The sequence below is a fragment of the Microcaecilia unicolor genome, chromosome 11 (assembly GCF_901765095.1).
Source record: "Microcaecilia unicolor chromosome 11, aMicUni1.1, whole genome shotgun sequence".
Lineage (NCBI taxonomy): Eukaryota > Metazoa > Chordata > Amphibia > Gymnophiona > Siphonopidae > Microcaecilia > Microcaecilia unicolor.
The window spans coordinates 15,494,482-15,555,429 of NC_044041.1; the positions used below are offsets into that span (position 1 = coordinate 15,494,482).

At 43.4% G+C, this 60,948-nt stretch overlaps 2 protein-coding genes across 5 annotated transcripts; one reads left to right on the top strand and one right to left on the bottom strand.

Moving 5' to 3' along the window:
* The first annotated feature begins 5,793 nt into the window (after window positions 1–5,793).
* On the top strand, window positions 5,794–33,470 carry MTFP1 (mitochondrial fission process 1). 3 transcript variants are annotated; one of them, XR_003943827.1, is made up of 5 exons: window positions 5,794–6,047; window positions 7,075–7,202; window positions 21,710–21,942; window positions 28,507–28,792; window positions 33,312–33,470. XR_003943827.1 is itself a non-coding variant. In XM_030219158.1 (4 exons), exons 1-4 carry the CDS (start codon window positions 6,002–6,004, stop codon window positions 28,583–28,585), a joined length of 486 nt encoding a protein of 161 aa, XP_030075018.1. In that variant the 5' UTR covers window positions 5,794–6,001; the 3' UTR covers window positions 28,586–29,856. The 3 variants fall into 3 exon arrangements, 1 of the variants encoding a protein (XP_030075018.1); XR_003943826.1 differs by lacking the exon at window positions 33,312–33,470 and adding an exon at window positions 29,156–29,856; XM_030219158.1 differs by lacking the exon at window positions 33,312–33,470 and having other exon boundaries at window positions 28,507–29,856.
* Window positions 33,471–42,616: 9,146 nt separating this feature from the next.
* On the bottom strand, window positions 42,617–56,531 carry LOC115480462 (zona pellucida sperm-binding protein 3-like). Of its 2 annotated transcripts, XM_030219156.1 has the most exons (11): window positions 56,424–56,506; window positions 50,302–50,441; window positions 50,006–50,202; window positions 49,467–49,579; window positions 48,878–48,969; window positions 46,604–46,784; window positions 45,675–45,783; window positions 45,100–45,191; window positions 44,496–44,596; window positions 44,107–44,238; window positions 42,617–42,783 (listed from the first exon to the last, which is right to left on the bottom strand). In XM_030219156.1, the coding sequence occupies exons 2-11, from the start codon at window positions 50,396–50,398 to the stop codon at window positions 42,629–42,631; spliced, it is 1,269 nt and encodes a 422-aa protein (XP_030075016.1). In that variant the 5' UTR covers window positions 50,399–50,441; window positions 56,424–56,506; the 3' UTR covers window positions 42,617–42,628. The 2 variants fall into 2 exon arrangements, with proteins under 2 accessions (XP_030075016.1, XP_030075017.1); XM_030219157.1 differs by lacking the exon at window positions 50,302–50,441 and having other exon boundaries at window positions 56,424–56,531.
* Window positions 56,532–60,948: the final 4,417 nt, after the last annotated feature.

A 60,948-nucleotide genomic window follows, 5' to 3' on the forward strand; every position in this document is an offset into this window, starting at 1 on the left:
AACCAGGGGCCCACAGCAAATTTGAGGAGGCCCAGGCCCCCTTGGCCCCACCTAACTACGCAAGTGCACTGAAGTGATCTGTACTTGATTCCTGGATCACGTCTTTGGAGGTATATAAAGTAGAAAAGAATCTGCTTGGCATTAGCGGCTCCTGACGGCTTTGGGGGCAGGAGAAATCAAAATCATTTAGAGTTATCCAGTTCCAAGAGGGAGCCTTTTTGGGCAATCCTGGTTTTTAAATTTACAGCCCAACACCGTGGGGGATTTGTAGTAACCCCCTCCCCTGTTCTTCCCATTGAAATCCATGCTGCAAGTCACATAAGGCATCGGGATAGGATTTGTCAGAAATCTAGGACTGGCTTCATTTCTCCCTCTTGGAACTGGGTTATTTGGAAGCTTTGGTGAGTGCATTGGGTTGGAAGGGGATAGAGGGTGAGGGCGAAGGCGGAGATATCTGGATAGTTGCAAATAAAGGCATAGCCCTGGCTCTGATACAGCTGGAAACCCCTGACTGAAGTTCATGATAAATCATAGTGGTCAGCTCAACCAGTGTCCTTCAATCCTGATCTACAGAAGTAGACACTTCCGAACGTTTAGTGCTCAACAGCAACCAGAAGTACACATTAGCCAAGAAACATACCTAATTATCCAGGGCCCTTTATTAGATAGTCAGCAATTATATCACTGAAAATTACATTACAAAGATTAAGTTTGTTATTCTGGGCTTCTACTGTATGACACCCCCTCTGAAATTAAAAATCCTAATTTCTATGACATAAGTACATAAAATGCCATACTGGGACAGACAGAAGGTCTATCAGACCCAGTATCTTGTTTCCAACAGTAGCCAAACCAGGTCACAAGTATCTGGCAGGATCCCAAAACAGTACATAGATTTCATGCTGCTTATCCCAGGAATAAGCAGGTTTCCCCAAGTCCATCTTAATAATGGTTTATTGACTTTTCTTTTAGGAACTTGTCCAAACCTTTTTTTAAACCCTGTTATGCTAACCACTTTTACCACATTCTCTAATAACAAATTCTAGAGCTTATTTACACGTTGAATTAAAAAAAACATTTTCTCCAATTTGTTTTAAATTTAGTACTTAGTTGCTTCATTGCATGTCCCTTGTACTTTTATACTTCTTACATTCATTCATTTTACTTATGTATTTATATAAATATATATGCATTTGTACAACATCATCAATAATCCATACATCATAACCAAATCCTCCCCCATCTCTTACAACAACAACCCTGTCAATCCTAGGCATCATATATCACACTTTAGCAACTCGTAATCTCTTTCAGATCCACTTCTCTTATCTAACCCTCCCCCCCTCCAAAAACATCCTCAACCAACAAAACAATCAAAGTCCTACACAGTTTTCAGTTCCATTAACATTGTTCATTTAGATTTTGCTCACACCTTTTTCAGTAGTAGCTCAAGGTGAGTTACATTCAGGTACACTGGATATTTCTCTGTGGGAGGGTTAAGTGACTTGCCCAAGATCATAAGGAGCAGCAGTGGGATTTGAACTGGCCACCTCTGGATTGTAAAACCAGTGCTCTAACCACTAGGTCACTCCTCCACTCCATTCTTAATAGATTTCAGTTTCTGAGTCTGCCCATTCTACCGTACTGAGAATGTTCTTTTATCCGCATCTAGTCTTGCTTACCACACCAATTCTCATACTGTCAACAAGAGCAGAGTATACACCAGGTATATAAGCCTTCAAGGTGGTTCACCATTATTCATTGTGCTCTTAAAATAGGACCTCTGCTCTGTTGGATGCCAACATAAGACTTCCAGTACCAGGGTAATACTCTGTAGCAACTACCCACTGACCCAAGGCTTGCTGTGGTATTCTGAATTAGCTGCAACCTTCTCCACTTCCTTAACAGCTTCATAACAAATCATGTGAGCCATCATAAAAATGTAGACTATTGTAATCAGACCCTTCCTGTCCAAAAATGGACTCATGTTCCAAACATTTAAAAAGGCAGCTTTTACCACGGCAGAGATCCAATGTTTCATACTCAATCTGGCTTCCAAAGCACCCAAAACCTCTCTCTCTCTCTCTCGCTCTGATTTTGCTACCATCGCCTCTTCCTTTAATCTCCAGGGAACAGCTCACTACCTCTCTGTCCTCTGCTGTCTCAAACCAAGCATATTCTTGACCAGCTGCCTTTCCACTTTCCTGAAGCAATTTTACAGTTCAGTCACACTTTCTGGACTGTTCATGTCCAGTGCTCCTTTACCTCCTCCCCTATATAAGCTTGGCCAGTGGCTGAAGATACATGTTGAACTCTGTCCTTGAAAGTTCACAGTCTGAGGGACTTTCTACCTTTTGAAAATTCAACCCTACACCACTGATCTCTGGGGCAGAAATGGGCCTCTGGCAAATGACAGAAAGCCAATCTCAAAATCCAGAGGTTCAGACCTCACCTCCTCTTTCAATAATCAGGATTATAAGCCACATTGTCAGTGAGGGCCATTCCAAAGACCATTTTTAGTTCATCCCGCTCCTGCTAATACCAGAGATAACGAGTATCACTCATTAGGAAAGTGTCTCACTCTCACATTTTAAGCACTTTCATTCGTTAGAGCCTTGATGCCAGTCCACTGATCTTGATTCAGGGATTCTGGAACATGGTAATGCCAGGTAGGCATGGCGGGAGGGTGCTAATGTTTGGGAAGGCACCACACTTATCCGGCTTACTGCAATGCCAGGCCCCAGTGCTGTGTGTCTGATCCCCTGAGGAACTTGTCAGAGGGGCTGCAGGTCTGGGGAGGAAGAGCTCATATCAGTGCTGTGGTGGTGACAGGCCCAGGAGTGGACACAAAGGTCATAGCTCTGGCAGGCCAGGGGGGAGGGGGAAGCTGAAGTGGAGGTGGTAATAACAGCGGGCATGGAGGGGTGGGGGGCAAAGGTGGCAGCCAGAACTGGTGCAAAGCTGCAGGGAGATACCAGCAAACCCAGTCTGTCCCTGTCGTTATCACTGCTTTTATGAGAGGCAAATTTAGGAGGACATACGGAAGTATCGTGGGAAGATTGTGAAAAATTACAAGAGGACCTTACGAGACTGGGAGACTGGGCATCTAAATGGCAGATGACGTTTAATGTGAGCAAGTGCAAAGTGGTTGGGAGGCGGGGATAGTGCTGGGCAGACTTATACGGTCTGTGCCAGAGCCGGTGGTGGGAGGCAGGGCTGGTGGTTGGGAGGCGGGGATAGTGCTGGGCAGACTTATATGGTCTGTGCCAGAACCGGTGGTGGGAGGCGGGACTGGTGGTTGGGGGGCAGGGATAGTGCTGGGCAGACTTATACGGTTTGTGCCCTGAAGAGGACAGGTACAAATCAAGGTAGGGTATACACAAAAAGTAGCACATGAGTTTATCTTGTTGGGCAGACTGGGTGGACTGTGCAGGTCTTTTTCTGCCGTCATCTACTATGTTACTATGTGATGCATGTGGGAAAGAGGAACCCGAATTATAGCTATGTCATGCAAGGTTCCACGTTAGGAGTCACGGACCAAGAAAGGGATCTAGGTGTCGTCGTTGATGATATGTTGAAACCTTCTGCTCAATGTGCTGCTGTGGCTAAGAAAGCAAATAGAATGTTAGGTATTATTAGGAAAGGAATGGAAAACAAAAATGAGGATGTTATAATGCCTTTGTATCGCTCCATGGTGCGACCACACCTCGAATATTGTGTTCAATTCTGGTCACCGCATCTCAAAAAAGATATAGTGGAATTAGAAAAGGTGCAGAGAAGGGCAACGAAAATGATAAAGGGGATGGGACGACTTCCCTATGAGGAAAGGCTAAAGCGGCAAGGGCTCTTCAGTTTGGAGAAAAGGTGGCTGAGGGGAGATATGATAGAGGTCTATAAAATAATGAGTGAAGTTGAACGGGTAGATGTGAAGCGTCTGTTTATGCTTTCCAAAAATACTAGGACTAGGGGGCATGCGATGAAGCTACAATGTAGTAAATGTAAAACGAATTGGAGAAAATATTTCTTCACTCAACGTGTACTTAAACTCTGAAATTCATTGCCAGAGAATGTGGTAAAGGCGGTTAGCTTAGCATAATTTAAAAAAGGTTTGGACGGCTTCCTAAAGGAAAAGTCCATAGACCATTATTAAATGGACTTGCGGAAAATCCACTGTTTCTGGGATAAGCTGTATAAAATGTTTTGCACTTTTTGGGATCTTGCCAGGTATTTGTAACCTGGATTGGCCACTGTTGTAAACAGGATGCTGGGCTTGATGGACCTTTGGTCTTTCCCAGTATGGCAATACTTATGTAGTGCTTGCCTTAGGATTGGTAGCATGGAATTTTGCTACTCTTTGAGAATCTGGAATCTTGCTATTTGGGTTTCTGCCAGGTACTTGTGATCTGGATTGGCCACTGTTGGACACAGAATACTGGGCCAGACTAGTATGGTCCATCTAGCCCAGTATTCCATGTATGGCTATATTAAGTGGCCCAAACAGTAGGATGAAATCTGAGCACTGCCCCTACAATACAGTGCTGTGATTCTGAACCCTATGCGTATACTTTCAGCTACTGAGTAGGTTATCAATAGAAATCAAACAAAATAAAACATGGAAAAGAAAATAAGACGATTCCTTTTTTTATTGGACATAACTTAATACATTTCTTGATTAGCTTTTGAAGGTTGCCCTTCTTCGTCAGATCGAAAATAAGCAAATGTGGTAGCAGATAGTATATATAAGAGAAACATCAAAGCATTACTTTGACAGTCTGACAGAGTGGGAGGGTGGGGGTATGCATGGGGACATCAAAGCATTTCATTGATATTCTAACAGAATGGGTGTTGGTAGGTGAGAGGAGGGTAATAAACAGAGAAATACAGCTTTATGTTTTATAATGAGTTAGAAAACCCAGATCCTTATTAAGTCCTGTTTGTTGGGTGTCAAAATACTCAACCATTCTTATTTAAAAGGTCTTACGTTCCTGTATTGTTTTAAAATTACCTTTCAGTATTCTTACTGTGAAATCACTGGTGCCGTGTTCTGGTCTTGTAAAGTGTTGGCCCACAGGGGTGGGGGTGGGGGGGCTGGACTGGCACCGGCTATTTTCATGTGATGTCTGTGCAGATTGAATCTTGTCTTAAGCATCTGGCCTGTTTCTCCAATATAGCATCCTTCCTTACATTTTTTACACTGAATGATATATACCGCATTGGAAGATGAGGTATACCTCTCTCTTTCTAGATTTATACTGCTGACTCATAGCATCTTTGCAACACTCCTCTATTGCGATTCTGTACTAGAGGGGTACGTGGGGAGGGGGGAGAGGAGACTGAAAGCAACCTTTCCCTGAGTGTTTGCCTTGCCTTCCCCATTCTCTGCCTGCAAGTGTTCTATGATTTTCTGCATTTCAGTCCTCAAGGTCGTCTCCTCCGACCAGCCCTTCATGAACCGTGTTGGTCCCTCCCAGCAGGACTGGTTACTGGAAGGTCCAACTCATTTCATTAATTAGGCAACGTCGAAAACTGCACACACAAAGCACCGCCTGGGGTTTCCAAGTGCACCCAGAGATCACACACTCCAGTCCAAACACACTGAGCTCCTTGACCAGAAGGGAGGGATAGGAAAGGACTGGGTGGGACGGTGTAACATGGTTGCACCGCCGGCAGTGAAAATAGAGTAGGTCCGGCATTTTTAAGGTGGAAAGAAAGCAAGACATGCGGAGGTTCTGGTTTTCATCTACTTTCAAAAGCCAGATCTATAGAAACCCCCTTAAAAATAGCAGCGCCCCTCTGGTGGGGAACTGCCCACGTTTTAGTCCAGACAGAACTTTTCTCCATGCATTGCAATTCCTTTTGAATGTTCATCCTCCTCCCTACAAGCTGTGGACAGGATGGACGTTGTAATTTGGTGACGCTCCCTTAGGGCGCAGCCTTGCCTGTCCTTCACGCATACTCTCCAGCTGTCCCGGGCCGGTCGGGTGTGTGCGTAGGGGTCGGCATGGAGGACAGAGACCTGTATAGGGACACGTGGGTTCGATACCTGGGTGAGTGAGTGTGTGGGACGGAATGGGAGTAGGAAGAGAGACCCAGGTCTTCTTTCCCTGCGGGATCCGTCTTTTACCGTGTGTGTTTAGAGAGGAATGTAGAAAGGGACTAAGTTTAACTGTACATTTTGGGAAGAAAGGCTTGTGATTAGGAAACTCTTTCCCCACCACTACCCCGCAGACGTAATCGGATACGGGTATCAGCGAGCAATTAATCATATTGCTGGGGTTTCAAGAATAAAGTATGAAGGCAGGCAAGACCAGAATTCATGACACTTACCTGATTGAAGATGAACGCATGAAATTACAGTGTGACCATTCCCCCCCCCCCCCCCCCCCCCCCCCGTGATAAATCTCACTGCCGAGGCTGCAAGCAGTAATATGAGGAAACCCAGCCTTTTAAAATCCACAGGCCCTAGCTGAGACGCTGGAAATGGTCTCAGGGCACTGCTGTGAGGAAGTTCACACCAGGGGCATATCTGACCTTCAGCGGTAGCGCCGCGGCCATCATCATCATTGCCCACACACACCCCCCACCGCCGCCGACCCTCTCGACCCCCCCACTCGCTCGCCATCGCATACCTGTGCTGGCGGGAAACCCCATCCCCTGCCAGCCGGTCTTCTTCCTTCCTTTCAGGTTTCTGAGTCTGACGTCCTGCACGTCAAACTCAGAAACCTGAAAGGAAAGAAGACTTCGGCTGGCGGGGGATGGGGTCCCCGCCAGCACAGGTAGGTGACGGCGGGCGGGTGGGGGGGTCGAGAGGGTCGTCGGTAGGGGGGTCCAGGGCCCCGTGGCCCATAGCAGCAACGCCCCTGGTTCACAGTGATAGGACACTACTGAGTCTCTGCAGACACTAATCGGGTACCTCATTGTGATATTCCAACCAGCCAGAACTTTCTGGAGGGAGCTGGTCTTTAGTCATGGGTGTGCATTTCGCTCTCCACCTCTCAGTTTGGACTAATCCTCTCCCCCCCTTCCCGCCCCGAGTTTTTCCTGCCTTCATTCAGGCTGTGTCTTCTGTTGCAGGATATGCCAATGAAGTGGGAGAATCCTTCCGAGCCCTCATCCCTGTCTCGCTGGTGTGGGCAAGCTATGGTGTGGCAACAGCATACGTGACAGCAGATGCCATTGATAAGGGAATGAAGGCAGCCGTGGTAAGCACCCCTCCGCCCCTGGGTTCATTTGCGCAGCTGAGCTGACTGGTATCAAAATGGATTTCCAAAATTTATCCTGGGGCTTCCAGCCAGTCAGGTTTTCAGGATATCTGCAATGAATATCCATGAGAGACTCTGGGCAAGTCACTTAACCCTCCATTGCCCCATGCAAGCCGCATTGAGCCTGCCATGAGTGGGAAAGCGCAGGGTACAAATGTAACAAAAATAAATAAATAAATATTTGCATTTATCCAGTGTGTTTTTTTTCTAGTGAAAAATGTGCCGGTACCCAAATGCCAGGCTACCCTTCAGGGATGGGGTGATCACTGAGGGACCCCTGCAACCAGTCACAGAATCTGTTACAAAGGTAGAATTGTTGTGTAGGGCCTGAGCTCTTTCATTAAAACTTAGGGACCATGGGTCAATTTTTAGCAGACAATGAAAAAGGTGCCGGTACTCAGTACCCACAAGCACCCCCACAAAAAAAGCCCTGCATTGATCTCATGCATATTCATTAAGGTTATCCTGAAAACATGACTGGTTGAGGTGACCCAGGAAAAGTTTGGGAAGCCCTGTTCCATATATCTGTCATAGACATTCTGATTGTGCTGACATAGTGTAGGTGTGAATGCAGAGCCTAATAGGAAGAGTAACTTTTTTTTTTGTTAATTCAGGGACCCTTTTACTAAAGCTTAGAATATGCTAAATTTAAACATTTAGCATGCACTGAGCTTTAGTAAAAGAACTCCAAACGGTAACGGAATTCAAACATGCGTGGGATATGCATAAAGGAATCCTGTGCAGCAGGAATGGATCCTCAGAAGCTTAGCTGAAATTGGGTGGCGGAGCAGGTGGGGGGAAGAGGGGTTGGTGGTTGGGAGGCGAGGATATGGGAGGGCAGACTTATACGGTCTGTACCAGAGCCGGTGATGGGAGGCGGGAAATACTGCTGGGCAGACTTATACGGTCTGTGCCCTGAAAAAGACAGGTACAAATTCAAGATATGAGTTTATCTTGGGCAGACTAGATGGACCATGCAGGTCTTTTTCTGCCGTCATCTACTATGTTACTATGTTATTCCTTATATACCAGCTGAAAGCATTCGGGTATTCCCCTGTCCCCAGAGGTTTTACAGTCTAAGTTTGTACTTGAGGCAGTGGAGGGTCAAGTGACTTGCCTAAGTTGCTGCCATGGGATTTGAACTGGGCTCCTTTGGTTCTCAGTCTGCTGCTCTATCCATTAGGCTCCTCCTCTCCCTTTTTGTGACCACATGATGGACTGGGACCATAATGGATTTCTTGGCCACCCCTGAGGAACAGAGCATGTGAGTTTACATTTCATCGAGAGAATATTGGCAGTAGCAAGTTTGCGGGCTCGGTGCCAAAACCTGAACTTAATTCCGTCATCTTCCTCATCCAGCCAGGGTTGGGGGGTGCCACAGAGCCTGGTAGAAGGGGAGGGGAAGTCCCAGTCACCGTGCAGCAGTGTCAGGATTTAGGCTCCTGATTTTAGGGTGTAGAAGGAGCCCTGATGCTTGACCCTCAGCCAAGAATAAGTTGGGAGTGGAGGAGTGGCCTAGTGGTTAGAGTGGTGGACTTTGGTCCTGGGGAACTGGGTTCAGTTCCCACTGCAGGCACAGGCAGCTCCTTGTGACTCTGGGCAAGTCACTTAACCCTCCATTGCCCCAGGTACAAATAAGTACCTAAGCTGCATTGAGCCTGCCATGAGTGGGAAAGTGCGGGGTACAAATAAAAAAAAAATAATAAAAAGGGAGTAAATTGGTTACTGGTGCCAGCTCCCAGTCCTGGTTAAGGAGCACAGGAAGGCGCCAGACTGAACAGAGAACTTTGAATATGTTCTGTAGTTATATAGTTTGCCTCTTAAGGGATCCCTGCAGACCTGGAGGGGATCCTCGCACCCGTGCAGCTCTCTAGTTCATATTGGTGCCAGTCAACCCCTAGTGGTACTTCTGCAGTACTACCAGTAAGAGTCAAGCTGCCAAATAAGGGGCACAGGGAAGATAGAGGCACCAAAAAAGGAAGAGGTGACACAGTGGATTTATACTGAACAGCATCAGGGCTCTCAAAAAAAGAGGGAGAAAGGTAGTGTAGCAACATAGTAAATGATGGCAGATAAAGTCCAGCATGGCCATCCAGTCTGCCCAGAAGGGTGGCCAGGGTTGTACCTGAGACTCCGTGGAGGTTATACCCCCGCCCTTTTGTATTTAAGGTTTAACTGCCACTTCATGCAGGTTATATCCCCCCCCCCCCAAGCCTTTTATTAAAGAGAGAAAGTGATTTATGTTTTGCTTTGAGTAGAATTACTCTGCACTTTTATTCCATCCAACAAGCAGTAGAGACCAGGCAGTGGTATATATTTCACATATATAATGTTTTTTTTAGGGGGGGGGGGGTGGAGGCGTTTCCCAGCATGGGCAGCACTGCTTCCCTGCTCTTCCTGCTAAGGACAAAAAAGGAGATATCCTGAGCAGAGCGGGTACTAGGGTGAGGACAAACAGCTGGAGAGGTCAGGCCATCAAGATCACGGGTGATCATAATTTAAACCCCTAAATATACAATTATTCAATTTCTCAGTTCAATTTTTAATTGTTATTATACATGGATGACTATAAATTGTTACCTTTTTGCCTCTAGCATTCATTTCCCAGCGCTGCGTAACCCTAGTAGCGCTTTAGAAATGTTGAGTAGTAGTAGTAATTACTCAATCCTAATTTTGTTATTGCTACTTAATGTATATTATCCGGTATCACTTTATGTGCTATTAATCACAATAAGTTGTTAGGCCACATTGAACCTGATGTATTTGGATAATGTGGGACATATATGAAATAAATAAATATAATATGTAATGTGGGAGAGAGATCTGTAGATAGAGCAGTGAAGGCTGGGGTGGTTCGACAGACTGTGTGGGGCCTTGGTTTTAGCTGCTCTCATCTACTGTGCAAATTCTAAGGAGTATGTGTTCAGAGGGGGATTAAGAATGGCTTGGCTGGGTTGGAGGGGCATTACATATGGGGGCGAGCACCCCTGGTAGCTGTGAAGGAAAGTCTTTGGCGCCATACCTCTGGTTAGGATGGGTTCTGATTGAGCTGGGAGCCTTCTTTAACTCTCTCATGCCTACCTCTGGTGTCCTTGCTCTAAACAGGAGGCCTCGCAGCCTTCCAGCAACCCCAAGAAAAAAGCTTTGATTCCACTGCTGTGCAGGCGTTGAGGGTTTACCGTCGTGTAGCAGGTAGGGCTGCATGGCGCTAAAAAAATGAATCGTAATTAATTGCGTGATTAAAGGTATGTTATTTATTTATTTTCTTTACCACTGCAGCTCCTTGTGACTCAGGGCAAGTCACTTAACCCTCCAGTGGGGAAAAAATAAACAACATAACTTTAACCGTTGCCGGAGGATGTGGTAACAGCGGTTAGTGTATCTGGGTTTTAAAAAAGTTTGGACAAGTTCCCCGGAGGAAAAGTCTATAACCTGCTATTTAGATGGACATAGGGGAAGCCACTGCTTGCCCTGGGATTGGTAGCATGGAATCTTGCCACTGTTTGGGGTTCCAGAATCTTGTTACTCTTTAGGATTCTGGAATCTTGCTATTCTTTGAGATTCCACATGGAATGTTGCTACTAATGGGGTTTCTGCCAGGTACTTGTGACCTGGTTGGCCGCTGTTAGGAACCAGGATACTGGACCATTGATCTGACCCAGTGTTCTTATGTTCATGTAATTAATCGTGATTACTAATTTTAATCAAAATGCAACCCTAAATAAAGTAAAGAATAAAAAGTAATGAAAAGATAAGAAATACAAAGTGACAGATTACAAATGAAAGAATGTAAAACAGCATGCAGTCTAGCTATTAACGGCTTTACAGTTTTCACAGCCTACTTCAGAAATCCAGCCCTAGTAGCAGGAAATCAGTGTTTATGGGGGATCCTTTGAGCTTTTTTGTGGGGGATAGAGTTCTTGGCTGGCTGTGGAACAGAATTTCTATACAGAGCTTTTTCTCGATCCAGGGGAAACCTACAGAGTTGAGGTTTTCTCCAGACCAACTTGTGTATCTCGGCATTCAGTGAAATATGAGAGTTATGCACGCCGTGTCCTTTCTCCAGCCACAGGGGCAGGTTCTGCTCAGTTTCAAGTCACTGTGGCTCCACTACCGACCTCACAGAGCAGCAGAGTTCAAATCATTAACCATCAGGACAGAAGATTCACTTTTAAATATAGAAAAATAATGGCAGTTAAAGAGCGTACAGACTCCTGAGTATCTGAGGAAATGTATCAGCCCGTCCCTGGCCCCAGTCAGTGCAGAGAACCGCAGAGGTCAGTTCAATGGGTCGAAATCTTTTTCTGGCTTAGGCTGGAGCACTTATAAACAGGGGCGATTTTCAAAAAGCAGTGTATGATGTACCTTGTCTTTGAATGTTATTATTTTTCTCTGGCCACAGCAATCTGTCCAGACTTATCTAATTTTTACCTGGGTAGACATAATCGTGTTTTTGATGGATTCCACATATGCCAGTTTACAGACAACGTAACTGGGTAAATTGCTTTTCAAATTGCTCTTATTAGCACAAAGCGGTTCTGATTATATAGGTGAAAAGCTGCTGCTATATTTCAGAAGTTTAATCATCTCTTTTCAGCAGAGATAAATCTGGTTTCTGATGCTGTTCCCATTTTCAGAAAGAGTATCTCAGTGGAATTATTAGTGCACCGAAGGAGTGTGGAACATCTCAGTTTACTTGCTTTGGAAACATCCTGCCCTTAATGAACTGGGGTGGGGGGGGGGGGGTATTTTTTCATCAAATATTTCTCCTTGCTTTGCTGGGCGGGAACATGTACTGGGGTTTGGCATCATGAGCCTCATTCATGCCAGTCAGTATTTTTCTCCCGTTTTCAGGCACATTTCACTTAATTTTGATTTGATTTATTAACTTGATGTACTGCTTAACACTTTATGAGTTATAAAGTGGTTTACAATAAGATACATAAAACATGTAATCTATTTATACATAAAACATATCAACAGTACATCGTACGTATATTGTTCATAATACATCAGCCGGTCTCAAGTGCGCAAATTTAGGCACCTTATGTATGATTGTGGGTGTATTCGGCAATACTGGTTAGAAATATGGGCGCAACTGGTAGACATCTTTCATCTCCCTGGCGTAATCTCTTATAAATTTGTGATACTCAGAGACCATTGTTTCCGCAGTTTGCTGACTCCTAGTGAAGGGGCTCTGGTTAACACCGTGGTATCCTTAGCGTTGAAGGTCATCTTCTCCCATTGGAAGGCTTTGCAACAGGTTACCTACCAGGAATGGTGAAACGTGTTGCTTCAAATGTATAAATACGAGTTGCACCTTGCTAAGAAATCTCCCCGCTTTGCAGCTTATAGAGAAAAATGGCTACCATTTGCATCTCATTTTAGTGCGTCAGTGATATGTGCAAATTTGGTGTACCTCATGTGCAAATGTTGATGTATATCCCCCAGCCCCCTTTCCCTCTTTTCTTTCTCTCTTCACATAACTGAGCGTTAACCTTGTTACTTATTAGGCCGAGTTCTGGTTTTGCTTCTTACTGCTGTCTGTTGCCATGTTGTGAGCCCTTACTGAACACCAATAAAAGAAATTGAACTGAAAAAAAAAATAATACATCAACCAGCAGATATAAAAATAGAAAACAGTACTTACATTCCAAAATTGTAGGGTTTTTTTTTTTAACCTTTATAAGAACCAGTTTAACTAATGATGCAGTACCAGTAACATAGTAGATGACAGCAGATAAAGACCTGTACGGTCCATCCAGTCTGCCCAACAAGATAAACTCTTTTTATATGGTATGTGATACTTCATATGTACAAGCAAAAGTTTAAAAAACAAACTTTTCAAAGATCCAGCTAGGCTCATATACGGAAAAACAAAATATGAAAGTGCTAAACCCCTGAGGGAGAAATTACATTGGCTTCCACTCAAAGAACGCATCACGTTCAAGATATGTTCTCTAGTTCATAAAATCATCCATGGAAATGCCCCAGCCTACATGTCAGATCTGATAGACCTTCCACCCAGGAACGCTAAAAAGTCATCTCGAACATTCCTTAATCTGCACTACCCCAGTTGTAAAGGCCTAAAATACAAACTAACGCACGCGTCTAACTTCTCCTACCTAAGTACACAGTTATGGAACGCATTGCCGCGCAGCTTAAAAACTACATATGAACTAACCAACTTTCGCAAATCCCTGAAGACCCACCTATTCAACAAGGCATACCAATAAGAGCAGCAACTATAAAGTAACACATCGCAACCTTACCTATTATCTACAATGTTCTTGCTTATGTCTACGTGTATGAATTTCGATGACGCTATTTCTATGACATCTCCACCTTACCTATTATCAGCAGTGTTTTCTACTTGTATTTACTAATTTAAATTCCGATGATACTACTTTTTATGTAACACTAACCATTATCTCCTAATCTACTATCTACTAATAACATCACATTGTAAGCCACATTGAGCCTGCAAAGAGGTGGGAAAATGTGGGATAAAATGCAATAAATAAAATAAATATTATGCAAGGAATTCCACAAAGATGGTCCAATATAACAAAAAAACAATCTGTTTCTTGAAGTCAATTTAACCACATTTAACGACAGAAATTGAAGTAGGCCTCGCCGAGAAGATCTCAACGGACGATGATACATTTGTTTACACAGAATTTCTGAAGGGTATTTTGGAACACCCATGCCAAAAGCCTTAAAGACCAAACACAAAATCTTGAATGGAATTTGAGCAGAATTAGTAACCAATGTAATTCCTTTACGACAGGAGTAACCTGATCAAACTTTTTCACTCCTGTCACAAGATGCGCAGCTGTATTTCAAACCAGCTGGACTCTTTTCAAACTAGTCTTGATAGTACTTTGAAACAAGTAATTACAGTAATCTAATCTACTTGTTACCAAGAGTATGAACTATTTTAACTAAGTTGGATCTATTCCTTGAGAGGAAGCAACTTCTCTTGCACTCTTGTTGGAATCTCCAAAAATTTGGATTTACGAGGTACCCACATGACACAAGTTTTTTCTGCATTCACAATTAAATTACGATCATTCTACCATTTATCAAGTAAAATCAACTTACAATTAAGATCAGACATTGCATTAGACTGGTCATCCTTCATAAAAGCCAAAAATTGAATATCATCTGCAAAGAAGTGAAATTTAAATTTCCAACTTTCATGGAGCTTAGCCAGGGGTGCAAGATACAAATTGAAAAGCATTGGTGAAAGTAATGAGCCTTGAGGTGTTGTCTAAGAGGTTATTTCTTGACGCCAACACACAGATTGCGCCCGATTAGAGAAATAAGACCGGAACCATTCCAAAACTGGGCTAGATGGACCTTTGGTCTGTCCCAGTGTGGTGGTTTCAGATGTGACACAGTAATGAAAGCAGTGCTCAGGTCTAACTGAATCCAAAGAGCTTCATAGGCCTGATCACCCATGACCAATACATCGTTAATTATAGACAACAAAAGAGATTCTTTGCTATGATGGTTTCTATATCCTGACTGGCAACTTATGTAAAATTAGATTTTTCTCCACAAAATCTGACAGCCGTTCGAGAACAACTCTTTCTAACACTAGTCAGTAAAGACAAACTAGAAATTGGATGGTAACTAAAATATCCACTTGTTCTGCCCCCGTTTGCATGGAGGCAGGCTGTTTGTTGTTTTTGTATATATATGTTAAGCATTGTCTGTAACAGATTACACTGCCTGTACCTTTAATTAAGGCTGTACCCTTGAGCTACAAATTCCTGTAGTTCTCTTTAATAGGCTCTTCCAGAGCACATGTCCCAGATCCCTGTGTCTTATGGAACTCTTTCTATTGGCTTGTCTTGTTCTCTGTGCATGCTGGACTAATTGTTGTCATCCCCCTTTCGGGTCTTCAAGAGTTAGTCTGCAGCATATCTCCTCCGTGAACTGAAACTGCCTATGCTGTATTTTGCTGACTGACCCTCTTCAAGGTACTGTGACGCTATCAAGATTGCACCAATGTAATATTTATTTATTACATTTGTATCCCACCTCTTTGCAGGCTCGATGTGGCTTACAATTCATCGTGGATACTGGAAATAGAAGAGTATACATTTGGTTTTACAGAAAGCTTTGGGTACATGATGGTGAAATACATGATAGTGTTAGAGCAAAGACATTAAAGAGCATAAAGAACATTTCTGGATATCTTAAAGGATGAACAATTACACGTGTTGATCTTTGTGGTAGATTCTGTTGAAGCAGTTTGCGGAAGTTGGTCATTTCATAGACCGTTTTCAGGTTGCGTGGCAGCGCGTTCCAGAGCTGCGTGCTCATAAAGGAAAAGGTAGATGCGTGCATTAATTTGTATTTCAAACCTTTACACATGGGAGGATGAAGATTGAGGAATGTGCGAGAGGATTTTTTCGCGTTTCTGGGTGGTAGTTCTATTAGGTCTGATATATAGGCTGGGGCGTCACCATGGATGATTTTATGGACCAAGGTACAGAGTTTGAACGTGATGCGTTCTTTGAGTGGGAGCCAGTGTAGTTTTTCGCGTAGGGGTTTTGCGCTTTCATATTTTGGTTTGCTGAATATAAGTCTGGCTGCTGTGTTCTGGGCTGTCTTGAGTTTTTTTTGAGTATTTGCTCTTTGCAGCCGGCATAGAGTGAGTTACAATAGTCCAAATGACTAAGTACCAATGATTGTACCAGGTTGCGGAAGACATTCCTTGGGAAAAATGGTCTGACTCTTTTTAATTTCCACATTGAGTTAAACATCTTTTTAGTTATGTTTTTCGCATGATTCGCAAGTGTTAGGTGTTGGTCAATGGTGACTCCGAGAATTTTTAGGGTGTCCGAAACTGGTAGACTTAGTTTAGGTGTGTTGATGGTGGTAAATTCCTTCTTGTTGTATTGCGAGGTGAGTACTAGGCATTGGGGTTTTTTTGCATTTAGTTTCAGTTGAAATGCATGTGCCCAGGAATTCATAATATGTAGGCTTTGGTTGATTTCATAGGAGATTTCTCTTAGATCATGTTTGAATGGGATAAAGATCGTTACATCATCAGCGTATATATATGGGTTTAGATTCTGATTCGATAGTAGTTTAGCTAAGTATATAATAGTATAAAGAGCACCTCTATTCAGCGTGTTGTTGGATCACTCCTAGATTCTGCCTTGCATGGAGAGAGAGCTGGTGGAGAACAGACTCCCAGTTTGCAAGGGCAAAAGCTGTTATCCAGTACAGCTCAACTATAAGTTATTTTTCCTTGTTTGATTTCTGCATTAAAGAAACTGTTTGGTTCAAGAGTTCTTTTAATTTGTCAGGAACCTTACTATTCTGAAGAGATAAATTAACCAAACAAGCAAGTAGTGGCAAGAACATCTTACTATATTGAATAGAAAAAGAAAAGGGATAAAAATCCAACACTGCTGATGAAGAATGTAAATTTTGAAGGTGTTGGGCTACTGCTGAGTCGGTAACTGCTTGAAATTGGGACCAGCATTCCCCAAGGAATTTAAAGGTAAATTTCATCTGGACGTCTATCACCCAAAATGTTAAATCGGCCAATGTACTAACCAAAAAGTCTGCAAATCTAGAACAAGTCAACTGGTTGTTCTCAAGTGGAAAATCTAGAAGATGTCAATCCTTGAACTATTTTGAAAAGATGATGATGGGGGTTGTTTTTGTGCATTAGCTAATCTGTAGTTAATATAACCCTTTTACTTCACAAAACCTCAGAATACTAAAACTTAGTTTTGGCTTTACATTTATTTTTTCAGGTCTTGGGAAAGTGCCTTATAACATTTGCGTTCCAACTGGCGCAATTGGCCTCTCAAAAGAAACAGCCCTTGATGTCACCATTTGTTTAATTGAAAAGAAGAGCGAGTAACTGCCCGAATCTCCAATAGTTCACCTGCTGCATCTTTTAAAAGCCCATCTGTCCACTCCTTCTTCCAGTTCAAAAGCCAATAAAGTTTGTGAATGTGGAACTACTATATCATTTAAGTCTACCTCCAATAAGTGCCTTTTTAAAACAGGTTTCCTAATTTTCTTTACATTTAAGCCAAATTTAGGCAAATGTTTCTCAATTTTCAAACACCACGGAATACAAAACCGATCAGACCATGCTCCAGAGTCCCAGCTATTACTTAAAGCTTGGGACACAAAATTTAGATCTAAGATATTTCCATGCTAATGCGTAGGAGAACTCACCATCTGCTTAAAGCCACAATTCTCTATAGATTCCACAAATAGTACAAACATGCTGTTTTCCTTAGCACTGAGAGGCATGTTAAAATCTCCTAAAATCAACAATTTCTTTGAATTGATTTTCAGTCTGCCTTTGAATTATATCAGTGAATATGTATCCCCAGCTGAAGTTTCAGGTGTACAATAAACTAATTAAAATATAGAACCCACAAAGAGTTTTAGACACTACTAAAAACCTAGCTCTTCAAAAAGGCCTACCCCAAGGACCCCACGTAACCCTCTTCACCTACCAACACAGCACGACTATGATCGCACAGGACAACACGCAATCTTCATCCCTTCCAACCCTCCACCTATACCTCATACGATCACTAGACAACTTTGTATTTGTTAACCACCGACTGGGCAAACGCGTTTGACGGTACTATGTAAGTCACATTGAGCCTGCAAATAGGTGGGAAAATGCAACAAACAAATAATAAGCATTCAACAGATGAGAGATCATTTGTTATAATTTGTGGAAAACACTTCAGCAGTTGATGTTTTCCTTTAGGTATTTCTATACCACCTTCCGTGAGTCACATCAAAGCAGTTTATAACATTAAAGAATATAGTTCAGTCCCCCCCCCGGTGACCTGAGCCGGGACCCTGCTTTCACTGCCTTTGTTTCTGCATTGTTTGAGGGGTTGCCTTTGTTTTCCGTATTATCCAACTTTTCATTTATTCGATAACGGGTCGGTCCCGTTTTGGTCGTATAATCGAGACTTTACTGTATCTAATTTAGTGAATCAGAACTTCAGTTTAAAATAGGATAGCAAAAGAGACTTAGGCAACAACAAAACACAGCAAAACAAACTCATAAAAAGTATTATTATTATTACTAGGTGTATACTCCGTTCTCTACCAGACCAACTGCGAACCCTTCATATACGCAGAAAAAGTTAGATTAATGTTCAACAATTTGAACAAGCACCACCCTTAAAAATAAAAAACAACATGAGAATACACGGTAAACAAATCAACAAGGTGGATACAACTCCGTGTTTACATCATCAAGTATTTTTACCCCATAACCCCCCTCCCTCCCCCCCCACCTCATCCCATCCCTCCCTCTCTTAATAACACTGTCCGCTATATAGATATTCTAGCGGAACAACTTACAGAGTAACATCAATTGTGCATCCAGGACCAAAACTATGTAACCCCAGTAACTCCCTCCCTCTCTCCCCTAGTGACCTTCTCAACTTACCCCTAAAGCAACAATATTATCCACTAGTAAAAAAGGCCCGTTTCTGACACAAATGAAACGAGCGCTAGCAAGGGTTTCCTCGGAGTGTGTATGTTTGGGAGAGTGTATGTGAGAGTGACTGCTTGAGAGTCAGAGTGAAAGTGTGAGTGTGTGTGTGTGAGAGAGAGAGTTAGTCTGGGTGTGAGTGTGTTTGTGAGAGAGTGTGTGTGTGAGAATGAGAGTGTGTGCAAGTGTGTATGTGAGACACAGTGTGAGAGAGAGTGTGTGTGTGTGGGCGAGAGAGAGAGTGTGTGCGAGACACAGATTCTCTGTGAGAGTGAGTGTATGAGACCAAGCGAGTGTGTGAGTGACTGTGTGGCACATAGAGAGTGAATGTGATACAGTGTGAGACAGAATGTGTGAGAGTCAGAAAGACATTGTATATGAGAGAGAGAGTGTGAGCCCTGCCCTCCCAATCCATGCCCATCTGTCCCCTGACCCCTCCATTCATCCTTTTCCAGCAATTCCCCTCTCTCCCTGAGCCCTGCCCTCCCAATCCATGCTCCTCTGTCACCTGCCCCCTCCATTCATCCCTATCCAGCAATTCCCCTCTCTCCCTGAGCCCTGCCCTCCCAATCCATGCCCATCCATGCTCCTCTGTCCCCTGCCGCCTCCATTCATCCTTTTCCAGCAAGTCCCCTCTCTCCCTTCCATGACCCCCCCTCGCATCCATGCTTCTCTCTCTCCCATGTCCCAGCCTGGCCCGCCCTCTTCTCCCCCCCCCCCCCCCCTTCGCATCCATGCTGTCGTTTCTCCCCTGCCCTCCCGATCCCATTGTTCAACTTTACTGCCCACCCTCTTCTCTCCCCCCAACATCCCTTTTTTTTTTTCTTCTTTTTAAATTTACCTGCGTGGCGGTTCCGGCAGCGCAGCGTCAGGGAAGGAGGCGGCGCTCCCGACGTCTAGCCTTCCCTTCGCTGTGTTCCGCCTTCTTCTGACGTCATCCTTGACGTCAGAAGAAGGCGGAACACAGCGAAGGGAAGGCTAGAGACGTCGGGAGCGCCGCCTCCTTCCCTGACGCTGCGCTGCCGGAATTGTTTGGTTTTTTTTCCGCCCTCGACATCATGACGTTTGACGCGAGGGCGGGGCAGAGACGGCTGGGTGGCTTCACACCATGAATCCACGAACCCTACAGCCAGGGAGTGTTTGAGTGACTTCAGAACGTTGTCTTCAGAACGTTCACGGTGCGTTTTATTATATTAGAAGATATGAGTACATTCCATACTCAGAACAAGTAGAGGAGTGTGGTAGCCGTGTTAGTCCACTCTTAAGGTGGACTCAGAACAAGAAATCACTCATAATTGCGGAAAAATATATCACAGTTGGTCACCTATCCCCTCCCAATTTCTCATACACAAAACTCTCCTCATCAATACCCCTTGAGGTCTGGGCGCTGATGACCTCCTGGAGTGACGAAGAAGAATTATTTCACCTACTTAACAACTCCCCCTTCCCCCCTACATCCATTACGTGTAAGAAAAAGTTAGATTAAAGAAATGAGCTAGTGAGAGCATCTGTTGAGGAACCTGCATCTGTCTATCCATTCTTGCAAAAAAGAAGATATGCGTGTGCCCCGATGTGAACCTTTTACTGATGCATCCACACACATTTTAGTGTGTGTCCCATGAGGATGCTGCCATGTCCTGGAGAGCGGTTGTTTGTGATTACTGTGCAGTGATTGTGTTTGTTTGTTTTTTTTATCCACTATGGTGCCTTAACCGTTTGAGCATTAATCTTTTGTGTTGAAAATATACACTACAAAGCTTCTTGGTGGTGAAGATGAATATTTACATCGCATAGCCCCTGACGCAGCCTCCTTGTGGGCGAAACACGGCCTGTGTCGGGCATTGCATTAGGTTGAAGCTCTACAATAAAGATTTGTTTGCATCTGCTCTGTTTGTTTCCACATTGGAGTTTGCGGATCGGCTGCCTTGTTGCTTCTTGAGCTCAGGGAGGAAGGGCAGTCAGACCTGCTGGGAACAGGGGAAAAGAATTAACCTACGCTGACAGGAGCGATGGGGTTTACTTTCAGCCCCAGTTGGGTTGGCATGATTGGCTTTTTCATACTTCGTGAAAAGGGAGGTGGGGAAGCTGGCAAGTTGCATATAGGGCAGTGCCTGGATTTCGGCTTCCTTCTTTTCCTTTACTGCCAGGTGGTGACTCACTCAGTGCGATAATGATGGGACCTGGGAGGGAGGCTTGGCATAGCTAGAGTGTCTGACAAGGACCAGCTGGTCAGTGAGAGATCACAGATCTAGAAACCCCAGGGAACCTGTTAGTGGTGCCTGGAGGGGCAGGGGCAGATGATGATGTGTTGGTCCTCTTAGCCTTATGCTGTCTGAATGAACATGAGCCAGCCCTGTTTAATAAAGGGAGGACAGAGAGGAACAGGGACACTGAGCCAGCACTATGTGATACACAAGGAAAGGGGTGAGATGACTGCCACAAATGTGCCTGTGTACGATGCATGTCTCAATTTGTCATATCCCTTCCTCAATAACTGTAATCCAGTCAGTGCAGTAGGAGCTGTAGACCAGGGGCCACGTAACAGGGTTTTTCCAGAAACCCTGCATTTATGGACTTTTAAATCCAGCCACTGGGCGTCATCGTTACACGATGATGGACTGGCTTCCCCTTCCCTCTGTCCCTCACTGCCGCCGCAGCAGCATCCCCGGCTGAGCTGGGAATTGACCCAGGTCCGTGTTACAGCCCTGTGAGATAGTTACCTCGCAGACTGACAGAACAGTGGAGGGTTTTTAAGCCTGTAAAACTGCCTTGTTTCCTGAAGTGTATTTCTTTTAGTGGCCAGCAGATGGTGCATGTTTTATGTTAAAGCTGGTATTGAAAAGTGAATGCTCCGAGGGTTTGTTTCCTGTGCGGGTTTGTCACTGTAAGAGCACTCACTCACTTAAACTTTGGTCTCCGTGTTGTTTTGCTTAATGGACAGACTCACACTCAGGACTCAGAGAGGAAGAAGCGAGTGACCGTTGCAGTGGTGGACACGTTTGTCTGGCAGGCCCTGGCATCTGTGGCTATACCAGGCTTTACCATTAACCGTATCTGTGCCGCTTCCCTCTACCTCATGGGCAAAACAACACGCTGGCCCCTCCCTGTACGCAAGTGGACGACCACAGCTGTTGGACTGTCTGCCATCCCCTTCATCGTCAAGCCCATCGACAGGTAAGGAGGGGGTGATGTTTCAGACTTAAGGGGTTATTAATACTCCACCTGCTGTAGTGCGTGTGGCCAGTGGCTTCTCAGCTCTGCCTGGCCCCGTCTCATCTGAAAATGCACAAAAAAAAGAAAGAATAAATCTTCTAAAGAACAGAGCAGTTTGGAGAAGGTCCAACAAAGTGAAGTCACAAAACCTTATCTTGTAAAAGATATGTTTTAGTAGTTCCAACAATAATAATTCCAAAGTGGAGGAGTGGCCTAGTGGTTAGGGTGGTGGACTTTGGTCCTGGGGAACTGAGTTCAGTGCTGTACTTTGGATTCTCTAGCCAATTTATGTGTTTTTATCATCAGTGGCTGTGATATCTTGTTTGACTCCTGAAGCAGGCGCGATTAACACCGAAATGCAGGACTGCATCGAGTCTTTGGAACTGTTTTTTGAATGAGCCTACTGTTTGGACAGATATTTGGTCTACCCCCTACCTCTTTTCCTTTTATCCAGTAAAGGTGTCAACATAAATTTTGTAGAGAGATTATTTGTAGTAATCCAACCCACCAACAATAGCCAGTGCATCACCGTACAGACTGTCAGCAGTGACTTCGAACCCAAATAGAACACAAAGGAATCCTGTTTGGAAGGAATGGATCCAAAGAAGTTTAGCGAAGATTAGGTAGCAACACCGCTAATTTGGGAAGCAAAGCCAATGCTGGGCAAGACTTCTATGGTCTGTGCCCTGTTCGTGGCTAAATAGATTTGGATGGGTTGCAGTGGAGCTTTTCAGGGGCTTCGACAACTTAAGAAATTTAGGCTAGTGCCAGGCAGACTTCTATGGTCTGTACCCTGAAAATGGCAAGGACAAATCAAGATTAGGTATGCATATGTTGTATCACCTCATACCTTATGTAATGGGTTTATCTTGTTGGGCAGACTGGATGGACCGTGCAGGTCTTTATCTTCTGTCATCTACTATGTTAGATCTGAACAAAATTTATGTGATACCTTTCCTGGATTGCATGTCTCTTAACGCAGGCATCACCACCGAAATATAGCCGTGTTAAGTCTGATCCCTCATGCCTCTAGACCTATAGTTGAGCGAGATCTCTTTGGAATGATTATTGTTGAACTATTAAACATATATTTTACGAGATCAGGTTTTGTGACTTCACTTTGTTGGACTTCTCCTTACTGCTCTGTTCGTCATCTGATGGGTTTCCTTTTGGCACAGAGTTCTTTTCCTTTTCCCTGCTTTAAGAAAGGTTTCAGGTAACCCAAGAGACGTTATTTAAATAAAACAAAATGCAACACACGTCAGATTCTGTCTAGGTGTCACACTGAAGATTTTGCTAGAGGCGAGAGGAAACCTCCTGGGGAAATACAGGAGAAAATTGAAAGATTGTTGATGTCTCTTGGAATCTGGTGTGTGGGGGGGGGGGAGGGGGGAAACTTCTACCCCCTTTGACATCAACTTCGTGTTCCGGGGCAGGGAACCAGCAGAGCCGACAGACACGTCACTGCCCAGCGCACCCCCCTTGCTCGGAGGAGGGGGTGCTCCGTCCTGAGTGGCTATCTTGTCCTTCTTCATCAATACTTTACGTCTAACTTGCTTTTATGTTGCTTCTTATTTTTTTCATTTGGATCTTTTTTTCCATATCCTGAAAGGTGTTCTTTTGGCTCTAATAGCCTCTTTCACTTCTCAGTTTAACCATGCTGGATGTTGTTTGTTCTTCTTTCCACCTTTACTAATACGTGGAATACATTTGGTCTGGGCTTCCAAATTGGTATTTGTAAACAACATCCATGCTTGATTTAAAATCCTAACCTTTGCAGCTGAGCCTTTCAGGTGTTTTCTTTAACCATACATGTTACATCTTATGAACTTCAGAAGGAAACTCTCTTTGACACAATGCATGTACTATGACAAGTGTTAGCAGTAAATTTGAGACTGAGATCATACACCACACACCCTGGCTTAGGAGTGAGGTTCATTTATGTCAAGGTATATGCAAACTAACCCATTGGTAGATATTACCCCACATCAGGTCATGTGCTACAGAGCTAGACTAATACCTGAATTTGGATTTAATTAGAGTCTCTATTATCTGATGTAACTCTCCTCTTTGAGAAGTTTCTATCCATTGATGGAGTATCTTAGATTGCAACTGGCCATCAACGGTCTATATTTGATGTTTTGTTTATGGCTTTGTAAATCTTTTCTATTGTTTATTTACTGTTGGCCACATTGAACTCGAGTACAGTCAGGATAATGTGGGGTATAAATGTCTAGATAAATAAATGTAAATGGGACTGACAGGTAGTTGGATAACTGAAAAGTTGGATAATACAGAAAAAGTGGAGAAAGGCATATTGAATGCATGTTTCAAAAGAGGAAGCAGTAACTAGACAAGCTTTATGTGGCCTTGAATCTTACCTAGCACTGCTGCCTTTTAACTAAACACGACGCTAGGAAAGAAAGAATTCCGAATTTGTCTCATTAACGATGCTGTGACGTCACCTAGGTATGTCTGATAATCCAGAATGTCAGATAAGTGAGACTCCACTGTACTCTCCTTTGCAAATCCATGTTGAAGGCTAGTTACAATTCATGTAGTCTTGGTAGACCCTTCCCTACCGGGAGTATCAGTGAGGAGAAGCAGGATTTGAAGTCTGGCTTTCATGATTCTCGGCTGACTGTTCTAAATCTTTACGCCTCTTTGCTATGCCATGTGTCAGTACCACGACTGCCCTGTGAGGAAAGGCTGAAGCGGCTAGGGCTTCAGCTTGGGGAAATATGATAGAGGTCTATAAAATAATGAGTGGAGTGGAATGGGTAGACGTGAATCGTTTGTTTACTCTTTTCAAAAATACTAGAACTAGGGGGCACGCGATTAAGCTACAATGTAGTACATTTAAAACGAATCGGAGAAAATGTTTCTTCACTCAACGTGTAATTAAACCCTGGAATTCATTGCCAGAGAATGTAGTGAAGGCGGTTAGCTTAGCGGGGTTTAAAAAAGGTTTGGACAGCTTCCTAAAGGAAAAGTCCATAGAGCATTATTAAAACGGACTTGGGGCACCTCAACTACTTATTTCTGGGATAAGACGCGGTCCCAGTTCCAATAGATCAGAATGTAATGAATTTGTCGACACATACCTTTACTTCGACTGAAATTTCTCTGCTTTCCAAAGGCCTTTCATATGTACCTGTTCAATTTTTCAATAATTTTCAATTTAGAATTGACCTTGAAAAATTCATTCGTACTTTGCAACTCAAGATCTTTTTCAATGACAAGGCCAGACATGATTCCTCTTCCCGAGTTAAAGATAAATCCCAATGGATCCCGCCCATCCCGACCGATCCCATAGTATCAGTGTTTAAACAGCTAGTTTTAAGAGATGTGGGTCGGTTACACAACACCAACAATAATAAATCACACCGTTTTCATGATAACCTGACCCGAGATGAACGTAAAGCCCTCCAATCGTTGAGAAAAAACACTGATATTGTATTTAAACGGGCCGATAAAGGCGGGGCCACTGTAATTTTGGACAGATCTCAATATATAACTGAGATCCATTCACAATTGGCCGATACGACATCGTACGTTAAATTAGATCAGGATCCCACAAAACAGCTCCAAGAACACATACTGGCAATAACCACAAGGGCGGAGGAAGCAGGATTTCTAAACAAGGAGTTCAATTATTTGAACAGGCGGTTCCCTATCGTTCCAATTCTTTATACATTACCGAAAGTCCATAAAGACATAAGTAACCCTCCAGGAAGACCGATAATGTCTTCCCGTGGCTCACTGCTTGAACCCTTGTCCCAATATGTAGATACGTTCCTTCAAGACGTGGTGAAAAAAACTCCCACATACATTAAGGACACTACACACTTTCTCAATATATTGCAGGATATACAGTTACCAGATTCACATATTATTATGGCAACCTTTGACATAAAATCTCTATATACTATGATTCCTCAAAACGAATTGTTAGAAGTTATTGGTGAAACCTTAAACAATCGTCCCAGTCCACATCAAGTCCCCACTGATTTTTTGTGTAAACTGGCAGAAATAGCATTATGCAGTAATTTTTTCTGCTTTCAAAATGAGTTATACAAACAAAAATCTGGGGTGGCTATGGGAGCGACATTCGCTCCCACTCTAGCCAATCTTTTTATGGCTCAGTTTGAAGATAAATGGTTGGCTAGATCTCCTTACAATGACATGCTAGGGACATGGAAACGATACATTGACGATATATTCATTGTGTGGTATGGTAGTATTGAACAATTACAGTCATTTCATAGTTGGCTGAATCAATGTCATGCCAGAATCCAATTTACTTTAACGTGGTCAGAATCCAAGATACATTTTCTTGATGTTGAGATTCTCCTTGCAGAGAAGCAATTCATTACCAATGTATTTGTTAAAAGCACTGACCGGAACACTTTTTTAGAATACAGTAGTTGCCATCCCAAAGCATTAAAACGAAGTCTTCCATTTTCTCAGTTTCTCCGCTTCAAGCGGATTTGTACTACAGATGCCGATTACAAGGCACATTCTGAATCTTTTGGTTCTAAATTGCTGCAGAGAAATTATCCACACAAAACCATCAAGAGAGCCTACACCAGAGCCAAGTACAACAACAGAGAATTATTGCTCCAATCTCCACCACGGACACAACATGATGGACAAATTATGACTTTTGTGACAAGATACACTCCGGGTGGAGAGGCTACTGCTGCTATTATTCGCCGCCATTGGGACATCATTAAAGCACACCCAGTGTTCACAAATTACAACATCAGGACGGCATTCTCACGTTCCAAAAATCTGAAAGAAATTTTAAGTCCAGCGGTTTTACCTATGGTTCCCATTGACAACGCAGGCAACTTTGGCCACTTTAAATGCATGAAACCTCGTTGTAAAACATGCCCCACAACCATTGAAGGGACAGATTTCGTCTGTAACGGCAGGAGTTATAAATTAAAGTGCAGAACTACATGCCGATCCACGGGCATCATTTACTACATCAAATGTCCATGCGACAAATATTATATTGGGAAATCAATGAGGTCATTACATGAGAGACTGATTGAACACCGTTCACGAATTACTGCACAAAATTTTGGAGCACCTATGGTACAACATTGGACATCGCAAAATCATACCATCGAAGATCTTAAATGTATGGTGATTGAACAAGTGATTCCCTCCACTAGAGGAGGTGATTTAAACAGAAAAATTTTACAGCGTGAAACCTTTTGGATTTTTACACTGGATACTATAGAACCAAGGGGTTTGAACACTTACACACAGTGGAGTTGTTTTTTCTAACATAATATTCCCCTTTTGATATAAGAAGTGAGCAATTCAGTTCTTGTCTCTGGTTGTATGGTTTATAATAAACACGTACACTGGTTTTTGAATATTCCCATATCAGTTCTAGAGTTATCAATAGGCACTAAGTTTAACATAATTTTTTTCAATGTTTTTCAATTTTCTCCATTTCCTAATATATAGAAAAATCTTTTGATATGTTAAAACTTTTGCCACAAACAAATGGTCAATTAAGGAGTGTTTGCTCGAGACATACAAGATGAATATCAACAGTGGCAGTTTTCTATACTAGTCTCAGACAGGGCTTTTATTTAGTTAGAAGACTGTGTTAAGGAATTTTATTTTGAAGCTAGCTTCATAACTAGCTGGCACGGCTGAGCACTAACAAAAAGACGCCGTGGCCATTTTTGAGAGAGACAGAGTAATGCTGCAGTTGCACTTGAGACTGTTACTTGGTAAGCTAACAGCAATTTTATTTAGAATACAAGTAATTATACAACTAATATGCCTTTTAGAACAATTTTGTAAGTAACTTTGTGCTGCATCTTGTTTTTGGTTTTAGAACTGGTGACTCCCCCTTGAAAAAGTAGCCACGAAACGGGGACCTGTCAGGGTTTTAAGAGCACCAACTTGTTCAAGCTAAGTGCTGCATAAAATTAGATGATAGCATATTGATAAACAGAAATATATCTTCATATATAAGATTAGCAAAGGGTGGTGGAGGTTCAGTCAATGATTAGACAATACACACAGATAATACACCCAGTCATTGGGTGAAAAATCAAATAATCTTTATCGTGTGTTACATATGAGACTACTCCACTCTCAATAAGCTGAAGAAGCAATACACTTGTATTCATGTGTGTTTAAATATTTTGTTATATTTTGATGCTCGACAGAGCACAGGCACAATTGTTTATTTCTGGGATAAGCAGCATAAAATGTATTGAACTTTTTGGGGATCTTGCCAGGTATTTGTGACCTGGATTGGCCACTGTTGGAAACAGGATGCAGGGCTTGATGGACCTTTGGTGTGGCAATACTTATGTACTTATGCACTTTGTCAACAGTGGTTTTACTTCTGATTTTACCTATCAGGTTTCAGATTGTCCTCACCCCAGCGCTCCCCACATAGCATTAACTCTTGCCTGCTGATAAAATGTTCTGACATGGTACTTGGGGTGCTGCCTTCAGCCCTTAAACTGTTTTCTATCTTTGTTACAGGTCTGTGGATTTGCTTCTCGACGCCAGCCTTCGCAAACTGTACAGCAGTGATGAGAAACCCAGCGGCCCCCCTCAGTGACATCCTCCAGCTGCCAGTTTGTGCTATGCGGAAAGAGAAGCTAGAGATGAGGCTGTTAACTGGTTAACTCTTTTCTCAACCCCTTTGGCACTTTGCAGCTGCTGCACAAAAAGCAGCCCAGACTTTCCTTTCAAATATAAAACATTAATTACATACGGAAGAAGACCGCAGTTGGAAAGAATCAAAGTATCCGTTGGAATTATTCAGGTACTCTCACAGTCCTCAGCTCTGGTTTTTATACTGAGGGTGATTTCTCTAAACACAACTTGATTATGAGATTTGTTGATTCGTTTCACTTAATGTAAGAAGGGATTTTTAGGAACTGTAATTTAGCAGACATACTGTGATTGATTCATAGCCAAGATCTGTTATATCGGACACTACTGCCAGTAAGCAGCATCTCGTCTTACTTTGCTGAGATCAGAAACTCGCCTAATTATAGTAGGTAGGTTCTTGAACCATTGGAGCAGCGACAGATCCACCTCTCTTCACCAAATTATGCAAATTGCTACAGACTGGCTGTCGGATTAACTGTATACCATTCTCCCCCTCGCTGTCTCCATTCTCTAGAAATAGTCCTTGTAGTTTTTGAGGTGGCCAGGAGAGACGGACCCCCCCTTGCTGACTGTTACTTTAACTACCTCAGACAGCCAGACCGTGAAAAGAATCTGCAGAAGTATAATGAGTTCATGGTGACAAAACAGAAAGCTCAGGACCTGCTCTGAAGCTCTCACAGTTCTGCTGTCTTGGCAGCTTACAGATACATTGACTTAAATGCTTAGACATTAATAACGTGAAGACAAGAGCCCCCGAGTCCTAAAGACAGGGAGAGACTGTCCCCGGCCTTATCATGAAGGAAGGATCAATATGATAAAATTAGTAGAAAGTCAGGCAATTCCGGTAGCGGAATCAGGAAGGCGGGGCCGGTGTTAAATATGCTGCATCCTGGGACAAACATTTTGGAGGGGGCTCGAAAGCCAACTAGCCAGCTGTATCTCCTTCAGCCTCAGACATTTTGGGACCCTGTTCCCAGGGCAGTTGGGCTGTTTGCACCACCCTCCCAATGCTGGCCCTACAGGTAACGTGTTAAGGAAGCAGTGTACCTGGGAATAGAGGCAGCCCCCGCTTCTGTGGTCCTAAATGACATTGGAGTGTCTACTATCCACAGGAGGTATAAATTCTTCACATTAAGTCAAGGGAGTGGTTGTAAATATCTGTATTATGTTGTACTGTAACAAACTATGGGAACTATAATAAAATCAGAAAAGAAGGATCCTGGAGCTGTGTCTTTTTTTTAACATAAAATGAGGAGTAAAGTTACATCCAGGAGCTCAGCAGCTGGCCTTGGCCCTCTGGAGCAGGTGACGTTGGCTGTCTTAGGAAGAGCAAAGGATCCTACGACTGATTGAGAGCAAGAGAGAAAGTCCTTCCAGAAGAAGGGTGTGACTAACTGTGCCATAAATCACAGAGAGGAAAGTCCATTTGTCAGTATTAGTGATGATATAAAGACTTGACTAGAAATGGCATCCATAATAATCACAGGTCAATATCCAACCAAAGCGTGTTGGGGTTCACTGTGCCCTGTCCTCTCTACTCTGGGAACTGGCAGGATAACAATAGAGGGTGACATAAACACCAGAGAGGTGAAATGGGATCTTCTCATGCTACACGAACTTCATGTTAATGTTTGTGGACAAAGGGCTTTTAATTTGTATATTTAAATTTCCCTGTTGCGAGGTGTTCAGCTCTGTGGATGTGAAGACAGATTCTCTCTGGTCTCATGGCAGCTCTCCTTTTTAGGGACACTCCTATCCTCATTTTAGAGAGGTCTATAAAATCCTGAGTGGAACAGGTAGATGTGAATCACTTGCTTACTGTTTCCAAAAATACAAGGACTAGGGCGCATGCAATGAAACTACTAAGTAGTGAATTTAAAGCAAATTGGAGAAAATATTTCTTCACTCAACATGTAATTAAACTCTGGAAGTTGTTGCCAGAGAATGTGGTAAAAGCAGTTAGCTTAGCAGGGTTTAAAAAAGGTTTGGCCCCATTCCTAAAAGAAAAGTCCATAAACCATTATTAAGATGGACTTGAGAAAATCCACTTGTTATTCCTGGCATAAGCAGTATAAAATCTGTTTTACCCTTTTGGGACCATGCCAGGAAACAGAATACTGGGCTTAATGAACCTTTGGTCTGACCCAGTATGGCAACGCTTATGTTCTTATGAAAAGAACCACCAAGTTCTTTTTTTTATGTAACCTGTAACTGAAGGTGTAAATACCCTCACAGAAGGAAATAAAAATGGATGCAGAGGGCAACAGGGTACATAACAATGTTTATTTTAGCTGGGAGGTGATAGAATTAGTTGTACCTAGAGCAGTGGGCCAGGTCTACTGATAATTAAATTCTTGTATTAATGGACTCAGGCCCTCCAAGGAGGCAGCAGCAACAGACACCTGTTCAGGCTCAGACAGTGACCTAGAGAAGAGAAATAAAGAGGTAAATCTTTATAAAGCAGCAAGAATCAGAATGGATCAGCATGTCAGCTCGTGTACCGTCACCCACCCATACCTGTCCAGAATCCAGCCTGTGTGGCTCCTATCTCATCTGTATCCCTCCACCTTACTCCCTCTGTGCATTTACATTTTTTTGGGGGGGGGACGGGGGGGGGGGGACGACATTTTTGTCCCACCTTCCCACTGTTCTCAACCCCTGCCGCAATCCCACATAGCTGTACTGCCTGCCTCGCTTTCCTGTTCCGACACATGCTCTGTTTTAGTGAAATTGAGCATGTGCAAAGCTCACACATGCTCAATTCCACTAAAACTGAGCCTGTATGTGGGGGAGGGGGGAAGCAGGATAGGCAACGTGATGCCGAATAGCGCCATAGGAAAGCTTATGCAGGGATTAGGGACCCTCGCCAGCCAAACCAGCAGACTTTGGGGGGCCCCAAACAACCTTTCTGAAAAGGTTGTTCTTGATGGATGTGGATACTGTTTGATCAAGTAAATGCAACCACATTCAACAAACACCATCTTTTTGTCCAAAAGGAGGTCATAGGGTGTGGGTGGGAAGCACAGGGAGAGATTCTGGCCCCATGGGGAAGAAGGTAAGAGAGAGGGGAGGGATAGGGAGACAGAAGAGATGTTGGGCATGGAGGGAGAAGGGGTAGAAACACAGGGGTAATACTGGATTGGGGGGGGGGGGGGGGTCAGGGACACAGAGGAGTAATTCTGACCGGAGGGACATAAGAGGGGGAAATGCCGGATAGGGCAAGACATACAAAGGGGAATATAGTAGAATTGGAAAAGGTACAGCGAAGGGCGACGAAAATGATAGTGGGGATGGGACGACTTTCCTATGAAGAGAGGCTGAGAAGGCTAGGGCTTTTCAGCTTGGAGAAGAGACGGCTGAGGGGAGATATGATAGAAGTGTATAAAATAATGAGTGGAATGGATCGGGTGGATGTGAAGCGACTTCACGCTATCCAAAAATACTAGGACTAGAGGGCATGAGTTGAAGCTACAGTGTGGTAAATTTAAAACGAATCGGAGAAAATTTTTCTTCACCCAACGTGTAATTAGACTCTGGAATTCGTTGCCGGAGAACGTGGTACGGGCGGTTAGCTTGACGGAGTTTAAAAAGGGGTTAGATAGATTCCTAAAGGACAAGTCCATAGACCGCTATTAAATGGACTTGGAAAAATTCCGCATTTTTAGGTATAACTTGTCTGGAATGTTTTTACGTTTGGGGAGCGTGCCAGGTGCCCTTGACCTGGATTGGCCACTGTCGGTGACAGGATGCTGGGCTAGATGGACCTTTGGTCTTTCCCAGTATGGCACTACTTATGTACTTATGTACAAAGGGGAAATGCTGAACATAAGGGCTGAATCGGGACACTGAGAGCAGATGCTGAAAATGGAGGAAGGTGAAGGACAGGGACCCAGAGGGGAGATGTTAGGATGGATGAGGATGGTGGACATGGAGTGAGAAAAAAAATGTCAAATAAACTGACCACAGCAAAGACAAGAAAACAAACAGATGCAAAAAAGGGACACTGGGACCAAAGGGAACAGAAAAATGAAATGCTCAGACAACAAAGGTAGAACAAAGTATTTTATTCTGAATTTATTAATTGGAATATTTCAGCTTTTGGAAATGCACATTTCTGATATTTTGCATTTTAGTTTCACTTTCTCTAGTTCTGTTGTATGCCGAGTCAGACTTCTTCAGGTTTTCCGTTTTCTTTTTTCCCCTTTATATTGATCCCTGGTCCCTTTTGATACATTTGTTGTTGCATCTGTTTTTCATGAGTGACCACAGTGCGGTATTCTAGGAGGTGGTATCTGCATTGAGATCTTGTTTTGTTTTTTTTCCACTAGGTAGTGTATTGGTGCTTTAAGGTCCAGTGTAGTATTTACAGTGCTGCCTTTTCACACATGAGGTTGTAGGCTCTTCGTGTCCTGGGAGTTAGTGCTGTTATGACATGTGTGTTGTATAAAGGTGTGGTTTGGATTTTAAAACATTCAGAGTGTTGGGATCAACTTTATGATCCATTGCACGATTCCAGGCCCTCTTGCCGGGCCCACTCTGTTTCTAGAGGACAGTGCTTTGATGGTATAGTAAGGTCTCGAGAATGATGTGCAAGCTAAAGTTCAGGAAATGGAGCTTCATGTTATCTTTGAATTCAATCTAAGAATTCTTTTTTTTTTTTCTGGTGGCAGGCCGAGGGAGAATATTGGGTTGCAGTCAGCACCCCCCACTAATTTTTGAAAAGTTGGCTCCTATGCATCACACAATGGGATACCTGCAAACGAGCCTTCTCCGGCGTAGCCTCCACACTCTGGAATGCATTGCCTGAAAGGCTCCGCTTAACAAGACTCTCTCTCTCTACTTCAGGAAGCAGGTGAAAGCTTGGCTCATCCACTAGGCCTTTAACCGAAGAAGTAAATGACACCAGCTGCAGGACATGTTTACCCACTCCTACCCTAGCTAAGATAATGATCAAGCACCTTTCTGACCTCATTTGCAACAGTCTTTAAATTAATTCCCTTATTTTATTACTCTTGTTATTCTCTCATCTAAATGTTCCATCTTGCTTACACCCCATGCTGTCTATTGAAATGTTTTGTGTTAAACATTGTAATATATCATACAATAAATCATGAAAAAAAAAATAATCTGTACTAACAATTCAAACTCAGTTTGCTATTGAGCCATTAGCCTCACAGTGCAACACAGCATGTAACAAATGAATGGGACCTCAAATCTTCCTAGTGAGACAATTCTCTAAGGACTATCTGCACCTTTACCAAGTGCATCTCACCTATAATCGGAGTAAGATTTTTTTTATCATTGGTCTCAAGATCATTCAAAACGAGAGGGGGAATAAACCACTGCAAAAAAAACTGTAGAGGAAAAACCATTGATTCCTAAAAAAATACTATTCAAATATTGAAAACTGTGAGAAAAAGTGCTAAAATGTACTTAAACCTGCAACTATTAAACCAAAAAAGTTGCTCTATTAAGCAAAAAAAAGCCATAGCAAAGCAAATTGGGTTGGCCAAGAAACCCGAGTGGTACAATGAACAGTACTCATCCATGAAGAGCCACAATCCTTGTTCTCATTGTTCCTGGCCATGGCGTTACCATCCACTCTCTCCTGCTGAATCCCAACCCAACTTGAACCAAACCATACAATGCCAATACTTTGTATTGCTATTTTAATATTTTTACTGCTGTAATTAGCTATTGCTTTTGTTTGACTTCTTGTACACTGCCTTGAGTGAATTCCTTCAAAATGGCAGTAAATAAATATACACACACTTTACAAGTTTATTGGATCAGCTTCTAATATAATCAAACGTCACAGATTGGATATGAGGTAACAGATTACCTTGAGGTATAACTCAACCAAGGGAGCCATGAAAATTAAAAAAAAAAAAAAAAAAAAAAAGGAAAACTAATTTTATAGATATATTTAGACTAAGGGCCCTGTTTTAGTAATCCACACTAGCGATTTTAGCACGTGCTAATGCTAGAGGCACCCGTATGGGTGGCTCTAGCATTAGTGTGTGCTAAATTTTTAAGTCGTGCCTGAATAAGCAGGGCCCCAAGTGTTAATGTGTGATTCCCATTAACACTATAATTATTATTATTACATTTGTACCCCACGCTTTCCCACATAATGCAGGCTCAATGCGGCTTACATAGTAATTTGAAATACAAAGTTAATAGAATTTTAATAAAACAGTAGTAAAACAATGTAAAGTTGGGCTTAGTAGTGTATGATAAGTTGAGCTAGATTACTATTTAGCATTTCTATAGCGCTACAAGGCATACGCAGTGCTGCACAAACATAGAAGAAAGACAGTCGCTGCTCAAAGAACTATGTAATAAAAGTGAGCCAAGTATAGGACAATCAAGCCATTGTGACATCACTGATGAGGTTGGCTCTTATTGGTGGCCTGAGGCATTATGACATCACAACATTAGCTCTGGTTACAAGAGACTACTAACCTACTATTTATCACTTCTATAGCACTACAAGGCATAGGCAGCGCTGCACAAACATAGAAGAAAGACAGTCGCTGCTCAAAGAGCTTACAATCTAATAGACAAAAAATAAATAAAGTAAGCAAATCAAATCAATTAATGTGTACAGGAAGGAGGAGAGGAGGGTAGGTGGAGGCTCAGTCCACCAATAAGAGCCAACCTCATCAGTGATGTCACAATGGCTTGATTGCCTGATACTTGGCTCACTTCTGATATTGTGATGTCATAAGGGAAAGGGGGAAAGGGAAATGGGACGATATACCGTCTTTCTGAGGTTTTTGCAACTACATTCAAAGCAGTTTACCATATATTCAGGTACTTATTTTGTACCAGGGGCAATGGAGAGTTTAGTGACTTACCCAGAGTCACAAGGAGCTGCACTGCACTAACCAATAGGCTACTCCTCTACTACTACTACTATTTAGCATTTCTATAGCGCTACAAGGCGTACGCAGCGCTGCACAAACATAGAAGAAAGACAGTCCCTGCTCAAAGAGCTATGTAATAAAAGTGAGCCAAGTATAGGACAATCAAGCCATTGTGACATCACTGATGAGGTTGGCTCTTATTGGTGGCCTGAGGCATTATGACATCACAACATTAGCTCTGGTTACAAGAGACTACTAACCTACTATTTATCACTTCTATAGCACTACAAGGCGTACGCAGCGCTGCACAAACATAGAAGAAAGACAGTCGCTGCTCAAAGAGCTTACAATCTAATAGCTAGATAATATATGACTATGATAAAAGAGGGTAGACAGGATAAGATAGTGTAATTTGGGAGAAAAGGGTGAGGAGGGATAAAATTAAGGAGAGATGGAAAGAGAAGTATGGGAGGTTGGTATTTAAGTCAGAACAGAATTGGGGGTGGAAGTTGGCGAGATTAGGTTGGGGCATTAGGTTAGGCTTGCTTAAAGAGATGAGCTTCCAGCATTTTTCTAAAGGGCAAGAAGTCTAAAGGGCTGCTCTCCCGTAGTAGGGAAAATTATTATTTATGTCATTTATACCCCACAATTTCCCACCCCTGGCAGGCTCAATGTGGCTTACAACACTGAATTAACAAACAGAAAAGTACAATAAATGGAAAGTGATACGAGGGGCGGAAAGGTACAGGGCAGGAGAAAGTAGTCCACAAGATCTTTAGAGCAGTTGGAGTCCAGGAATCACAGAGGCAGGACGGGATCTTTAGGGTAAGCTTGCCCAAATCAGTAGGTGTTGAGAGACTTCCTGAAAGTCAGATGATCTTGAACAGGTTTTACAGATTTAGGTAATGTATTCCACACATGAGTGCTGATATAGGAAAAGGTGGAAGCTTGTGCGGTTTTGTACTTGAGACCAGAACACGCAGGGTAATGGAGGTTTAAGTATGAACGAGAAGATCTAAGCGAATTCCTTTAAGTTGACAAGGGCATCCAAGTGGTCAAATTCACCCCAGATCACCTGACTTTTTTTTTATTTTTTTAATTTATTTAAATTTTCCAATATATCACCACATAAAGTGAATATGCAATCGGCATTATTTAACATTAGGTAACATAGTAACATAGTAGATGACGGCAGAAAAAGACCTGCACGGTCCATCTTGTCTGCCCACAATAAACTCATATGTGTATACCTTACCTTGATTTGTACCTGTCTTTTTCAGGGCACAGACTGTATAAGTCTGTCCAGCAGTATTTCCCACCTCCCAACCACCGGCTCTGGCACAGACCCCGTATAAGTCTGCCCTCCCCCATCCTAGCCTCCCAACCTCCAACCCCCTCTTCCCCCCACCTGCTCCGCCACCCAATTTCAGCTAAGCTTCTGTGGATCCATTCCTTCTGCACAGGATTCCTTTATGCCTATCCCACACATGTTTGAATTCCGTTACCGTTTTCATCTCCACCACCTCCCGCGGGAGGGCATTCAATGATAAGTATATTTCTTTACAGCCCATTTGTCCACAAGTTAAAGAAATTTGATTCCAAGATTAAGGAAATTAAAAAAGAAAAAAGATACAAAAATTAATAATCAATAGATGCTTCCTCTGGTTCAGACCCCAGCCTGCTAAATTAGGGAAGGTTTACTATATTCACATCAACTCTTGCATCAATAAACTCTTTCAACTGTTTTGGATCTACAAACTGAAAATGTTTACCCTCAAGCATCACATTACAAAAACAAGGAAATCGCAAAACAAAATTTGCTCCCAATGCCACCACCCTGGGGCGAAGTTCCAAAAAGGCCCTTCGTCTCATCTGTGTAGGCCGTGAGAGATCTGGAAAGATACGGACCTTTGAGGCCAAAAACAGATTTTCTAAGTGTCTCAACGAAAGCCGCAGTACGGCATTCCTATCAGGCTCCAACACGAAAGTGGCAAGCAGAGTTAAACTCTGAGTAACTATTTCTAATGAGCTTTCTAGGAATGAGGTAAGATTCTTCCCTCCCCTATTACGGGGGGGGGGGGGGGTTTCCCACCTCCACTCCAGTACGCCCGATGTAATAAGCCCGTGTAATGGGAGGGAGTGAGTCCTTGTCCATTCCCAGGATGTCCAAATATTTTTTAACCATCTCCAAAGGAGAAATTAATGGTGATTTAGGAAAATTAAGAAACCTAAGGTTAAGTCTTTTAGTCTGATTTTCAAGGTATTCAAGTCGTTTATGTAGGAAATTATTGTCCTTAACCAAAGCTGTTTCTATAGATCCCATTTCTTGAATTTTGATATCCACAGGTTCCAATTTCTGGGTTTGTTGTGCAGTCACTTGTGCTTGAAGCAGGGCAGCCTCAGAAAGAACTTCAATATCAGAAGAATTCTGCTTTAAAGTAGTTTGCATACAGGTTTGGATATTGTAAACCATATCCCATAGTGACTCCAGCGTCACAATTGCTGGTCTAATCACTCCACTAGCCACAGGAGGAGATTGAGGTAGACTATCAGCACGAGCTAACTTGGAAACAATAGCTTGAGGCAATACCTTTGAAGCCTGTTGTAGTAATGTTTCCCGGAAGTTGAGAATCTCTCTCAGTTGCTGCAGTCACACCCTCAGACAGGACCAGCTGAGCCACTTCGGCGGTGTCTGTCTCTGTTTGAACAGCCAGCAACTCTCTTCCAGGCTGGGGAGGTGCATTTCGCTCCACAGGGCTCATGGAAGCCCCGTTTCCACTCTCAATCGACTCCGAAGGGCCGAGAGCTGCAGTGGGGGTCGAAGTTCCCTGAGGACCCGGTTGCTGCCTGGGAAATTGCAGGGTTGTTTGTTTCATCGTTGAGGAGGTCACAGGAACCGAAGGAAATTCCTTTACCTTCCCCCTCCGCTTCCCCATGGTTAACAAGGTTACAGAGGCACCAAGAGAAACTCACAAACACAGCAGCCTCCAGGAGCACACACAGGTGTGTCTATTCACAGCGCCATCTTGGAAACCAGCGAGATCACCCGACCTTTAAGAAGCAGCTCAAGACCTTCCTTTTCGGTAGAGCATATGCTGTGGGCCCTCCTGGTGTTACATCCCTCTGAGCCACGGCAGCCACATTGACAAATTGTCACCTTCCCCTCTCCCTCCTGTTGTTTCTCTTTCCCTTCTCGGACACTAATTCCTGTATTTTGTATTAATGTTGCTTAATAGACTATTGTACGCCACATTGAGCCTGTCCATGGGTGGGAATAATGTGGGATATAAATGCCATAAATAAATAAATGCTGGAGCTGCTCCGTAGAGGATCTTATGGATTAGGGTGCAAATTAAAAAAAAAAAAAGTTATTCGCTCCTGTACAGGAAGCCAGTGTAACTTCTTACGGAGTGGTCTGGAACTGGTGAACTTTGATGCTCCAAAGATTAAGTCGAGCTGCTGTGTTTTGGGCAGTTTGTAGTTTTTTGAGAAGTAGGTCTCTGCACCCTGCGTATGCCATTGCAGTAATCGATTCAGCTTAAAACTAAATGATCGGACTAAATTGCAAAAGACTCCTCTTGGGAAATAAGACTGTAATCGTTTTAGCCTCCAGAGAGAACATTTTCTTGGTGGTTGAGTTGCTGTGATCCAACAGTGTTAAGTTTCAGTCCACAATAACTCCTAGTAATAACTTCCCTATGAAGAAAGACTAAGGAGGCTAGGGCTTTTCAGCTTGGAGAAGAGACGGCTGAGGGAAGACAGGATAGAGGTATATAAAATAATGAGTGGAGGGGAACAGGTGGATGTGAAGCGTCTGTTCACGCTTTCCAAAAATACTAGGACTAGGGGGCATGCGATGAAACTACAGCGTAAATTTAAAACAAAAATCAGAGAAAATTTTTCTTCACCCAACACATAAATTAAACTCTGGAATTCATTGCCGGGGACCATGGTAAGCTTTAATTTGAAGGCGTGAGCCTAAGTGAGCATAGTGGTTATCCCAAGGCTGATTTCATTAGTTATTTCTGTGAAATTTATGGTTACAATCAAATACGTTCTATACAGATTTTTATTTTGTAGCTGGGCCACTGGAAGGTTAAGTGATTTGCCTAGAATCACACGGACCTGCACTGCTAAAGGAATCCAGTGGCTGAGGTGTTCAGGCAGCTGAATAGGTACTCTCATTCTTAAAACTAGACCCTACTGTATGAGAAGAAGCTCAGGTAACCTCTCTGGGCATTAGGCCTTTACTTGGGGCATACAGTAGTTTTTAAATTTGGCACTGTTTGTACTAGTCACTGGACCTAGAACCCAGCATGGCTCCCCCTACAACTTTCAGTGATTTTAACTTTTATCAAAGTATCTGTCCAATTTCACTCCCAACTTCTTTATAGATCATATCAGTCAGAATACAGTGCAAACTCTGGCCCCTGCTACTCCCAGAAAACCCATTCCATTTTTCTTGGACAGATAGTGCTACCCCTCCCCCACTACTACAAAATTTTATTAGCCCCAAAACTACACAATTTTACAAGTTAGGTAAAATATGAATCTGATTTTGTACATGTTGCAACAGTGACAGACAGTGGTCAACTAGGCACTAACCAGCTCATTTTCAAAAGTGATCGCCGGCCATATTCCGACATAAATCGGGAGATGGCCAGCGATATCTGAAAAGCGGCGAAATCGGTATAATCAAAAGCTGCTTTTTTGACAGCATCGCCGCTTTCCCGTCGCCTCGCCAGCAAAAAGTGCTTTGCTGGCGACACGCCCCTTCGAAAAGGCAGGGCATGGGTGTGGCTACCAGATGGCCAGCTTTCGCAGATAATGGAAAAAAAAAAAAAAAGCAGCATTAAGCAGTATTTCACCAGCTTTACTTGGTCCTTTTATTTTCACGACCAAGCCTCAAAAAGGTGCCCCAACTGACCAGATGACCACTAGAGGGAATGGGGGATGACCTCACCGTAGTCCCCCAGTGGCCACCAACCCCCTCCCACGTGAAAAAAAATAAAGCACTTTTTTGCTAGCCTGTATGCCAGCCTCAAATGTCATACCCAGGTCCCTGACAGCAGTATGCAAGTCCCTGGAGCAGTTTTTATTGATTACACCTTTTCAATATACAAAGTCGGTGCAGAACAATTAAACATTGAAAGCCCTTGCTTTGGAAGGTCTGATGCTAGCGTAGCCTTCACTACACAGAGACCAATCACCCTACTAAACTTGAATTTAAATTTTGCTACTGCACCACTTTAAGTTCACATTGATGGAAGGGGAGTAGAATACCTTTACCCTCATTTTCCCTAATACCACTGTAGCACTTAAGGCCCCTTTTACAAAGATGCGCTAGAAGGCTGCAAGGAGGGGGGGGGAGGGAGGGAGGAAGAGGTAAAATTCCCCACAGCCTCGCCTCCAAGGAGGGTCAGCATGCCTGAGATTGGTCTCCTGTTCCTGTGTACCACAGTGCTAGTTTATCATCGTAACTCTGCTCTGCCACCAACAGGTCCTGCCTCATCCCACCTCCTGTGTGAAGTATGTCCTGTTCCCGCAATCATGGGAGTTGAAGCGGCAAGCAGAAAGAACTGTGCAGCAGAGCAGTCCAAAGGAACAGGAGACAAGTGGGCCCTACCCGCAGGGGAGGGGGCAGGCTGGTGGAGTTTTGTCTTTCAATGGCCCTGTGCACTAAACGTTAAAGATGACCATTAGATTGCATATGAATTTTTAGCATGTGCCAAAAACACTAGCACACCTTTGTAAGAGACCCCCCCCCCCCCCCACCGCCTTAAGAGACTTGGAGCCTGTACCCCTCCCAGCATGAAGGCTGAATAAAGTGATTGCACCTACAGTGAGGTGTGGCCACTCGCCCCAAAGAGATGGTGCAGAATTCCCCTTTTTAGTCAGGGCCCTTCCATTTCTGCCCCCTGTATAAACTTTAGGCGGAGGAATGTGTGTGTACACGTTAATTTAATCCAACTTGTGCCAATTGCATGAACTAGCTCATTTAATTAATGCACAGGCATATTTTAGCGCATTAGGGGGATGGTGGGAAGGAGATTAAAAACAGTACTTGCCAGCTGCGTAAAGCGTAGGTGAACGAGAGCAGAAAAGAAACCTTAGATCCAGCAAGTCAGAAGTAAATAAAGGCTGATTAATGTACCATATAGAACAGGCTATGCCATTTCAGGGTGGGGGGGGGGGGGGGAAGAAAACATGGCCCCCACTGTTAACACAGGACCCTTTTTCCTGCAGCTTGGTAGAAGGACCCCTAAACCAGGTAAAATGCATAAGCCACACACTCGTAATAAAAAGTATCAACATTTCTAATAAGACATAAGTTAACACTGTCCATAGATGGAGAAGTGCCCAATAGATGTTGGCACAAAACCTGGCATCAGGGAACTTACTACTAATGTTAATTCTCAAAACGGAGATAACTATTATACAGGGTGGGTGGGTGGAACCCCCGGACCCCCCCCCTCCAAAAAAAAAAAGAAAAAGACTAATCTAGTACAATATAGCACAGGGGTGCAACCTCAAACCGAAATCAAGAACTAGAGGAAATACAACCAAATGAATGCAGCTTAGCAAACAAAAAAAAAAACCACCACGTGTTAAACCTGGCATGGCGAAAGAAACCCCAGCTGTGTAAAGGGTAGGGGTGCCAGAGGTAGGGCCAGCTGTGAATTATTAGGCAGATCAATCCTGCACACTAGTAAGTCTCATACCACACTGAACACTAGACAGCAAGAAGCAGGGAAAGTCAGTACCATCTGCTCAGTATGGGGTACAGGAAGGGAAAGGCCAGAGACCCAGAACATTTTCCCCAAAATAGTAGGCAGAAGGGTGCAGAGTAAGATGACGTTGCAATAAGTCTGGGTCCAGTAGAACAGAATACTGGTAGCCCCTTCCATCCCTTGTGAGGTGAAAGGGCTCCTAGACCCGATTATTCTTATTTTTTTCTAGGAAAAAAAAAACAAAAAAACCCAAACTTGTTAAGATTCTCTTTTTGAATTCATATTCCTAAATTCAACAAAAATGATCAACCAGTATCAATATCCTTTAAAAAAAAAAAAAAAAAAAAAGCCAAAAGATCTCAACTAGATATTTACATTTTTTCTGATTTATTGGATCAGCGGTGCACTAGCCCCATCCAGATTCTGGAAGGGATTGTGCCCCCACCTTGTGTACAGACAGACCCCCAGACACAACAGGAGAAATAGAGCAGCTTCCATCAGAAGGGCGCCAACCGCTGGTGGCACTGCACTGGGGTACTTTTCTGTAGAAGGAAAAAGAACAAATGACACCATACTTCATGTTTGTAACCGAGACAGTCGAGTACCTTTCACAAGCAGATCTTACTCTTAAAATACTGGATTTTTTTTTTGGGGGGGGGGGGGGTTAGAGGATACAGTTTAAGTACTTTTAATGCAATACTTCTGGAAAAATCACTTAAAAATTGAACTTTGTTCATTTCCTTGACCATTTAAATTACTTGCGTGGAGCTCTATCTGGGGATAGTTAGTGGCAGTACCCAGCCGTCCCCCTAAATGGATGTCAGGGCCGAGCCGGGGTGAAGTGGCAACTTAACCATTAGTATCGCTACTCAATGTGCTAACCAGCTAACTAAATGTATAAGTTACACAGCAACACAGCAGTCCTAAACTTTTATGTAGTGAGTTGTTCGGACGGGGGGGGGGGGGGGGGGCTGGTTATCAAGTTGGTGCATTAACTTCTGCGTTGGTAGTCAAACCTGGATATTCAGTGCCTGTCCCCACATCGAAGATCCGGGGTTATTTCAGCTTATGGCCGAAGTAGCTCACTTGCTGGCACAGGCTGATCATCTCTTCCCCCCCCCCCCCCCCCCCCCCCGCTGGTGTTTATAGGCTCAAGTGCTTTTAGCCCAATAAGTGTTTAAATATTGGACCTGCTGACTGATGACTTTTCTGAAGGAATGGTTTTTATAAATCAATTAAGAACTGAAGTTAAAACATACAAGTGGAAGGTTTGAGGTGTTTCTTTGATCATTGAAAGATTAACTGGGAACTGAAGTTTGCGACAGCATATAATGCTGAGGTCTCTTCCCCAAGACATTTTTTTAAACAAGCGATTTGCTTTATGTATGCTATAGGCCCTGCCTATGTGCGACCACAGTCAAGAGATCTCCGTTCTCACAGCCTTTATCTGTGCACTTGAATTATAGGTTTGGGAATATCTTTTTGGAAATCCACAAAAAAAAAAAAAAAAAAAACAGAAGAGGCAGCAAAGGCCACTGTAGTTTCTGCAGTATTCAGACTTTGGATAGGGTCACGTATTAACCTGGTTGTAACAACCACCCATTAGGACACATGAAGCTCCTCTTAAGCAGCAATTCCATTAACTCTTTTAGAAACAGTTTAAAAAAAAAAAAAGACTTGTATTGTCAACAGAAAATGGATAAGTAAGTAATGCAATATTGAGTGTGTAACGACAAGTTCTGTAATTAAAAAAAAAAAAAAATATTCAGATTCAAGTCTATAATCAACCAAGGTCACATTTTGGTACTCCTAAGCTGCAGATTATACTCGACAACTGTAGCCCTTGAATTAATTTCAGGCACTACCTCTGGAGGCATTGGTCATGCGAGAGCCATTGAGGGTGTCCCACACAAAGTTTCCAACCTTTGGGCCAAACGTCTGCACCATGATGGGCCCAAGCACCACAGTGTGGACAAGGCCATCCAGGTCTTCAAAATCTTGGGAAAAAAAATAGAAAGATGGTTAAGAAACCCGCAGTCTGGAACGGGTTGAGAAGCAACATTACACAGGGTGCATGCCGAGTTATTCTACCTTTTAATAAAATTACTAAGAATGGACTCTTTTCTCACTTAACACAATCTCATTAATAAAGTTCATGGAATAATGAACAAATCTATAGTATGAATCAGTTCTATAAAGAAAAGAATCAGAATAAGGATCCTGAAAACAGACTAGGCTATTCTTAGTTTGGTACCTTCCAGGTCTCTTTTGTGACGCCGAGATTCTGACGACTGGCAGACAAAGTCACAACAGTTGCATATAGAACTCAAAGATGAGTCATCCAGGTGTTCCCACCTATGGGAAAGATCTGAGCATTAAATAACTCATCCCATCATACTACTACTATTAAACATTTCTATAGCGCTACTAGACTTACGCAGCACTGTACAAATTAACATGAAAAGACAGGCCCTGCTCAACAGAGCTTACAATCTAAGCTGGACAGACGAACAGACAGCTAGGGGTGGGGAAATTGCAGAGGTAGGGGTGATAAGTGAGGGTGTTGAGTAAGAGTCATGGTTAGGAGTCGAAAACAGTAGCAAAGAGGTGGGCTTTAAGCCTAGACTTGAAGACAGCCAGAGACTGAGCCTGATGTACTGGCTCAGGGAGTAGCGAGATAGAAGGAACGGAGCCAGGAGTTAGCAGTGGGGGAGAAGGGGGACGACAGGAGACATTTACCCAGTGAACGGAGTTCACGGGGAGGAGTGTAGGGAGAGATGAGATCCCATAAGATCTCCCTCTCTAGTCAGATAGTATAGGATCCCATCCAACTCCCATCAGCCTCCTAGAGCTCTCACCTGCCAGTATCTCTGTTAAAGGAGCATGCCTTCTTTGTAGGGTCTGTGAGCATCTTAGGATCCCATACAAGAACTGTAAAATGAAGGTAGATCTGCAAGAGAAAAGTGGTGCTGCGCTGTGATAACTGCAGGGAGGCCTCCTGCGAGTACCATGAACAGATCTAAAACACTATGGGATAGGATTCATTGACGGAACCTATCAGTCTTAACAGTTCTTCCTACCTATTCAATTAGGTCAATACCTTCTGGAAGCGCGATCCCATACATAGTAAATGTCAGCAGCATACTTAATCTGTTCCCCCCTTATCAATTTTGGGGCACAAACTGTAGAAGGCTGCCCTGTACTGGGTCCTACTTATTACTGGAGTTGCCACTGAAGCCCATTCCAGCCTTGAGCCCGATCTGTTTTTGCCATTTACGGTACACCAGACCATAGAAGCTTGCCCAGCTTTGGTCTTACATCTTAATGCTAAGACTTGCGGGATCAACACGCTTGCATCTTTGCTAAACAATGAGGAACATTTCCCCCTGAAAATAAAGGATTTTATTATCCAATGTAAAATAGTTTTACTTACATCTGAATCCCTATTGGTGAACTGAAAGGCCTGGAGAGAGAGGCGGATTGACCCATCAGTTGGTCTGGGCATAAACTTGGAAGCTGCTACTTTACCATCCATGAAACACCTTAGAAAGAACAAATCTTGTTCAGAATAAGATTTGACACCACCTAGAAAGATGTCAGTGGGCCATGGGACTAGATAACACACACCAGTACAGACAGGGGCTCTTTAGGTGGGCTTAGGGATCAGTAATCAGTGGGACCAGAGGTGTAGCTAGGGCAGGAAGGCACAAGGGCAGTGGCTGCTCCCCCAAATAGATCGAGTGAAACAGCATCTAGGCGATCAGCCCTTCAGCCTTGCATTATTTTATTAAAAAAGTCTGCTCCCCCTGCTGTCAAAGACTGGCTATGCTACCGAGTGGGATGGCCCAACAGTCAATACAGATCTTTTATCTGTATCATTATGTGGATTATCCAAGCTTTACAGTGGAAAATGCTGGCATAGTAGCTTAACATCCAAAGTTATTCAGCTGAATTCATCACTGTACAACCTTCAGCCCCATCCCTGCCAAACCTTCTTTCCCTCTTCTCAAATCCTACCCCAATTTAAAATTCAGAACTTGTGAAAATCACAAGTGTCTGCTACTTAAAATAAGCACTTCTCTTAGCTGGTGCTTTTGAATATTGGGCATGACTGTAGCTCTGTGTTGAAATGGTGTACTTATAGCTCATGCCCTTAAAAAGGGGTGATTTTCTCATATTTCAAACTGACCCCCTTCTAAAGGGGCTCTACCCAGGACCAGAAAAACATCTTTGCTTGTTAAGGGCCAAAAGAAAACCAAGCTCTGTCCCTTCCTTGGCTGCTGATGCTGGGTGGGGCAAAGATTGGGTAGAGCTATGGCTCATACAGCCACCCTATTCTGCCGTCTGTGCCCAGAGCATTACCCGTGGTTGTTGATCACACTGTAGTTCAGTGAAGCTGTGGACAGATTCCTGCTTGGAGCAGCTGTGCTTTCCTCGATGTAGATCTTCATGGGCTGGTGGAAAGAGGACTGAACCGTGAACTCCACATTGATAGGAGAGCCCAAAGGATAGACAGATGTATTAGAGGGGGAGCTAAAGTCCTCTTAAAAAAAAAAAAAAAAAAGAGAAAGCACAATGTTCAAACACATCATAGCTATAAAGTATTAGTCCTTTTCTATTAGAAGGGATAAATACAAAGGCAGGACATTTCATCAGGGCCCGTGGTAGGTTTCTGGCACCCTGAGAACTGCCAAGGGGTCCTAATTTGGAGAGGGAGATTTTAGTACATACCCCCAGCCCCACCCCATACCTCAGTCCCATGGCCATGCCAGAACATATTTTATTTACACCAGTGACAGCAGGGATGGGCAAGAGGGAGTGTTTCAGTTTACTGTATTACGCCTCTTATCTAACATCTGTTCTCCCCAGGGACAACCTTGAGGCGCCTCGGTCCCCCCACTTTGAGCTTAAGCCCACTCCGAAATTGTGGCACTGAGCAAGCCCTGCTAATTGAAGAGGTCCGCTGTATGAGCAGTGCAGGCACTTGAAAATGGAAAATAAGATACCTTTTCATTGTACTGACCTAATACCTTTTTCAGAGGCCAAAATCTCCTGCCTCAGGTCAGGTCAAGACAGGTACCACCTCCTTTATTTACAAAAGCTACCACATTACTTTATCCTAATTTTAAAATAAAATTAATTTTCTGTACCTTTGTTGTTTGTCCATTTATTTTTTCTAATTGTGTTGGTCCCAGTCTTTTGCTTCTGCTTTCCTTTGTCATCTCTCGCCAGCGTTTCCTGTCCGTCTGTCATTTTTCTTTTCTCTCTTCAAATTTTCTGCCTTTCTGTCCAGACTTCATTCACCTATGGCTTTTCATCTTTTCCCTCACTCTTGTTCTCCCTATGCCCCTTCCTATTATTCTCCAGTCTTTCACCAATTCTATCCTTTCCCCATCCAACATCTTCCCTCTTTCTCTCCCCATCCTTTCATCCAGTGTCTCTAACCTTTTCCATTCAGCAAGTCCCCTCTCTCTCCCTCCCTCCCTCCCATCCAGCCAGGGTATCCCCCTTTCTCCCCAGCAGCTTCCCTCTCCTGCCCTTTTCTATGTCCCTTTCTCTCACCATCTTCCATCCAGATCCCCACTGTCTACCATTTTCTCCCCTCTGCTCTCTTTTAGCGCCTCTTGCCTCCCTCTACATCCTTTCCCCCCTTCCTCTTCCACCCAGTATGTGTTTCCTGACCACTGCGGCTTCTTCCCATGAGCAGCCAGGCATGAACTATCAGCTCTGCTGTGCCTCTGCACTTGTATTTTTTTTGTTGTTTTGCCACGGCTGCTCATTGGAAGGAGCAGCAGCAGAGATGGTGGCAGGAAGTGTCTCAGCGGGAGTGCAGATGACCTGCCAAAGCGGGAGTCTCTCGCTGAATGTAGGAGACTTGGTAGGTCTGCACCCTCCCTCCTCCTATCCAGCATTGCCTTTTCTCTCCCCCTCAAAGTTACCTCCCTACCTTCTGCTTCTACATAAGAATAGCCATACTGGGTCAGACCAGTGGTTCATCTAGCCCAATATTCTGCTTCCAGTGCAGGTCACAAGTACCTGGCAGAATAAATGCCACCGATCCTAGGGTGAGGAGTGGCTTCCCCTACATCTAGTCTCAATAGCAGACTATGGAGAGAGTGAACCAGGAAGCCTTCAAGTCTATGTGCATGCGAAAGCCCGGCTGAACATGCCACCGACTAGTACAGAATGTATCAGGAGGAGCAAGACCAGTAGAGGCTTGTGAACTCATGGGCTCCCCAGTGCATATTGCTGGTGTAGACAGAGGTATGGAGGCGGGGGGGGGGGGGGGGGGGGAATTGGCCTGTGGTCCGATGCCCTGCAATGAAACAGGTAAGAGCGGACACTGTAGCTGTTGGTGCACCCAAAAGTTGGCACCTCTTGTCACAAGTATTTTTGTGTATTGGGTGGCATAGGCCCTGTGTTATCGATTGTACAGGTAGACATGATGAATCAACTATGTTAATGGACAGTCTGGGACCACCTAGCTTTGAGGAGGCAAATCATGTCTCTTTCCAGCTTCCTTGAACTTTTCAGGTGGGGGGGGGGGGGGAGGGTGGTAGAGGGAAATATGGGATAGGAAGGTGCAAAGAGGACATTTAGTGTTGCAAGAAGAGTGGGAATAAAATAACTGCTCACGATTCATCAGCCTTGACTGGAAGATCAAGTGCCCAAATCCCGACAGTTGGGCAACAATGTTGGACAGTGGAGTAGGAGTTGGACTCAGTTTCCTAGAGCACAGGAGGAATACATTTAAAAACCAGACTCCCCTCCCAAAATGTAATCTGTTCACATCTATTCTCACAGAAGTACCACAGTAATAAACCACTGCACTAGTCCAAAGATCATCTCCCAACTTCACATCCATGGGGAAACATAGGGACAACCACCTCTGAAGAGCATCACACTACACAAGCAGCAGTTAACCATTTAGGACAGCGATTCTCAACCCAGTCCTGACACACCCAGCCAGTTGGGCGAATATGCATGTGACTGTATGCGAATTTTAATGCATATTCATTGTGGATATCCTGAAAACCCAACTGGCTGGGACTGCCTCAAGGACAGACTTGAGAACCATTGGTCTAGAGGCCTCAGGGACAGACAAGTAGAGCAGACGCCCTGGTTGGCATTTTCAGAATACTGCCAAAAGAATTATGGATTGGTGGGGTGTTGGGCTGGCTGCAACAGAAACTTAAAAAAAAAAAAACCTGAAGAGATTTCATACCTGTAAGATGTGCAATTGATGCGCTCATTGATGGACTTGGAGTAATATCTTTCTTTGTTTAAAGGAGGGCTGTAGACCAGATTGGTAAAATACTCCACTTTTGCTCCTGAAGTCTGAAAAAGACATTGAAACTCTACTTCCACAAGAGAAAACAGGATATTGAACGAAAGTTACAGGATATCAATATTCTATGCCCATTCCAGAGCCACTGTGGCAGATAAAGAGCAGCATGGCCCACCTCATCTGCCCAGTAAGAGTGTTAGGGTTAAAACTGGACCCAGACTTACTAAAAAATCATTTCTTACTCTATTACTATTTAAGGACAAGCATTTCAGCTCCCCCCCCCCCCCCCACACACCAATCAGATGGGCTCTTCTGCCTTGTTCTACTTTATAATAGAAGTGATTCCTATTGACAGGACTCAAGAACCATCTAGACCAGGTCTCATCACAAAAATGTAGATCTATTGTGCATATTTTAAACCCTTTCAGTAATCGAAGGGTATACTAGCCACAGCTCCAACCTGAGAGGTCACTCACCAGTCGGGAGAAGCCGCAGTCCCTTAGTTTGTACTCAAAGACAATATATCCCTTCAGTTCAGTTATGGAGGAGTATAGACAGCTACCCAAGTGTAGAGAGAGGGGGTCCAGCATGTAGCCAGTGCCGAGTGGATCCACCTTTATAGCCAGCCCAATGCCAGTAGCATTGCATTCATAGAATAAAGAGTTACTAGGGGCTGAGAAAAGAACCAGAATCAAAGATCACAAGTCATACAAGAAGCAACATTTAGGTAGTGAGGAGTCTGAGCATGTCACTTTTATGCTTAGAACCTTACCCAAGTACTGATAATTGGTCATGAACCTTGTAGGGAGTAGCATATTGGCTCCAGAGTTGCTTGGCAGAAGATCCAGTCCTGGTTTACCCCACTGCATACAGGGAATTGTAATCCATTTCCTACTTGAGGGCTACAGGTCCCTGCAATGAATAGGGCAAGCCTAGAACTGGCAAATCTAGAGCAAAAGTGAAACTAAGTCCATTCCATGGAGGTGTGCATCCACAACCCAAGTAGTGCGTCAAGATAGATTTTATGCACATTCATAGCTGAAATCTTGAAGACTCGACTAGGTGTTCCGAGGACTGGGCTGAGAACCACTGCCCTCTAAAACACACACCTGTACCCTAGATCAGTGGTTCCCAAACCTGATCCTGGAGGCACCCCAACCAGTCAGGTTTTGGGGATATCCACAATGAATAGTCATGAGAGATTGCATGCAAATTTTCATAAATAATTGTTGTGGATATCCTGAAAACCTGACTGGCTGGGGTGCCTCCGGGACCAGATTTGGTAACCATTGCCCTAGATACAAAACAAGATCTAGCATGGCAATTATAGATTTCAAGATACAAGATTCAAAATACCAAATCAAGAAGAGATGAGAAAAACATACCCATTTCTTCTTATGTATATGGGTTAGATGAACAACAAACATACATTAGATATATATATCTTGGTCCACTTGGGGGTGGGGGGAACACAACATAGAAAAAATACTAAGAAAAACCTAAACACATTTTGAAAAATGTTTTGTTCTTTGTTATATCAGGGCCACTGAGACAGAACCAGCTGCCCCCCCCCCCTGCACCTTCCTAAGTCTGCTCCTGCTTGGTCACTCTCCTGTTTCCGAGTAATTGCATTAATGCAACCACCCTAGGCTCCATATGCAGGAGCAGTAGAGAGACACAGGGATCAGAACCTTCTGGTGCTGGGCCTTCTTTGGAGGCCATACCCAGAGTCTCTCCCCGCCCCCCCCTCAGTGGCCCTGTATCATGTTGTAGGCTTTTGGGAAATGTACCCTTTGCGTTTGCTTTCGGGCAATATGATATTTTCCTGCACAGACAGCCATTTCTTCATTCAATGTGTAATTAAACTCTGAATATGTTGCCAGAGAATGAGGAAAAAGCAGTTAGCTTAGCAGGGTTTAAAAAGGTTTGGCTAATTTCCTAAAGGAAGTCGATAAGCCACTATTAAGATGGACTTGGGAAAATCCACTGCTTATTTCTAGGATAATCAGCATAAAATCTGGTTTACGGTTCTGGGATCTTGCCAGGTACTTGTGACCTGGATTGGCCACTGTTGGAAACAGGATACTGGGCTTGTTGGACCTTCGGTCTGAACTAGCATGGCAACATGGAAACTCCAGACAGCCCAGAATACCACCGCCAGACTCAGATTTGGAAAGACTAAATATGAACGTGCAAAACCCCTAACAGAGAAACTTCACTGGCTCCCACTCAAGGAACGCATTGCGTTCAAGAGCTGCATGATTGTACACAAAATCATTCACGCAGACGCCCCAATCTACATGCTAAACCTCGTGGACCTGCCACAAGATCATCCCGCAAATTTCTCAATCTGCACTTCCCCAGCTGTAAAAGGACTAAAATACAAGTTGACACATGCCACTATCTTCTCTTACATGAGCACGCAGTTGTGGAATGCATTATCTACAGCCCTGAAAACCACTGCAGAAATAACTAACTTTCGCAAATCTCTGAAGACACATCTCTTCAACAAGGCCTACAAAGAGGACCCATAGCCTTACAAAACTACCTCACCAACCCACCCAGTTACAAATGCCCACCTTCTATACTAACCTACCTAAACACCTTCCTTCATCTTTGGACATTACCTATTGCATCTGATATCCTGGAATGACTATGTCATAACAAAACTCTGTAAACCACATTGAGCCTGCAAATAGGTGGGAAAATGTGGGATACAAATGCAATAAAATAAAACATTTATCATCTTATGTTTGTTATGAACTAAACACATGCACTGTGTCAGCTGACTACCTATACAAACATATGTAGCATTCCAGCGATCAGGATGGGAGACGAGGGGAAGAAGCTGTAGCTTATGAACTGCTCCTTTATAAGCTGACCGGTCATATGAAGAGCGATTGAACCAGACAGTCTCTCCTTCCCAGTTAAAGGGCTTGTGCTTGCCTAACTGCTAATATTAAACTAGCTAGTGCTGCTGAATAGCAACACTAGTCACCCCTGGACTGATTGGTTGATCTGGGATGGTCTGGTTAGTGGCAATAGTCAGATCACTAACCAGTTAAATGAGTGGTTAAAATTAGGACAGCAAAATAGGCTTTTTAAACTTCAGCCACTCAGCTAACCAGGTACTGGTCTGAATATTGGCCAGAGTGTGGTTAACTTCTGGGATGGAGACAGAAGTTAACCCCTCCCTCCCAAAGATAAAGGCTCTAATGAGGCTCCCTGGTGGTCTAGACCAGTGTTTTCCAAGTTGGTCCTGAAGCACCTCCTTGCCAGTCAGGTTTTCAGGATATCCACAATAAATAGGCATGAAAGATTTGCATATGAGGCAGTGTATGCAAATCACTTTCATGCCTATTCATTGTGAATATCCTGAAAACCTGACTGGCAAGGGGGTGCTCCAGGACCAACTTGGAAAAACACTGGAGGTCCTATGGGCAGGAGGGATGTCTGCTTGCTCTGGCTTGTTGCAGCTTCAGCCTCAAAATGTCCACAGCAGCCTCTAGAAGCAGTGCCAGTCCTCATTAGTACTGCAAGGCTGCCACTAGAGGTGGTAGCTGGCTGTTTCAACACTCAAGCTGCACTGAGCAGGAATAGTTGACATCCTGTAGGACCCTAGACCACAGGGGCACCCAAAGTAGCCCAGGGAATCTGAAGGTGATATCACCTGCTTCTTATGTGGGTCCTGGCTGATGTTCATCTGGAGCCTGCATAAGACCCAGTTGCCAGCACGGCCTCAGATCTTCAATGCTGGTGCCCAACATTGCGTATCCAGGTGTAATTCTGCTTGTGTTGATCAAGAGTTAAACACACACTGACCACTACTGGCTAACTTTTGACTGGTGAATTTTTAGTCCTCTGATCTGATGGAGACAAAGCAGGAAGGCAACATCGTTGGCAGCATGTGACTTTAACCTCCATTCCATTTTTCATGAAAGAATTCGAATATTATACCATGAAGGCCAGAATAGACATCGCATGATGGTTTATGTTAAGGCAATTTGTTGTAACATAGTAGATGATGGCAGATAAAGACCTGGACGGCCATAAGGGATGATGTGATACTACACAAGTCTGCCCAGCACTGGCTTTGTTTTCCAATTACTGGTGGGGCCATCTAAAACACCCCTAAGCTCGTTTGGTTCCCCATCTTCTCAACATGATGCCACACATTAAAAAAATTCTGTTACCATTTTCATCTCACCACTTCCCACAGGAAGGCATTCCAGGTACCTACCACCCTCTCCCTGAAAATACCACCTGACATTCAGTCAGCCCCCCTAAAGCTTCAAAATGTCCTCTAGTTCTACCACCTTCCCATCTCTGAAACAGGATAAGAGTCCAGCATCAGTGATCACTTACGAAGCTTCTCACTGGTAACAAAAAAAAACAAAAGCCACACCCTTCTGCATCTTAAATGCTCTAATACACATAATGTAATCAAGTCAGTCATTTATGACTTTTTCCATGTTTGCATCACTGATCCAACCATACAGGGTCCTCAGCAGATTAGCCAGAAATATGATTACAACACAGAGCTACTAAATGCCTTAGTTCCAGAAGGGAAACTTCTAATCAGACCTAGTTTTCATCTTATACCCTAAAGCTGTCTGGTACTTGCAGCACTGATTTCAATGAGTAGAATTGGGGACTACATATCCCATAATACACCAGGACAGGATTGTCAAACATCCAGGACTGGTTTAAAGTCAGGAACTGGGACTTTTGGCAGTGCATGCAAATCTCATGAATATTCAATGTGGAAATGCCGTTAAAAATCCTGGGGTGCCTCCAGGACCAATTTTGGGAACCCACTGACCTAACACAATTCAAACACAAAGAAATAGTGCCTCCTTGAGGCAGTGGGGGGGGGGGGGGGGGGGGGGGGGGGAGGGTGGAACAGCACAGCTTCTGTTCACAAGGGCATTGCAGTCTCCAGTAGTGGGGTGTATAGAAGTTTTCAGAATCATTCAGCAAACATATATGTTGCTGTATAGGCACACTCTAGAAAAGGAGGTTAACATATAGCTAAAACCCTGCAGTTTTGTTTTTACAATGGAAGAAGGGGTCATGATGTTGGAGGGGGGGGGGGGCTTGATATACTGCCTTTCTGTGGTTACAATCAGAGCAGTTTACATATTGTATATAGGCACTTATTTTGTACCTGGGTTAATGGAGGGTTAAGTGACTTCCCCGGCGTCACAAGGAATTGCAATGGGAATCGAACCCAATTCCCCAGGTTCTCAGGCCACTGCACTAACAACTAGGCTACTCCTCCACTCACAGAAGGTTGGGGGTAAGATTGACAAAGACTTATTATCAGGAAGCATTTCTTTACAGAAAAGGTGATTTACGGAATAGCCTCCCCTAAGGCAAAACATTTATTGGTACTCCTGCCAAGTCTCCCACTTTTTCAGTTCATCACCCACATTCCCAGTGGGGAGCCAAGAGCTCCAGCTCAGTAGTCTCACCCTCCATTGGCAGTAGGCGACAATGTCTTATTAATGTAATGCCAGTCTTGCGATTAGAGTACCACAAATCATACAGTTCTTTATAATGAGACTAGTCCCATGACAGCAACAGATGAGGTTTCATTAAAGGTATTTCCTGCTGCTTAAAGGGGTAGGGGTGACTTGTTGGTGCTATAACCACACAACTGAGGTATGGTGGGGATGGAGCCAGGCAGCAGCTCTGTGGGAATCAAGAGATCACATGATCTCCGTTCCTCTTAAGCCATCAGTCAAAAGGACAGGATTAATACAGAGGCAAACTAGGCATGGCCAGGGCCACTGGTGTACCGAGGGCCAGGCAGTGGGGACCGTCCACGCCAGGTACATACTACAGTGGCGTGGAGTGGGGTGGGGGTGCAGGGAGCAGGCATGCAGCTGTCGGCTCCCTGCTCCCTCTGATGTTACTTCCTGCTTCAGGGCAGAGGGAGCAGGGAACTGGCAGAGCTGACAGCCCTGTGGCAGCTCACAGCACCCCAGGAGGTAGGAGGCAATGCACTGGGCGGGGGCAGGGAAGACAAAGTGCCAGCTGTCCAAGGAACACCACTGCCTAGGGCCCAGATGTTTGGACAGGGCCCTTTCAATAGGATCCATGCCAGATTTTGCTTATTTCCTTCTTGAAGGAAAAGAATGAGTAGCAGAGAACCAGCACGATTAGTTACTGAATAGGTCTGTCTATTCTTCCAGTTAGGAGCAGGAGCTGGTAAACAGTGCTTCTTTGTGCTCTGCCCATTTTCCTTTACACTCAGGACCATGCAGGGCCCTGTATGAGTTTTAAGATATATTTGATGAAGGGGAAGCAAAATAGTTCTTTTCCTAAGACCCATTAAAGGAAAAATTCTGCTCTGCAGTCAAGGGCAGAGGGGTGTACCCTGCATAAAGTGGCAGGTAGGGCATCGCAAGTATACCTCTAGCCACCTTACTGGACAGATAACAGTAGATAAAGACCAACACAATCATTTACTATATTACAGTCTATGGTTCCCCTTTATAAAGTTAGCTGAACATGCAGAGACCAAAGGAGGCAGGCAATCTCAGAAAAAGATCAGGTCAGCATTAAAGACCCATCTCCCAATCAGGTTTTCAAATATCCTGAATTAGTATTCAGGAGATTAGATGTTTGTACCAAAAAGACAGCGTATGCAAGTCATCATGGATAGCCTGGAAACCCGACTACTTAAGGTTCCTCCAGCACAAAAGTTTGGGAACATATGAATTAGGAAAGATACCTACATATCTATTCTATATCATATAATAAAACTTTGCTTCTCCTAATTTCATTTAATGTCCAAGCCACTTTGGCTTACTTAAGAGGTACAGCAAATACAAATAGACATAATAGTTATTTTATACAACAAAACAGCCAACAGTTTAACACACTTACCATGCTGAGCACCAAGAACAGCCAACCAGGAAAGGCAAAGAAATACACCCTTCCAGATCTCCATCCTGTGACAGAGCAGTCAGCCAAAGCAGGAATTTAAACACACTGATAGGCACTGCCTGTGGGCAATCCATTATCAACCCGTCCCACCTGGTAGCCTTAATCTCTTCTCTTTCCTTCACCCATGAACCTTCCACACTTATCAGTACTGCTATCTGCTAAATAGGTGACAACCCTGCATTACCTCTATCTGTTGTCTATTAAGCACACGTTATGGTGCACTAATAAGGGTATTATACCGACACCTATATGAGAGGGATATTGAAAACCAAATATCATCTACTAGGGAGAGATATTTCTTTAACGCTCATTTCCACAGCTTCCAAATTACCTAGTTCTAGGAGGGAAATTTCAGGCCAGTCCTGGATTTCTGCTGCATGATTAGGGGACCTGCAGTACTGATTTCAATGGGACTACCATTTCCACACTGCTTTGGGATGTAAGTCTACAACTAGATCTGGCCAAAAAGTCTCCCTCCTAGAACTAGATAACTTGGTAGCACTACATATTTAGCTGAGCTCCAACGTGAAAGTAGTGTTGGGTCAGGGGATCTCAACCCAGTCCACCAGACATACCTAACCAGTCCGGTTTTCAGGATACCCTCAATGAATATGCATAAAATAGATTTGCCTACAATGAAGACAGTGCATGCCAATTTATTCATGCATATTCATTGTGGATATCTTGAAAACCAGACTGGCTGAGTATGTCCTAAGGACTGGGTTGAGATGAAATCTTGACCGGATTGTGTTGTTTCAATTGATCTGTGTGCAGGACTGCCTCAGATAAATACTGACTTAATTTATCTTGCAGTGACCTTTCAAGAACATTGCTTGTGGATTATAATTTGACATATACCATTATGATGCATGTGATGGTATGTATATGGAATAGGTCTAGAGTAGGGGTTGTCCCTGAGCTACATCCTGTGACCCTTTTTCTAGTTTAAACTATTTTTATTGAATTTTCAAATAAACAGAACAGTGGCTGAATTAGCCAATACATTCCTACACTTTCTCTATTTTGTATTTCAGATTTTCAGTAAGGAATCTCTTATCGGGAGAGCCAGAACAAGGAGGGGAGGTACAGGCAGGGAGTAGCTGGCTATTAGACGATTTTCTGAAACTGAGCAAGCAAGGACATTAAATAAAGCATTGTGCTTGGAATCAAGGGAGTCTGTAATCTGTGTGTGAAATCTGCTTAATGTAGCCTCCAAACAGAGACATGAGTGCTTTGGAATGGAAAAACTGAGTACTAGCCCAGATTTAGAGAATGACACAGGAACAAAGTTTGTCCTCATACCTGCAAACTCAAACTCCACCATGAGTTCCATCATTTTTGCTAAATGATAATCACTCACTCTTTGTACAAATGAGATATTCTCTCTGATTTGGTTTAAATTACTACTTTGTAGTGTCATTATGTCCCCCCTGGTCCTAGTATTTTTGTAAAGAGTAAACAAGCAATTTATGTCTACTCATTCCACTCCACTCATTATTTTATAGACTTCTATTATATCTCCCCTCAGCCATCTTTTCTCCAAGTTGAAGAGCCTTAGACACTTTAGCCTTTCCTCATAGGGAAGTCATTTTTGGCACCCTTCTCTGTACCTTTTCTTATTTGAGATGAGGTGACCAGAATTGTACACAGTATTCGAGGTGCAGTCGCACCATGGAGCTATACAAAGGCATTATAACATCCTCACTTTTGTTTTCCATTCCTTTCCTAATTATTCCTAACATTCTACTTGCTTTCTTAGTCACTGCCACACACTGAGCAGAGGGGTTCAACATATCATCAATGGTAACACCTAGATCCCTTTCCTGGTTGATGACTCCTAATGTGGAACCATGCATCACGTAACTATAGTTTGGGTTACTGTGTCCCACATGCATCACTTTGCACTTGCTCACATTATACGTCATCTGCCATTTGGATGCCCACTTTCCCAAGATCCTCTTGTAATTTCTCACAATCCTCTTGTAATTTAACAACTTTGATTAACTTTGTGTCCTCAGCAAATTGAATTACCTCACTAGTTACTCCCATCTCTAGATAATTTATATCTACCCTTCTCCATTGAGAATACTGACCATTTAATCCTACTCACTGTTTTCTATTAACCAGTTTTTAATCCAGAATAGGACACTACCTCCTATCCCATGACTCTCCAATTTCCTCAGGAGTTTTTCATGAGGTACTTTGTCAAATGCCTTTTGAAAATCCAAGTGTACAATATCAATCGGCTGACCTTTATCAACATGTTTGTTCACCCCTTCAAAGAAATGTAGTGGATTGGTGAGGGAAGATATCTTTTGACTAAATCCATATGGGCTTTGTCTCATTAATCCATGCTGTTGAATATGCTCTGTAATTTTGTTCTTCAGAGTAGTCTCTACCATTCTGCCTGGCACCGACATCAAGCTCACCAATCTATAATTTCCCTGAACACCTCTGGAACTTGTGTTATCTGGTTTACCAGTATGTGGGTGGAACTACGCACTCAGTCAGATTCCATTAAATATGTCTCTCTACTGAATCAGTCTCAGCCACATTTGTTTCCCAATGGCTTTCTTGTCATTGTACTGTTGATAAGATTCAGTGGAGAATTATTGATACTGTACAGAATGGGTGGGCAGGTAAAAGTTATGAACACCTCTTAGATCAAAGATGAATATTTGAATTAAACTTGGTAATGGTACAAGGACTGAAGAACTTGACTGGATGTTATTGGTGTAATCCAACTGGTGGTTGAAGATCACATGATTAGATTACAGGTTGAGTAGAATACCGTTGCCATCTTGGACACTTTTGATGAGACAATCGGTGTGTTGAGAGTCTCAGTATATGTTAAGGAAGTGAACCTCACCAATGAATTTTTTTGTTTAAGAATATAATCCCTGAGGCAACAGAATGAAACATAGGGCTATGTCAGTGATACTGTCCTGTAATAGAAACAGATTATTTGGCAATGGAACCAAAGGAAATGCATTTTTTTTAATATTAAGAGTGAAAACAGAAAAAGATCTATGAAGATACAGGGTAAAAGTATCTGGAAGCAATCTTATTCATTATGCCTATCCTCTAATACAGTGTTTCCCAAGTCTGGTCCTGGAGTACCCCTTGCCAGTCAGGTTTTCATGAAATCCACAATGAATATGCATGAACTTGATTTGCATTCACTGCCTCCTTTATATGCAAATCTTTTTCATGCCTATTCATTGTGGATATCCTGAAAACCTGACTGGCAAGGACAAGACTTGGGAAACACTGCTCTAATGCAAGGGTTCTCAACCCAGTCTTCTGGACACACCTAGCCAGTCAGGTTTTCATGATACCCACAATGAATATACATGAGATAGATTTGCATGCCCGGCTTCCAATCTCATGCATATTCACTGCAGGTATCCTGAAAACTTGACTGGCTGTGCCCTGAAGACTTGGTTGAGAACCCCCTGCTCTAATGATTCACCATAAAATCATTCCTGCAGTCAAGAGAATATTTGCGATATTGGTATTCCAGCTTCATTTCAGCATATCCCCCCCCCCCCCCCCCCATGTCCATCAAGATAATGGCACTTGCCACCTGGTCATCCCACCCATACTGACCTGTACCAATTTCAAGAAATTTAGCAGCAAAAAAATAATTACATTTCATTGCAAGTTTTTATATCAAACTTGCATCTGATAACACAATCTTCTACCCATGTGTCTAAAGCCCTCCATCATTCCATGATGAAGCAGTGACTCTCAATGATCTCCAAAGTCACATATAGAATCAGCATTTGAGGTTTCGCTTTCTGTTGTTGAAGTTGGCACTTTTGCATGGCTGAAGACCACTGGCTATGAGAATAAATGGTTGTGCATTGTGCACACAAAAGACAGTCATAATCCAGGAAATGAAGTGAAACAAACTGATTGATGATTTAGGGTGCAAGACCCAAACCAGCTTTCTGAGTCAATGAAAGATACACAGCGAAGCAAAGCTGCTCACCTGTAAGAGGTGTTCTCCAAGGACAGCAGGATATTCAGTCCTAACAAGTAGGTGATGTCATCTGACAGATCATGGGCCAGAGAATAGCTTTCTCAAGTGATGTACCACACATATGAAGGACTTTCCACTTAAGTATCATCCTTGGCAGCTGATCTCAACCGAGTCACTGCTACCACCATGACTCCGACAATAGGAGTCTTGACACGCCCTTTCAGGGTCAAACCTGCTTACGCCCTAACTCCTTATTCTGTAATCATGTGCACCTATTTACATGCTTAGCATTCACAATTGCACACAGAAGTTATTTTATAAACCTGCCAGTTATGCACATAACAATTCTTAAATTAGGTGCTAATTGACATTAATCAATGATTGGCTATAATTAGGATTTATTGGCACTAATTAGTGCTAATTTGTTAAGCACATAACTACACTTAGTTGGTATTCTCTAATCTTTGAACATAATTTATT

Bases quoted from the DNA above. Each gene is read 5' to 3' on its own strand.
- MTFP1 (XM_030219158.1), top strand. From the start codon at position 6,002: ATGGAGGACAGAGACCTGTATAGGGACACGTGGGTTCGATACCTGG. The intron at 7,203-21,709 runs GTAAGCACCCCT...CTTAATGGACAG, and splicing joins AGGGAATGAAGGCAGCCGTG to ACTCACACTCAGGACTCAGA. The intron at 21,943-28,506 runs GTAAGGAGGGGG...TCTTTGTTACAG, and splicing joins ATCGTCAAGCCCATCGACAG to GTCTGTGGATTTGCTTCTCG.
- LOC115480462 (XM_030219156.1), bottom strand. From the start codon at position 50,398: ATGCAGTGGGGTAAACCAGGACTGGATCTTCTGCCAAGCAACTCTGGA. The intron at 45,192-45,674 runs GTAAGTAAAACT...TTTCTCTTGCAG, and splicing joins TCACCAATAGGGATTCAGAT to ATCTACCTTCATTTTACAGT. The intron at 44,239-44,495 runs GTACCAAACTAA...TTTTTTCCCAAG, and splicing joins TCACAAAAGAGACCTGGAAG to ATTTTGAAGACCTGGATGGC.